Raw genomic sequence first — 70,827 nt, forward strand, 5'->3', positions numbered from 1 at the left:
TTCATTTTCAGTCGTCCTCCCTTCATCCTCTCTCTCTCTCTCTCTCTCACCTCCTCTCCCTGTTTCTCTTCACCTCAACTCCCACGTCTAAGTAGCAGAAATAGAGTGTGAGAAAAAAGGAGAGCAAGACAGAGAGAGATTGTTGTTAGCGGGCTGAGACAGAGCTGTCATCAGCTGAGGGATCTGAAGGTCTGTGTGTGTGTGTGGTGGTGGTGGGGGGGGGGTCTGTGCTGTGCCAATTTACTCTGAGCAGCCTAATCAAAGGGAAGAGCAGAAGCACACGTACACACACACACACACAAACACACACACACACACACACAAGCACGCAACCACCCCACCCATGGGTCCCCCTCAGAAACTCTCTATCTGCCTGCGTTCACTTGCTTTCAGGGCTGGAGCGCACATATCGATGACATCGCAAACACATGCTGCCTTCAGCTATGGCTTCACACACACACACACACACACATGCACACACACACACACACACACACACACACACACACACACACACACACACACACACACATGCACACACACACACACGAACACACACACACAAACTGTGCTTCTCCACACAGGTTCATTAACAGGTTACCTCTACGCTCATACACACATGCACATGTGAGTGGGAGTGGGAGAGAGAGAGGCAGATGCAGGGGGGGGGGGGAGAGAGAGAGAGAAACAGACAGAGTTTTGTGCTGCAGCAGCTGGGTGGGAACAAAAGACGAATGGGGGCAGTTACATCAGAGAGCGACAGAGTAAAAAAGACAGATAGAAAGAGGAAAGAAGGCCAACGAGAGAGACAGGCAGCAGAAAGGGAGACACACTCAGTGATGGAGAAGTATAGAGAGAGAGAGAACAAGTGAGACTGAAGGCGTAAAAAAAAACAGGATGAGTTACTCCGGGGAGGTAAACAGAAAGAGGGAGGGGGGGGGGGTGGAACTTCAAAGAGGGAGAGGGAGAATAGAGACAGACTGAAAGAGAAAGAGAGATGGATTAAAAGACAGAGAGCAAAGCTGCTGGTCTGAGTCCAGGGCGAGAGGATGGGGAGCTGCAGAGGAGGAGAAGGGGAAAGTAGGCATCCCATTGATGTGGTTGTCGAAGTTTGATGATGAAGGAAAGGAACACGGACCCAGTACTTACAAGTATAATAATGTTTATTACACAAAGTAGTACAGGTCAGGACAAGCTCTAGAACTCGGAGAAATCACACATCCAAACGGTGAAAGTCTGACCATCCGTGGTCTCACCCACGTTATCTAGAGAGGTTAGTTCCGCCCCTGACTTCGGGTAACGTGTCATCCCACCTAGGGCCTTCTGCCTAATAAGGAAGTGTTTTTGTACATGAAGATGCAAATACAATGGTCAAGGATCTTCCCTCTACAGCCATACATTAGCTGGTCAGGGGTCATTCCCTAGGTCAAAGGTCCTTCCAAAGGGAGAGAGACCTACTTGAATAAACATCTGTAGGACTCTCTGGGAATGTCTGAGAAATAGACATCATAAATATCAGCCTGTCATTCTATTTAAACACATGCTAAAATCATTAACTCTAGTGAATACACAACACTTTAAAGTCTGCGTTCTGCAGATCTGCACAGAAACGCTCTCACTCGGTCTGGAGACGCCTCCACCTGCAGTTCGCCTGCAAGAAAATGTCTAGATGAACATCAAGAGAACATCAAGGATGAGGAATGAGAGAGAATTCAGTGGTGATGAGTTCAGGGACAATGCAGAAGAGAGAGAAACGTCAGCCACTGATTTGATTTGATTTAATCAGTTGTGCTCTCAAGCAGTGGTGGGAAGCAACGAAGTAGAAATACTTCATTACTGTACTTAAGTAGATTTTTCCCATATCTGTACTTTACTTGAGTATTTATTTTCCGGACGACTTTTTACTTTTACTTGTTACATTTGAACAAAAATATGTTTACTTTCTACTTCTTAAAGTCTCAAACTGGCTCGTTACTTGAGCAGCGGAGGTTTGGCGCAGCGCGCCTCTACGCACGGCGCACCTCTCTCTCTCTCTCTCTCTCTCTCTCTCTCTCATCTAGGGTTCAAAATTTGTAAAATTATACATTATATACATTATATTCATATTGTTGTAATAATTTTTCAGTCAGTTGAGATAAATCTTGAGAAACATTTTGGGTTGTTTTGTGTCTGTATAGGCCTACTATAAAAAGCACTTTGCATTTTTAATTTTGGTACTTGTACTTTTACTTTTGATACTTAAGTACATTTCAACACCAGATACTTTTGATACTTAAGTACTTTTAATATGAGCTACTTTAAGACTTTTACTCAAGTCATTTTCTGACGGGTGACTTCTACTTTTACCGAAGTCACTTTCAGGTAAGATATCTGTACTTTTACTCAAGTATGGCTTTCAAGTACTTTATACACCACTGCTCTCAAGTTATTTGATGAAAAACGCTCGTGACCCTTTTACCTTGAATTTGTGTAATAAAGTTGCATGGAAACGGAACGTGTAACTGAAACTCAGTCATGTGTGTGCTCCATGTGTGTTTGTGATCTGCATTCACGTCACGGCCTCTTTACCCTTCGTCAACAGGACCTGTAAGATATTCCAGTGTACCACCTCCGCCACCAACAAGCAAGCACCACCCATCCGGCCAGGCAAAGGAAAACCCTGTCCGAACAGCCCCCCCTCCCCATCCTAAAACATGATGACTGATGATGGACAGGCTCGTCAGGGGCCGGGGCAAAGGCAAAAAAAAAAAAGGCTGCACTGAGGTGAAGCTCGGGGGGAAGACGGCTCCACGGAGAGAAGCTGCTCCCGGAACCCGGCCTGGAAGTGTGTGTTCAAAACTGAGCCCGTGACTGGAAGGCAGACGGCAGCGGCTCTGTTTACCGGGAGGACAGCCGGCGCTTTGGAGACTGTGTGCCTGTGAGGCCCAGTGCACAGGGGGGCTGTTTGAAATGCAGAGTGAGGGATGTGTGTGTGTGTGTGTGCGTGCGTGTTCTGCCTTTCGATGGCGTGCTATCATATTCAGACACCTGGCCGACACTGATTGGACAGGAGCATCCCTCTGGCCACCTTGTCTGTGGGCCAAGAGGCGTGTGTGTGTGTGTGTGTGTGCGTGTGTGTGATAATCATGAATCTGTCATTCTACGGTCTCATCATCGGTGTGTTTGTGAACATGTGTCTGTGTGAGTGAAGAAGTGCGTCTCATGTTTCGAGTACATTTACAAAAAAAAGCAGCACCCAACCACCGGGTGTGCCATCTCAACGTGTGCGTTTGTGTTCAAAACAAGAGACAAAAACAAAAAAGGAAGCTGTACATGATGATGTGCTTTACAGGTTCTAAATATTCTGATATTGAAGAGTTAAGAATAAAATGGCCGCAGTATTTTAATATAACGCTCTTATCTTCGGAGATGTATTTTGATGTGCATTATGACTATACGACATCATCGCGTCACCCTTGGTAAATGTCAGGCTTTGTGTTCTTCAGAGAATAAAAAAATAAGAAATAAGAAAAAAAAAAATGTGTGCACATTCAATATGTACAGTCATCACTTGACAGGTTGCAGATCAGGGCTCCAAGGGTCCAACTGGGGGTCAGGCCATCTCACTTCATGTCTATGTACAGCTCATAAGTATTACTGTTAAACATTGCCATGATGTATAATTATTTCACAGCTCTGCAGAAAGATACACATTCAATTCAGATCTCATGACACACACACACGTTTGTGTATTTTCAAATGTAGCTTCTCACTCTGCCATGCTATGTAACAACGCCCGGCACAGGGTGTCAGTTTAAGTACTGGTCATATCAAAAGGAGACATATTTAAGTATTAGAGCATAAAAGAAAGTGCAAAAACGCCACACCAAACTTTCTCTTTTATTATGAAACTCATTATTTAATGGTGTATATAAGTATTTGATGCTGTTTAAATGTAAGATGTGATGTACTAATATAACTGTGTATAGTATTTCCTAGAGATGTTTATTTTCTATAAGATGGAATATGTTATTGCTTATAAAATGTTATTAAAAGAATCCATTGATGAAAAAAAAAAAAAACGACCTTTTTTGGGAATGTCACCTCAGTTGGAGCATGCCGTTTTATTGATTTTCATGTCTATTTGTTTGGAATTGATGACACAGCATCACTTTGTTTGAAATGTTTTTTGTAACGCCAATGTTAAATATACCAGCACCTTTCAATGCTGCTACGACTGACGCCTGCTCTTTTTGTCTTTACTGAACGTGCACTGACACTGACACACACCAGACAAATCGGATTTTCTTAAAACTGTTTGTGTACAGAGGGAGGCCCGGCAATCAGCCTCCAACACTTGATGTGCTATTTGGAAGCTGCCACAATGAACGAGTCATTTCCAATTCTCATGACACTTTAACAATTTCAAAGCTTGTGCTGTTAAATGTATGAACATGATTAACATGTTTATCGTCAATCAAGCCGGACTAAGTTGCATACAGTCAACTAACAAAAGTTGGGAGATTATTTAAAATGTCAAACAAACACCTGATCTGTCAATGTTAAGAAAAGGGACGGAAACATTCTTGGGTCTTTCCTTTTTTTTCAGGTTCGACAACAATATGTAAGAGATCGTTTCTTGGTCCGTGTCCTATTATTTTACTAATTTTCTGAGATATTTGTTCAATAGTTTTTGCATAATCGTGGGTTATTAAAAACTTTCACAATCTGAATGCAAGAAATCACATAATCTGTCACACTTAATGTTCTTTTTTTACAGATATTAACTTTGACAAAATAAGAGTTTTGATATATTATAACAGCTGAACTTATTTCATTATCCCCCCCCAAAAAAAAAACTTTGATCCCACTACGTTGAAAGCTCACGTCCTCCTTGTCTCATTTTGAAGTTAGTGGAGAGAGACTTTATCTTCTTTTATTGCATCATCTGGTATCGAACTCATTGGAACATGAACCCGCTTGCAGCTGACCACACCAGGACAAAACGCTCAGGTCTTCTTTACAAAATGTTTTTATTTACATCAGAATAAATGATGACCCCAAAGACAAAGGGAGAGATGATAAGATGTCGGTGAACAGAACCTTTAGACCTGGTTGTTTTACATTCATCAAAAACCGAAGTCTGCCGGTCTTTCACATTAGTGACACACTATAAAAACAAACTGTTCCAGAGACATACTAAAACAACACATGCCAAAGTTTTTCTTTTGACTTTTTACAGTTGTCTAAAAAGTAATAAACAGTGTTTCTCTAGGAGCATGAAACTATAATGACTGAAGAACAAGTCTTGCTCTTTATGATGAAGCTACAAACAAAACAAACAGAAACACAGGAAAAGATGCACTGCAGGTCCTCTTTGGAAATGAACAGTCTCTTATTTTGAAATCGTCCGCACGACTTGTGTCATTTTGCTGGAAAAGGTTCACGTTGTAGTTTGAGTTGTCGCTCTGCGAAGCCAGAATTGGATTCTGCCGAATGTCTTTTGATATCATAGTTGCCTTCGTGTGCAACAGTGCAAAAAGGTCAACCGAGTCAGACGACGTGCCGCAAATATCACCTTGATGCTGTCAAAATTTTGACACTCGTCACCATGGCAACACAGCACAGTAGCTGCATTATTTGGATCTAATCAAACGCTTCCCAATAAAACAGAATCAAAGGGAGAATGTAAGCATTTTTCACTCTGCTTATGCAAAAATACTGCTTAATTAAAGTTCTTACAGATTATAAATACAATTGTAAAATATGTACACAGCAAAACAAAAACATGGACCCTTATGAAAATAACCTCATAAAGCCATATTATTACTTAATGAAATCAGCCTCTCCGGGCTAGTGCAGATACAGACACAGAGCTTGTACAGTGGGACCCCTTAGACCCCCCCCCCCCCCAGTGACACGGGATCAGTTCATCTGGACCACCTGCAGAGCGGCCCCCCCGCTGTGCGAGCCCACAGCTGGACCCACGCACGAGAGACACCTCACTCTGCAGCCAATAAGAGCAGGCAGCCACTCCAGCCCACTGAGCTCTCCTGTCTGTAGAGGATGCATCTGTGTCGAAAACAGACTGGGGGTGGGACGATACCGAGCAAGTGCAGAGAAAATCTCTCTTTCTCGCTCCACACACACACACATGCACGCTCTCTCACTCTCTCACTCACTCACTCACTCACTCAGAGACCATTGACACACCATCAACCAGGAGGACTTCATGGCTCCTCTCTGTGGAAAACAGTGGCACTGCAATTCAATTTCTCGTGGGGGTGGGATTCAGCTCGGTAAGAGAGGAAAAATGCTTCCAATATTGTGATAATACTCCAGAGCAACAAGAGTGTGAACCAGGTAAGTGCCTTCTGATGTGGGGCTGGCGGGGGGGGGGCTGGAAGGGGAAGTCCATGAAGAATATCCTGTTCGGCTGATGCGGATCGGTATAGAATAATAAATCTGTTCGGTGGCTGCACGCCAAAAATGCCAGGGACTGTGTGGTTGTGTGTCTGTGGGAGCATGTTTGTGTCTATATACAGTGTCCGTGCAGGTCTCTCGAGCCCCTCCCCTCTCCCGTCTCTCTAGCTGTTGGTGACCGTGGTGCCGCTGCCCAGCTTGATGATCATTTGCTGGCAGTCGTGGAGGGTCCGCTTGTCTCCCAGCTTCTCCAGGGTGCGGGCTGCGTCTGCCAGCATGCCCACCCTTTGGCCGGGAGCCGACAGGAAGGAGGGCGGGAGGTAGCGGCACGCCAGCATCACGGCCTCCGCCTGCTCCCGCTGGCCAGGTCGCGTCTCGCACTCCTCTGCACACACACACACACACACACACACACACACATAAACAAAAAGGAACAATCAACGTTGCGGCCGCGCTATTCCGGGTGAGCCTTTTGGATGTGATCAGCCGCCGACAGCCAGATCAGACTTCAACAGCTTATTGTTTAATTACTGATGGGATTTGGTGCAGTGAATAATTGGCCAAAAAAGATGAGGAGCTGATTAGAGCCACTGATTGCAACCATTCAGTGTCTCTCAGCGCGCTACCACTTTTATTAAAAATGTTGAAAAGAAAATCAAGAAAATCTGCATGATTGAGGTTTATTAGTAATCTCTCAATTTTTTTTTCTGCAACCTACTTTAATTAGAGCTTTGTACTAGAGCAATTTGACAACAGAAGACTGAGTCAACTTGTGATTAGGGTTCAGAACATGTCACGATACCAGTGTACAGGGGAAATAAGGGCGGGCAATGCATCGAAAATATCAAACCTAATCTAATTTGGCCCCTCGGACAAATGTGGAAAAACAAACAATAGTGTGCACGAATTGCAGAGTCTCAAGAACAGCAATTAATACAAAAACAATGCTGCAGAACTGCTTGTGTAGACTGGATGGAAAAAAAAACAAAGATCAGCATCTCCACACACCTGTCTTGGCTCCGGGGGTCGCTCGGCGCCGCAGCGAGCGGTCCAGCAGCTGATGTGTGCGGGTGGGACTGGCCCCCGCCATCAGCCTGGCTGTGGCTTCATGCAGAAACAACTGGAGAGAGATGGAGGGGAGGGAGAGAGAGATGAGAGAAGCGGAGGCGGAGGAAGAGGGGGAGGAGGAGGAGGGACGGGAGCGAGTGATGATGACTCACACAGAATGTTCGGCTCTACCTCAGAGAGACTTTGAAGCCTTGTGAACAACGCTGCTAAACACTTGCCTCGGGGGTGCTTGTGCGTGTGTGTGCGTGTGCGCTTCCAACACCTCCCAGCTAATTTCCACAGAGGACGGTAGCACGGGCTGCCTGCAAATATGTGCACAGGAAGTATTTGTATGTCTATACTGAGTGCATCTCTTAAAGCTTTGCATTTTGTGTTTGCAATGTTCATGCAGGTATGTGCAGCAGGAACGGATCCGTCTTGATACCGGTGTGTCGATCTAATACAAGCGGTTTAAAGAACATTCACAAAAAGGCGTAGTCTAATGAGTTGCAGTTTAAAGAGTCTGACAATAGAAACTCACAAACACCAGAGCTGCGTTGGTGTGTTGATCTCGGTTTAATCATTCCCTCAGTGTGTGTCAGTCAAACATTATTTGTGCCGTTTGAGAGAGAGGATGTAAAAAGTTCAGCAGTGTGTCAGCGGCAATGTTTCACTGTGAAGTTTCACGAATGCATGAGCTCAACTTATATAACGAAGTCTACAAAGTGGTGAATCATCCTCTCGTACATACTCGTCGCATTGCAGGTCTGAAGGTGTGCGCCAGCTTGCGTAGGGAACTGAGATCTTGCTGAAAGCCCTGGAGCTCCGGGGGAGAGGCCTGGTGGGGTCCCGCTGGACCGCTGGTGCCCACCGGCCCGGACCCCGCGGGACCGGCCCCTTGTTGCTGCAGACGCCAGACGTTGGTCCTCATCACCAACAGCAGATCACACAGGAGCAACTGGATGACCTAGAGGGAGAAGAACAGGATAACGACTGAGGAATGAAGGACATGAATAACTCCACTGCAAATGTAAAAGGACTAAAGACCTGGAGACTGAAATATAAGAAATATGCAGTTAGGTCTCAAATGCCAAGTTCTTTCCATCGGTGTTTATGGTGGATGATACCGTTCGTCTCTATTATAATCTTGAAATGGAAAAACAATATTATAATAACTAATAAACAAAGACTAAAAGGAGAACTTAGGAATCAGAGAAAATGGCATGTTTTTTCTGTTTTATTTTCTTGTTAATAATGTAAACTTAAGCAGGTTTCAGACATAAACTCCGGCACACAGGGTCAATTTGTTTCACAGGATCTTGACCACAGACACTTCCAAACGCGAAGGAGGCGAGAATCGAACCAGCAACTTTCTGGTTAGTGGACGACCACACAGATAAGAGCCTTCTGCCACTCTGCCCCTCAACTCTGGAACTCCCTTCCTCCGGACATCAGGAACATTGAGCGAACTTCAATTGATCTTTTTAAATCTACCATCAAAACCCACCTATTTAAACAGGCATATAACTCTTAATGTTACTGTGTGCTGATGTTGATGTTCTGCTGCTGCTCTGCTTTGTGCATTTTAAAACTTTTGAAACTGACTGTATTGCTGACTGTTGTACGGCGACCTTGAGTGCCCTGAAAGGCGCCTTATAAATGAAATGTATTATTATTATTATTATAAGAGTGATCTGAGATTTTAATTTGCACCATTTCATTTCAATATCGTGAGTCGTATTAACATCAACAAGTATTGTATGTTTGAAAAGAAAGAGACTCTAGCCCACATGAACAGAGCTGCACCTACGGGTGGAGGACATTTCATGTAGTGTGTTCTGCTGTTTGTGGCCCAGCTCTGTGTTGCATAGCAGGTACATTGCACTCTACTGAGACACACATGCAATGCAACTACAATGCACCACAGCTCTGTCCGTAGACAAACACACACTGTGAGCTGCCTCTCCACCAGCATTACCATCTGCTAAACGCCAGAGGGAAGGACGCCATGGTATCACAGAGTGGGAGTTGCTGTCGGGGAGCCGCTGTCTGTGGTTAAAGTGCGTGAGGCTTTGTGTTGTGAAAAGAGTGCGCGTGTACTTAAGAGATAATGTGTGGGCAATTTCCTGTGTTTACAATTTCATACGGACAGATGTGTGGGCACATCTGTCGCTGTGTGCGAGTGTTGTTTTTTTTCCCCCAGATTTTTAATGCGGATGCGGTCGCCTTTGCAAAATTCCACTCAGCGGAATAATAAACATCAACAGGACGCTTATGTGTACAAATCTGGAAGTGCCTGTGTGTGTGTTTGTGTGTGTCTGTGTGTTTGTGTACCTTGTCTAAGCTGGAGCTGTGGCAGTGTGGTCCTAGGTTGAGGCTGTCTCGGAGCACGGCGCTGGCCTTGTCGCTGTAGCTCAGACTCATTTGACAGTTCTCTGGCTTGGACAGCAGAGCTCGCACTGCCCTGAATGTGTTCAGACACGCTTTGGGCAGAAGACTCCTGACAGAGACAGAAGGGGAAGGAGACAGAGGACACAGGTTAAAGCAGTGGAAGTGTGGTATTGGCGGATGGGGGGAATGCAACATACTCTTCTTTGACCGGCTGTAGAATTTTTCAGTGTGTCCATGTCCAACTTACTCTGCATTCTGCAGGCTGCGTGGCAGGTGCTCCACAGTCGGATAGAGTCTCTCCGCCGCAGCATCATCTCCTTGGAGCCAGTTGATGATCACCACAGCAACAGAAGACCACCACTTGGAGTGCGGGTCGCAGCCTGGTTTTGGACAAATCAGTCAAAAGGTGAGACACCAGCCGCAGACTAATCTCCCACTGTCCATTTTCACATTTAACATGCTTGAGTGTACGCACGCACACACACGCACGCACACACAATCTATATCTTGCCCTCTGAATCAATCCATTTCTGCCCTCTAGCATAGTTGTAGAGGACGTAACCAATTTGATAAATTCCTCTTAAGGGAAGACGTCTCCGTTTAAATTGGGGAACACACACACACACACACACACACACACACACACACACACACACACACACACACACACACACACACACACACACACACACACACACACACACACACACACACACACACACACACACACACACACACACACACACACACACACACACACACACACACACACACACAGTGTGTGAGCAACCTGCGGCTCTGCCAACAAACGTCTCCTATTAAATCCCTGCACAACCTCCCTCTCCCTCGCTGCTCTCAAGGTGATCACCGATTTGACAGCACTGAAGATAGATGAAGCAATCTAGCGGATGCCTCCCCTTCACCTAGCTCCCTTTCACTCAGATCAGTGATCAGTGAGGACAAAGGCAAGTGGTGGGCGGGTGGAAGGCAGCCCTGCAGAAATCAAGCTACTCCATCTCAGTAGTGTAAAAGTTAACTTCTTCTCAAGGCCCCGTTAGTTTGCAAGCGCATTATGGTAATGGGTCACTCGGGCTGGTGAGGAAAAGGATGCATGACAAGCAAATGCAACACTCGGGGAAGAAGATAAGTAGTAATGAAGTCAGGAGTGCAAATCTAGAATTGAATGTGATGATGTACTCGAGCAACAGAAGTAGTTTCAGTCAGCGAGTGTTCAGTTGCCAAAGTTCTAGGAGCTGATTTTGCGCAGGGATTCAACGACAGAGGCCATACTGTCGACAATGACAAACAACTAGGGTTGCAAAATTCCGGGAATATTCAAAGTTGGAAACATTCCATGGGAATTAACGGGAATTAACAGGAATATTCGGGAATTAACGGGAATATACGGGAATAAACTGGAAATGTTGTGGGTAATTTATACTAACTGTATTTACCTTGTCATATACAGACATAAATATAAACATTTAATTTGCTTAGTTTTGGTTTTTTTTCAAAATTCCCAAAATTCCCGAGCTAAACTTTCCACCCCTTTGCAACCCTACAAACAACAGATCAAAGTTTTCTATAATATCCAATATCCCATGAACGTGTTGTCAACACAAACGTGACCTACCAGTCACAGTAGCCATGTTGGAGCCGATTGCAAAGGACTGGGACGTGGCGCCAGCAGCATCTGATGAGCTAATCAACAGCTGGAGGTACTGCAGGGCATCGGCGTACTCCCTGAGGACAAACACACACCGAGTGGTTATTTCGCTGCGTCATCATCGACATGTAATGACAATTTCAAAAGGATATAATGAGAATGTACTCATAGTCTGTCATGCTATCCTTATTCTTACTGTTGTTCTCCTTGATGGTGTCTAGTCACACCTAAATAATGTCGAATAGTAAATCGATCATGATGGTATAAAATTGTAAGTGGTGTCAAAAACAGCTCTCTGGAGGTGTGTTGGCTTTTCTCACCCCTCGCCCTGGCGGGGACTGGTCTCTCCGTGCGGCTGGGCCACACAGTACAGAGCCTTCTCCAAGAGGTGCTCTCTGAACGCCTGAGTCACCTGGGCCAGAGGATCCACTGCAACAGTACCAGCAAAACATTTTATTATAAGATAGACACATAAAATTGGTCTCAGTTTTGGGTGACACATTTTCCAGAGGCTTCAAAGTCACTTTGGCTTTACAAGAATAAAGTTACACATTAACTATGTCATTTTTGCACACACTGACCTGTATTGCCGGCCTGGCTGTAAATGCTTTCTTTGGGAGTGCTGCGAATAGCCCAGTCCCCGTCCACAAAGAAGCGGTGACCTAGCGGGTGACAGAGCCACTGCATGGCCGGAGGCACGCTGCCGCTGGTCGACAGGCACGCCTGACGGGCGCTGCTCAGGAAAGCACGCTGTGACAAACAAAGGGTTGAGTTAACTTCTGCACTCCTATTCCTTCAATGAGAGGAGTGTGGACAGAATCACACAGCTTAATCATTAACTGATTTGGTTAACAGAAGTTTATTTCACTTCAAGTTGCCACGTCCAAGTTATGGTAAAAAAGTAGAGACAGGAATCGGCAGTGACCTACCGATACGATACTATCACGATACTTAGGATGCGAGACGATATGTATGATATAACGATTTCCTTTGGTTATTTGTTTTTTTAAATACTGGACCATGGAAAAAAGTTGAATCATACCTTCAAATACAACACAGTCAAATTCACTTAGAGCTTTACAAGTTTTATTTCAAATATTTACATTAACTTAATGACTGCCGGGCAGAGAAAAATGTGCCCTATTATTGTATAGCCCGTTTCAACTGCACACAAATTGACAGATTAAGAAATGCTAAACAATATCAATTTAAACAATAAATAAAACGTAAATTATATAGAATAAATAAAGGTTTACTGAAAATATAAACTTTGAAATAAACAAAAAGTAGGCTATGCTTCATTGTTGTTTGCATGTAGCCGATGCAAAGCTAGTGCTTGGGTATGTTTAGATTCTTGTGCAAAAACAAGAGCTGGTCAACATGCTCTGGGATGATGTTGCTCCCCCCATATGTCCCCCCCCGTAAAAAAAAAACAATAAATATATGTTTAAAAAAAATAATAATAATAATTTTTTTTTACATTTTGTAAAAAATCGATTTGGGAGGCAGCATGGCGATTTAAAACCGTCATTCACAAGAATCGCGATTGTAACTGAATGGATTTTTTCCCACATCCCTATAAAAAAGTGATGTCAACTCTGAGCTGGTTGCTGTTTAAGGGTGATTAAAGACCAAGGGGACTCACAGAGGTGAAATGCAGGATCCTGGGCAGGCTGGCTTTGACCCGCAGAGCTGCAGAGACGTAGACCTCAGCCAGGGTGGCTACAGGCAGACAGGAGCCAGAACACTCTGCCAGGTTCACTGCACTCAGAGCCATGTGCACTGCTGACAGGTGGCTGCCATTCAATTTACCTGTGTGCACGGACAGATTTGAAAAACGGTTATAGAGAACAACAGTGCTGCAATAATGAATAAAGAGCCAAAGTGGTCAGGTGATATTCACTGAAGCCAGAGGATTTTGAAACCTTCTTTTTTTGGCACAGAGAACAACATAAGCTTACCCTCACAGGAAAAAAGGGGGCAGAGTTTCTTATAAATCTCCTGAGATCTTTGCGCTTCAACATGCCACTCAAATGTGTTCAGTCTACCACAATGGCTTAATCCAGAAACAGGGTTTTTTCCCACCAACCAACCTGTCATGTGAAGCTGGTGCAGGCGGTGGTAAACCAGGGCGGCGTCGCGGCTGCTTTTGCAAGCATCCTCCTGCAGGGGGCGGTCAGAACGCAGGCCTCCGGCTCTAGCAGCAAGCCAGCGGCCCACCCAGACCCGCTGGAGGCAGAATCTGAGCAGAGACCACAATGCAGCACAGGCCAGGTCCAACTGGGAGATGGGCAAGGGGCGACCGAGAGCCTTTAGACACGTCCACAGGTTCTGACTGGCCTGGGCATAATCTCCCTGGGGAAGGTCAAAGAGACGTGATGACAAGGTTGAACAGATAAATGGTGACCCAGAGCAGGGCGCTAAAGACAAGTAGACAAGAAAAGTAACTCCTGAAAGTATTTTAAGGACATGTTTCATCTTTATCAACACAAAAAAATGCATACTCTTGCAAGGTCCAGGTCAGCCTGCTTGCGGTGCCTCCAGAACAAAACAGAGGATCCAGAGTGGGGTCTGGTCACAGGTTCTCCATACACCAGCAGACGGATCAGGACTCCCGACACCAGAATACCATTCAGAAGCCACACAAGTATAGTTGGAAGCATCCAGTCCATCCAGCCCCATGATTCCGCTATAGAGGACAAAACAGTGTCATATTTTAGAAAACATTACATGAAATTGTAGCCCTACCCTCCCGTCATCTATCCATCCATCCATACCTGCAATATCCACACCCAGAACGCTCCTGCCTGCGTGATGGGCGGTGCCGGCCGCAGCGCTTCCAGCTGAGCTGCTGCCGGACGAACACAGCAGAGCAGCCAGAGGGTTGAGAGACAGGAAAAGAAAGGTGAAGGTGCAGAGCGCCATGCGGGAACGGTCCAACATTCCGCCAGCACTGCTGCCTGCTGTCGATTTGTCAACTGCACCCGTAGTTGGCTGTTCAATGAAGAGAAACCGGGGATAAAAATGTGTGTTTAAAAAAAAGTACTGATACCAAGAGCCTCTGTTTATGCAGCACCACAGAAGTATAGACAGTGACCACATCTGCTTCAGCTTACAGAGCCTTTTTTCAACCTGCTCCATGTTAACTCTATATGTATGTAAAGAGCTACCACACAGTTTAAATGCATCAGCTTATGGCATTATGGTAATTAAGTGACCTGTTAACACATGAGCAGGCAGTGATTCACCGTCTCCCTTGAGGACAGTTTGCTAAGTTAAAACATGGACCCAACCCCTCATCCGATGTGAAACACCTCTGCTGACTGCAGGTTAGCACTTTCACTGAGAGCTGCATACCGTGGTCTCTTCCCCCATCGGACTGTCGGGCTCTGAGTCACTGCCACAGTGTGAGAAAGACGTCGGAGAGCCCACGTCAGAAGCTGGCGGGGTCGGCAGCTCGTTCTTCACATCAGCCGGACCATCTACCTCCATGGCAACCAGGTCTTTGAGAGACTCTGAAGGAGGAGGAAAGGTGAGAAGGGCATTAACTGAGGGGTCAATCAGTGGCATAACAGCAAATGCATCTTCAGCCTATACTCCCACTTACTTACAGGGAATAGAAGACTATTTCACATTGGTCCTTTCAGGAGAACAGTAGCTATCAATAGACCTCATCATAAAAAGGTCAACTTACTCTGAATGAATTGAAATGAGCTGTCGTCAAACTGTTAAGGAATAAAGAAGTGAGAAAGACTTGAGGCACGTACTGTTTTTCTGGGCGACCATTTTAAGAGCCATGTTCTCCTGTTTGAGTTTCTGGTTGGTCTGCTGCAGGTAGCGGATGTAGTCGATGGCTTTCTTCAGCACCGCAGACTTGTTGAGCTTCGAGGAGAAGAAAAAAACGAGACTGATTGAAACCCAATGCAAAACATGACCTAAGAACAGAGTAACACAGAATATAGACACCAGAAAAAGTAAATTCCCTGATATCGGTGAAGTGTCTGTTTACTATGAGTTGCATCATTCCTCTCCTTCCACTTATAGCATAGTGGCCACATCAACAAGATGAGAGGCATGGCTGCTAATACAAGACCTATTGTTGGTTGACAAGGCCGACGTAAGACGCAAAATAAAGCATAATGTTGAATACAAATGCGACAGTCAAGGCAAGCCCATCTGTAAAAGATGTTTACGTGCAGAACGGAGCCAACATGTAGGACTGGACAAAGCATCTCACCAACAGACATGCAGACAGAGACGGGTCAGTGAATGTGATGGATAAGAAAAAAAAGGCCACACCCTCAAATGTCTTGCTTCATTTATCGTTTGAAAAAAAGATGTAAACATCAGAGATGATGATGAATTTAAGGGCGATAATAACTGATGACTTCGTCTTTGTAGCAAAATGGCAAACATCTCTATTTATATCAATATCTACAAATGTAACCGAGCCCAAATTCTAAATGATGCTTTACTAATTAATGGATTAATATTCACCTGTCTTTTTGCCGTCTCTGTTTTTAGGGTGACTGTGTCCAGGGACTAGAGATGAAAAAGAGGATCTTGGCTACCTCAGACAACCGTCCTTTACATAAAACTAGCTTAAAAAAAGTGTAACTATAAACTAAATATGATGATAAATGTGCCTTTCTTACCTTGGCCTCAGCACCAGACACCAGGTCTTTGAGCTCCAAAATTTTGTCGTTGATGGAGGAGCGGTAGCGCTTCTCGATGGCGTTGTGAGCGGTGCGCTTCTCCCCCTTGTGGGGCAGGCCAAGCGGCTTCCCGCTGATGGCGATGCGGTTGATTGGGAGCTTGTCAGCATCCATCATGACTGGCATAGTGGTCAGGATGGTGCCATTGCCCATAAAAGCCTGAGGGGAGGGGGGAAAAAAGGAGAGCGGAGATAAGGAGGTAAGAGAAAACTGAGTGGAAACCTTTCTGTCATCGCATCCAGCGTGTTTAAAGTCAGTGGCAGTGCCTTAACAAGGTGCACCGCAATAAAAACAAGGTCCCTACTTGTATTGAATGGCTTTGTACTGGGTTGCTGTTGGCCAGGGATGTGGAGGAGGCCATTGTAGTGACTATGCAGGGGTCATGTTTCAGGGTGGTCAGCAGTAGAGACTCCGCCTTGATGAACTGGGGCTGCAGCAACACCTGGGAAACACACAGTCAACAGTCACGTGACAAACAAACCAAAAACAATGCTGCATATATTTGGCCCGGTCCTGTTCAGTGAAGCTCATTCACACGGCGATCACGCTCACTCACCGGTACTTGCTGAACGTGCTGTGCGATGGTTTGGGTGGGCTGGCTTGTGGTGGTGGCCAGCAGAGAAGCGGTGGTGGTCAGACCTTGGAGCTGAGCATGGATGGTCACCGGCTGGAGGCCTGGAGGCGAGGAGGACAAACTGTTGGCCGGTATGCTGATGCTGGTGGGGCTGACAGCTGGAAAGTAGGCAAGCAAGAGATTTGTTTTGAAATCCTTAATTAAAGCATGGATACAAAATATCCACAGCAACAATCCATGGCATCACGTGCTTTTTTTTGGCAACTACACAATTCCGTTATTCAACAAACAAGTTATGCAGGAAATTCTACTGCGCAGGAGGTAAATGCTTAATTTATTCAACCTGGCTATAGTGAGTCAGAATTAAAGTTTGTTGTTTGAAGAATTCCAAAATGTAGTCATAAACCTCTGCTGTAATTTAATAACTGCACAATTTTTGGTTAATGTTACAACTCTAAAAGCGAGAGCAACTTTTGCTAGACATCACACCGATTAAGCCATTGTCTATGGATTTGTAGGCCAAAGGTGGTGAACTGCAATCCCATTAGATATTAGTGAGGGCAACATTCAGTGTGCCACCTTATCTTTCTCATCAGCTCCCACTGGGATGCTGATTGCAATGACCTCTCGATGTCTGGGTCGGGGAAATTACCCAAGTAATAAAAAAGTATTAGATCAAAAAAAGTTTTCTTTTCTCCCATTAAAACAAACAGCAACAATCAGGTGTCAAAAGTTTACTGTGGCCATGTCAGCTGCCTACCTCTTACTTGTTCAACTTTATTCAAATCAAAGAAATACAAATACAGTACGTGCATATGCAGACGTGTACATGTGCAATGGGACTTTCCCAGAAAAAGCATTTTCATTGAGCTCACACACTCACACTGCTGAGCAAAGTCTATTAGATTAGGACTTGGTGTCAGATGAGGTTGAATAACCTTGTGTCTAAGCTTGGGAAATGTAACACACCTGGAGAGACACTGTACTGGGCACAGGAGCGTCATTTATATATGTATAAGTATATGTATTTGACGATGATGAGTGCTTACTTGTGTAGATGTTGGGGCTGCTGAAGTTACTCCGGACTTGTTGAGACTGAGCCTGGGCCTGGTGTTGTGTCTGTGGCTGGGGCTGCATGGGAGTCTGGGGTGTAGAGGAGATGAAGGAAGTCTGGGGTGCAGGGGAGGTGAAGAGAGTCTGGGGTGAAGGGGAGGTGAAGGGAGTCTGGGGTGCAGGGGAGGTGAAGGGAGTCTGGGGTGAAGGGGAGGTGAAGGGAGTCTGGGGTGAAGGGGAGGTGAAGGGAGTCTGGGTTGAAGGGGAGCTGAAGAGAGCCTGAGGCGTGGAACTGAACACTGGGCTGGTTCCGGGGGAGCCATGGGGTGAAGCAGCCTGGGCTGGCGGAGACGGGCTGAGAATGGGCTGGGGCTGCGACACCTGGGGTTGTCTGAGGGTCTGGGCCGGCTGGGGGGACGCAGGCTGCTGCCTTGGTGTGGAGCTGGGCACCTGGGCCAAGGGGGACTGCTGGAAAGTGGGAGGCTGGAAGGCCTTGTCTGGGGTGGAGGAGCTACGGGTGATGGGAGGGCCCAGAAGTGCATCCAGGTGGGGGTTGCTGCTTAGGATGGAGGAGGTAGGTGGAGGTGTGGTGGTGGTGGTGGTGGTTGGAGGGGCAGCTGGTGTGATGGGCTGGGTCAAACCAGGAAGCTCTTGAGGGAGTGGGGGTTCTGTGTATGGCGGGTTATCAAAGAGTCCTCCAAACTCCATGTCCTGGTTGTTGATGAGCTGAAGCATATCTAAAAATGGAAGAGAAAATATAACGATAAAGATCAGATAAATATCATTTTGGTGCCCATACACAGTAGAAATCAACAAAGCCTCCAAGTTATCAAAAACAGTTCTGAAAGATAACTTTATAAGAACTGTTTTTTCAGTTTGTCTCACTGTAAACAACATTCAGTGTTCTTTAATGTCTTTCCTATATTGTTTGTCCAATAACAAACAGGAATTCAAATCAGCAACTGCATTCTTATCTGCATTTCCAGGTACCCATGCATCAACCCTCAGTGTTGATGATACCACAGCTCAAAGAAAGCTCGCAAAAGTAAACAAAACAATAGTAATGAGGCAAATAACAGTGTAAAAAAAGCTTGAATCTAAACTTTAAGTTATTAATTTAACACTTTCTTGTCTTGTTTAATAACTCGAAAAAATAGGAATTGAAACCAGGATTCAATAAAATCAAGACAAACGATGATGGGAAAACACAAACTGAAGAGTGAGGAAACCAACGTGATTATGAACTATAGCAACTAATGATTAATAGTCGATCTATTATCTCTATAAAGTTCCGTCTGATTTTTGCTCCTGAGCTCAGGTTGTGGTTTTAAATCTTCCTTATGAGTTGACAATGACAAACAGCCAAATATGTTATAAACCTGAGATAGATGAATTATGTTACGCCTCCTCTCTGCGTCTGCACAATGCATACGCAAAATATCAAATGTATAGGGAATCTTTGTAATATTGCTATTTATCTCTGCACCTTAGCACTGCACGTGCCCATAACTCTCTTACTGTATATATTGTTGTTTTATATTGTTTTATACTGTTGTTTAATGTCTGATGTTGTTTTATGTACAGTGCACCAACCACACCAAGGCAATTTCCTGTATGTGCAAATACACTTGGCAAATAAAAAGAATTCTGAGTCTGAATTCTGATGAAATTCATATTGTGATTATTATTGATATGTATTATTGCAAAGCCCTAGAAAAAGAAATGTGTGTGCTAAAGTCCAAACTGAACTGCAATAACTCCACCAAACCAGCACCCTGGAATATTTGCATATTTGCACCAGCACCATAATAAGCATATTTGAATATTTGCACTACTGCACAAATTGAACATTCATCTGTAAAGATATATATTTAGATGTATATATTTTATTTTCTATTTTAAATTTTGATATTCTATTTCATTGTTATTCTATTTTATTCTTTTTTATTCTATTTTATACTATTTCTATTTTTTTTTTTTTTTTTTGGGTTGAAATTACTGAGCATTGCTTAAAGAGAGTGTGTGACCCAAGCATTTCATTGACAGTGACTACTTTGTTATGTTATTTCTGTTCATTTGAGAATAGAAAATCTTGAATCTTGATATGAGAAATACAAGGCTCAAATAGACATGGCTGCACCGATCTCACAGGTTTCTAGAGGCCAGTTATATTCTGAACACATTCACTAATAAAGTCTCAGATTGTGGCCCCTGATTAAAACTCATCATAGCCACATCAGCAATACATAAACCCAGGACTCCTTGACGTTCTCCCCCCCGCTGGGTGTTGTGTCTGCAGCGGTGCAGCAGCAGCAGCCCGGGTTTGTAAGCCAGTGTTTTGGTATGAGGTGATCGCTCTTGGCCAATCACAGCTCGCCTCGGAGACTTGCCATGCCGATCAGCCCAAGACGAGGGAGAGAGGCAGCGCTTGTGTGCTCAGCTTCACACGAGGTTACCAGCGAGCACCGGGGGTTACTGGCGGTCATAGTGGGGAGGGAGGGTCATACTGGGAAGGGAGGGAGGGAGGAGAGGATGTGAGGCTGCCCCCCCCCCCCCCCCTGGCGGCTGTTTACTCAGCTTATCACCAACACACGTTGACGGTTGCTTTAACCGATCGCACTGAAATGTCCCGAAAACATGAAAATATAACACAATTGATGCATTTGTCTATTAAACAAGCATTTTTTCTATCTTTCTAAAAATGTATGATAGAATAAGTAAATACGCACAAGGCTTTAAATCAAACCAGTGTATGCATTCCATTGACAAAACAGCACCATGCAATTAAACACAATATAATTATATATATGTTTTTGGGGCTAATTGAATCCAGTGTATGAGAGCGATCGGTGAACTGAGGCCAGCTGAACCCAGCGCAGAGGAATGAACGCCAGTAACCCCGGTATGTGGAGCAGCCGGGGGGGGCGGGGCACACTTGCCACTATCCAGCAGCAGCACGTTATTCTCTCACCTGTTAGCCTGAGCTATTAAAACCACAATCTAAAGAAACCCCAACTCTAATAACCCGGTTGTTCCTAAACCACCTGGTGTGTGTATCTGATGTGATAAAAAAATCCCCCGAAGAAGAAGAGCAGCTAGCTTAGTGTCCAATGTGAGCTAGTGGGGCTAATTGATAAGTGGCTAACACTAACACACGCTACGAGCTACACGTTGTGTGTGGGTCACTGCCGGTGAATGTGAAGTGTGACAATGGAGTAAATACTATCCGGAGAACACACAGGAGGGATGAGTGGAGTAGTGACAGGCTGAGGGGGGGGTTAGCACACATTCAACCCGACGGGGGGGCTAGCTGGCGTTAGCTTACCATCAATGTCGCTCAGCAGGGCCGTGTCAAGCTCGCTGGGATCGTTCAGCGTCAGCGTCGATTCCAGGTTATCCAGCGAGGGATCGTCAAAGGACAGGCTGTCCATCTTGTGTGTATGTGTGTGTGTCTTCCCACTGGTGTGTTACTGGGAGGACTGGGAGGCACCGGGGTAAAAAACGAGAGAAAGCAGGCTAACTAGCACGTCTCTCCGTGCAGCAAGCGAGCCAGGAGGAGCTGAAACCACGAAGCGTCCACTAGCTCCTCGGCCCGAGCGCCATGGTCACACACAGGGAAACTTGTCAAAGCGAGTGAAACACTGAGGCTCATTCAGCGGTCACTCACTAACGTGTGTGTGGGGGGGGGTGGGTTGAGCAGAGCCCGCCCACCCGGCCTGGTGAGTGACAGGTGCGAGGGCCAATCGGAGCAGTCGCAGCGGATTTCCCACGTCCCTTGTGTTGACTGTCGTGCTGGAGAGGTAATAATATCATCATAATAATGGATGACACTGCACAAAAAGACGATTATCAATGTGAAGGAAGAAAGTCGTGTCATGGATCAGTTATGTCTGATTGTATCCATCTGAAAGGCAGCATGTCATTTATTTAAATACACACAACAATTGTTATGTTATTTAATGCAAATCCAGCCCCCTTCCACCATATTTCCCATCCACCATATCCTGCACACAACTGTGTTTTTATTCAGGGAAAAACAGCGTGCATGTGTTTATCGTGGGCTTGTCCCCCCGCAGCCAATCAGAAACGAGCGGGCGTGGTCAACCGGAGAGACAAGTTTGTTCGACGCGGAGCCGTGACACATCCTGTAGAACCAGAAAATCCGACCAATGGGAAGCCCGGAAAGCGAGTGGGGTGATCTGACGTCACATCACCGAGTCTAGCGATTACATCATGTGTTTCTCTCTCTCTCTCTCTCTCTCTGCTGAAATGGAAGTGGCCGCCACAGGGGGGTGAGGGGGAAGGATGCAGGTGGGCACAAATAACACAAAACAAGAGGGACATTTTCCATATTTGCCCAATTAATACCCCCTCTCTAAAAAAAATAAAATCTATCCTGTCAGAGTTTATACATTTAATTTATCTTAGGCACAGTCAGGCCTACTCCTGTAAACAACACACTTAAATAACTAATAATACAAAACACAGGCGTTGCAAACCCATCAGATCAGCATCAGTAAACTATATGTTTTACTTATATGATTATATGAGTGAATGTGCTGCGCTTCAACATATACAGTATATATATACAGCTTCTATATATACAGTCTATGGCTTCAACCCAAAGTGGGACACCCACAATGGCTCACTGGGGAAGTAGGTCAGTGACCTAGAGAAGCACCGCGAAGTTGTTGTTTGCATTCGGGAGGCGGAGTGATATAGAAACCTCGCTGGTAATGTGGTGCGTTTGTATAAAGTCTCAGATTAGATTTTCGAGAAACCTGGAGGTGTGAAACATGTGACTTTAAAAATCCAAAACAAGTTTGCGAGAACGGAATTTGTTTACATTTTTGCATGTGTAACAGAATGGATGACTTGCACACTAACCACCAGATGGGAGGGGGGAGGCTCATGTGATGGTTGATGACCAGTGCAGTGAGAGGTTGACGCCAGGTTGCATCAGCACCAGCGTGAAGAAGACAAAAAGAAATTGACACAGACACCCTCAATGGAAAATAACCACACGCAGTTGTGAGGTAGAGGTCACACATTGCTAGTGTTTTTATTGGGCAGTTATACACGTGCATTAGGTCAAACAGAAATCTGACCATCAGTAATGGCGGCAGGCGGCACAGCCAAACAGACACGGGAGCCCCACGGTTAGAAGTCAAGCCCCCCCCCTCTCTCCGCCGCGTCCACAACGTATATCCACTAAATGCTCCGTCTCGCCAGTATTAAAAAGACATTCAGTTACCATGTTGAGAGGAATACATGTTGCCGTAAGGACGTAAGCTTCATAAAAGCAAGTAACACAAAACACTCTGTTACAGGTCCAGAGATACACAAACACACAAACACAGAGAAAAGTTCCCTTTTAAAGGATCTCCTGTTAAATTTTTAGCGACTGTTTTCAAAGACGACACAATGCTTGATTGCCGTTTTAACGCTATCATCTCAGTTACCTGGCAACCATATTGGACCTACATGTGATCTTGCTGCATTTAAGACAGTTAAAGCTCATTAATCTTTATTTTCTTCTCAACTGATACGTAATAAAATATTTAGTCGTTATGATTACGTACACAAAATAATTCATGAATATTTCTCCCCCAGCGGGAGGACAATACTGACAACGGATAAGAGGAAAGTTTAATTAGACTTTCACTATTTAGAAGATTTTTTAATTGGACTGCCTCTGATTGACAAGGCGTTTGGTCTTAAATGGACTGAAGGAGAACAAAAAATGTTAAAACAAAAACGAGCATCAGCAAAAGAGCTGGAAGATGGGATTGTTTTTTTGCCTCAAAGTGTGATAAGTACACCAAAGGGAAACTCAAGTCAGAGCTACTTTGCTGAAATCAGTCAATCACACAAATCCTTGGCAGCTGCTCCAACAACAGCAGATGAGTCACACCGGAATGAAAATACACTGAGCGTGAGAATATGTCTTTGATGGCCATAATCATACAAGTGCTTGTTTGCTGCATGTTTCAGCCCGAACCACAAAAGATCAAATGGCAGAAACAATTTTTTGTTGTTGTCTTAAATGATCTATAAAAATACAATCAGGGGATCAAATAATTGATAAATCTCTCTGACGTCTGGATTTAATGAGCCGATACATTTTCAACCAGATACAGAAACAAAGAATTCCTGTATTTTGAGGTGTATAGATTACATAGTGTAGGGTCAGTGAAGATCTACTTATTTGAATACATCCTTTACATCCGCGTATTATTGTAAGCTACACTTTTGAGTTTTTTGTTCAGGTATGATGTCTGCGCACAGGTTTTTTTGTCTCGCATCTTTATGCAATTCCTAATACTCTAAGGTTTTGCAATCATAAGGTTGACAGTCAATCTCTCCACTTCTGTGGGTACAAGAGCTGCAGTTACACAGTTAAAAAAGTTATGTTGTGCAAAACGGAGTCAATCTACAGACCATTTCCCCCTCCCCTAGAAAAATAGTAACCATCTTGTAAACACAAAGGACAAAATACGGATTTGTTTTTGCTTCAAAGTGCACAGACATGAATCATAGCAGGGGAAGGAAAATGTTCATGATCCCTTAACATTTATTATGCCCGGATGTGATTATTGTTCGACAGGCAACAGTAAGTGCTAGTTGGTCATTAAAGCCTTCATCGTCTTTGGAATGGCTACAAGTGTTCCATATCATATTTGTCTTTGTTGATTTGTTGTGGTCTTTTCATAGGACAATAAAAAAACTATGGGCATGTTCCTTCCCCTTAGCTATTTGAAATACATGGCAGAGAATCTTAACTACTGCTGTTTTGTTTTTTTTAATTCCCTTTGGTTAAACTGGCATACACCCATCGCGATTAGCTGTGATTTAACTATTATACTCACAGGTAGCGGAATTTGCCTGCTAGCTATTTTCTCTACATTGCCTCAGGCAAACTGGGTAATAACACGCGTTGCCATTCTGCACACATTTCATGTTGAAAAGACTAAAACGCTTAATAACAACAGCGCAAGTACAGAGTACAGAACAAACCATTAGAACTATAAATGCATAAATTAGCTGAATGTAGTAACACATCACAATATTGTCATAACTGTATGCCTCCACACTGACTCAAATGCATGGACCTGCAGTGATTCGTCTCGCAGTAATTTACCTCTTTTTAAAACCACATCGGACAAATTTGCTCGTCTGGGACTATACATCCCACACTGACAGATTAATACATGCATTTATAGTTAAACGCAACAGAGTAGTGCAGTAATGTATGTTAGAGCAACACTGTGGCATGAGAATGACAAAGCAGAGCAGAGATCTTGCAACAACACTGCCAGTCAGCTGTGAAATGGGACTGGAGGGGCCGTCTGGTCGGGGAACCATCTGGGTCGAGAACCTTTAGGTGCCCTGGAGAGACTTCAAGGTTCTCTGAGAACAGTCTACAAGGCAAACAGGGCGTCTTCCGTCCGTTCAGCCTTCTTGTGGGAGCCAGCAGGGGCTCGGGCTGGGTGAGCAGGGTTAGCTCCCGTGGGAGATGCAGCGGTGTCTGTAGACTTCGCTCGCTCCTCCAGGAACTTATCAAACTCTGAAATAAAAGAGATTTTGCTCATGTTCAGTCGCCTGCAAACGTTATATGAATGAATTATTGGAGTGTTTGAGCTAGTGGAACATATGTAATTGTCTGAGTCTGTACCTTCGCTGGTCACCCCTTCCTCAGTGGCATCCCCTTTCTATTAAAAAGACAAAAAGTAAAACGTTAAAATGCACAAGTTTGTAGAAACTATTATTCACTGAAAAGTCTCTTTTTCAAAAGACCGAAATAATCTTTAATATACATTGAGTAACACGATAAGTTGATGTACAAAGGCGTCATACCACTCGAATGCCTGTCAAGTTCACACAGAGACTGATCGATACAAAGTCGCTCAAGAAAAATCCGTCAGTCATGCATCCCTCACACACTTTTGGATGCAACAAGAAGCTTTCTCGAGTCCAACCTCACAACCTTCACATGCATATCCAAATAAGATCATGTCATCTGTTTGGACATATTAGTGCCATGTTAGCAGAAGGAGGCCAGACCTCACGATAATAAGCCATTCTCCATCAGTCATTGGTGGAAATAAGTTAGGTTACGGTGAATGAAAAGTGAAGTTAAAGGAAACTAAACCTTAACGTATTCAGTTATGAGATGGATGGATAGAAGTGTGCTATATATATAAAACAAAAAAAAGTGAGGGTAGGAGAGAAAGAAGCGAAGAAAATATAAATCAAGGTAAAGAAGTCTCACCACGTCAGCACAGAGCCACTCCTCTATGTCATCCATGACAGAGGACTGCGATACAGGGATCTATGGAGCAAAGCCATGGACAAACCAAGGGGCAGCACCAAAGCCACACAAGAGAAACACACCCAAACGAAAAACAACAAAAACAAAAAAATGTAACACACAAACACAAATAACAATAGAAATCACCAAAAGCTCAAAAGGGAAGATGGTAGAAATGAAACCGATCAAAATGAGAACAAAAACAACTGCCAACACTCAGCCCCTCTCGACTCTGTGCTCTTACTTTTTGACCGAGTGCAACAATCTGCTACTCAGCTGTCTTCTAAGGGAACAGGAGTTTCCAGGTTGTGTATTGTTCTCATTAGTTCTGTAGAGCTGACATGGCGTAACAGCTGCCGGCTAATGTCACACAGCAGTGTTAATCATTCCACATCATTAGTTAATGAGCAAATCGCTAGAACGCGATTAAGAGATTGATTGGACGGGAAAAGCTGAAAGCACAGGGACCGTGGAGGAGCAAGGCAATCCCACAGCATACACAAAAACTTGGGACACGCACACACCACATAGCCTGAGCGATGCCGCATGGCGTGCAGTGACTGTGAGGATGGAGGCCATGTTAGAGTGAATGGTGTACATGTGTGCTTATGTAGGTGTTGGGCAACAATCAGGACTGCTGGGAAATGAAAAAAAAGATAACTTTTATCATGACTAAAAAAGGTTTTAGCCATGATAAAAAAAAAAGTCTAGGAGTAACAGTTAGGGAAATTAGAAAAGTTGCATGCTTTATGTTTAAAAAAGCAGAAAAGCCATAAATTTCCCTCTAAATAACAAGTCTAATCCTCCTCATCCTTTCACTGCCTGTGTAAAGAATGAATTTTGACACTGATCTGATATCAAAGTGAAATAGAGACAACAAAACAACCTTCTTCCTGAGGCCCTGTAATAAAAACACTTGGGTGGTTTCCTCGTGACATCACAGTTGACGCAGTGAAGGGACAAATCAAAAGAGAGGCCAAGGCAGTGGGGCAGTAAAACTCATTCACAGGAAGAAGAAAAAAAAAATACAATGCATGCAGCTGTGTGAAAAGGGCAGACAGTGTTGTAGAGAAGTGCAACATAAGATGTCTGTCCCTGTCATGGCTCTTAATTACAGTGACAGAAGTTTCATCTTTTATACTCACTTTTACATTCAGTCAAAACAGTAACTTAGTTGTTAGACTTTTATCAGATGTTGGATCTAGTGATTTATCTGTTAGTCAATCAATTTGTTTTTTAGAGAGTGATACATTAATAACATTGAATGTGTTATCACAGATCGTTAGAGAACAGCTCACAAATACTCAGCACCACACAGCAAACCTCCTTCTCTTACACTTGAAATTTGTAAGACATGTCATTGGTACTTTAACAGTAATCACCTTTGTTGATATGGACTTTGCTGTGTAGTGAAAGTATCTGTACTCCTCCGCTATTTTAGTGTATGACTGTTGATGATGAATCTAGATGATGGATGCACTTAGGACCAGTTAAGAGTATTAGTTCATCCATAGATAGGATATAAAATAATAAGGTCAATAAAATACAATAGAGGTGAGCAATACGCAATATGCAAAAAAATATATCAGATATCGCAGTGCGTCATGATTATTCATTTTCTGGAAAAGAAAATCTGTTTTTGACTGATCTGGTGAATGAAATTCCAAATGAAGATACTTCATCATGCAAATTCAGTCCATTCAGTGTTACCACAAAACTGTTTTTCGTTTTTGTACCATTACCTACTGGTTACAACCAATACAAAATATAGAATAGAATTAGAACCAGTTGACGAATCTCTATCGTCTCAATGTATTGTCATATTGCCCAACACTAGAGTATAACTGTACTAGATATGGAGTGGGTGGTCTTAAGGGGGGAAACATTGTTATTCCTGGTCGTCTTTTGATTAATCTAGGACAGAGTAGTAAGATGAAACTATATTAAGTGCATGGATGATGATGATGATGCTGGAGGAGGTTGAGGGTGATGTTGGACATGAGGGGAGGTTATTAGGAGGACACACTGAGGATGGAGTCCTCACCATTCCTTGGGTAATAAGCCAGCTGTCTATGGGCAGCTCCTGATCTGCTGGGTTATCATCCCCTTTTACCCTCAGCTGAATCAACAACAGAACAACACCTTACACAAGAGAAGAAAGGTAGCAGACCCCTAACAACAGCATAGCATACAGTGCAGAGAGAGAGACAGAGGAGAGGTCAAATATGTAAGAGAAGATTTTCACTTCAAAAGAAGAAAAAATGAAGAGAAGAGAGAAAATGGCAAAAGATTCATTCCATAAAGATGAAAATGAGGAAAATATATAAATTAAGAAAAAACTACTGTAGTAGAAACAGGGTACCTGAGGTAACTAAAAAAGGGATGGTATGTGCAATCACCACTGTTTGTCTGCTTGTGTGTGTCAGTATGTGTTTGATTCTGTTAGCTCAGGTTTCAGAATCTGTGTACCCAGAGATAACCATGCTAATGCATTGCAACGTGTGCACAGACATGGAGACCAACTCGAAAAATATTGAAACTAACATGTGACTTCTGGGTTTGACTTTCTGTGCAAACTGTAAAGGTAGAACAGACACTATGAAAGAGATGAAATCTATTCTGAAGAATGCAAAACCCGATTCCATGTCCACTGGTTTAGATATAGAAACTGCATGCAAGGACATTTTTTACATTTTGAGTACCTACTCAAAAAACTCATATCAATGCTTTTAACTAAATAGCTCGATGTAGGATATTTATTTTAGCTAATCAGACCTAGAAAAATCCAGACACAAACCTAGCCCTCTGTTCAAAGTTCAAGTGTCACTGCACACAGCACAAAAGTCACTATAGGACAAACAGTATAACAGACCATGTCATGCAAGGGGTGAACGACACCTCAGGACAGACTGGACCAGGTAGCCTTGACACCCATGTAAAAACACCCAAACACCATATGGGTGAAGGATGTATCAATGACATGCTTCATTGTACTCACCCCTCCTGCGTTCTGCTGTCTCACATCCAAAGCTGAGGCCAGGCCACCCAGAGCCTGCGGGTCCTCATACTTTACACTGTGCATGAAAACATACACAAAATAGATAAGATATGGCACCAACGCAAGGTTACGCAAAAAAATATGACTTTTCTTAGTTAAACAATAATAAAAACAGTCTTCTGTGTCATTTTTTGATGAGGGGAAAATGCCAGATCCAAATCAACCCCCCTTAAAGTATTCTAAGATCATTCTAAGATATGCTAACAAAGGAAATAGCTCACTTAAGGAGATAAGGGGCAGAGTAAGGGACAGTGAGAAAAAAAAACATGGATGCCATTACAGTATAAAATTGCCCACAGGTGTATTTTATTATTAAAAGGTGGCTATGAATAACTATTTAATTGAAATAGATAATACCCCGAATAACATCGTAAGAGGACCTGGGCTGCCCCAGAAGCTAAATTAAATCTTGACCTACTTCTTGCGCTGTTCAGCCAGAGAGCTACTCCTGGTCTGGGCGAACATGTCAAAGTCATCCCGGTTGTGGCTTGGTAGAGACGACAGGGTCCCACTCACGCTGTCCGAACCTACATCTTAAGTGGGATGGTGACCGAAGAGAGGAGAAAATGGGGGGAGATTGAGAATTATGCAGAAAGATTTTAAGAAACATAAGAAAAGGGATGAAAAAGCAGATCAATCATCTTCAGGATTAAAGACTGGTTTGACCCAACTATTCAATTTAGCAGAATGTGGCTGTGTCTTCTCCACAAAATAAGAATTGCAATATATATATATAAGCTCTAACCAGACTTCTACAGTGTGCAAAGATTTCCAGGAGACCATCAGAGGTGCAAGCAGTTAGTTATGTTGCTTGGCTTATTTCCCATTAGCAACCAGATTATGAGCCCTTTTATACTCTGCTGCTTCTCCTTTGGAAAGTCTGCAGAGACTCCGGAGGAGGGAATGGATGTTACACCTCTAATGAGAGTAGGTGTAAACGACAGTTGTATGTGCAGGTTAGCAACCTTTTTTTCCATGTACAATTTTCCTACCCACTGGAACATAATATCATTCTGTTCTTACCTAGGCCAGCTAGTGTGGTGGAGAGCGATGCTGTAGTGGGGTTATGGGATGGGGAGGCAGTGGCCCCTGCAGTGGAGCGCGGTGGAGGGCTGGATGTGTTCCTGGGCGTGACCACAGCAGGGGAGCCTGGGCCCAGGTCTATCAGGTTGTCCTCTGTGGCCTCATTCAACATCTGGGAGGGAAAGAGAGGGAGAGAAAGGTGACTGTCAGCAATAATGAATGGGTACATGAAGTACTTATGAGCTTTTACAAAAGTTCTGGCAGCAAATAGAGAGTTGGAAGTTTGTGAGTTTGTTGCTTTCCTTTGTTTACAGAGGAAAAACTTTTCAGCTACTAAAATGCTACAGGATTGACAATTCACACAATCTAGGACAACACTGTGGGTCAGTAGCTGGGCAGTGGAGGCTAGACACAGGGACAACACAGGGGTGAATAAACAGTGACCAAGACTTCAGATGTGAGAGACAGAAGGCAAGAAGGAGGGGGGTGGAGGAAAGTACACATTATCTAGTTTCACAGTGCTACTGATGTTGACACATCGTATGGGTCTAAGCATTTGCTCCATACAACAGACGTGTTTAACATTCATCACTCTGTTCATCCCCGCTCTCTGGCTTGGATTGAACACGGTGCTGGTGTGATACTTGCCTCCGTCAGCTGGCCACAACACAAACAGACAGAGCACACAGAAAGATCAACGGTACGCAAACACAAACAGCTATGTGGGATGTAGTGAGAGACGCTTCAGACCTCTAGGCAAATCGCTGATACTGGCAAATGTACACTTTAAATAGCAGTCTGGAACATGTTCCTATTTTGCAAAGCAAAATTGCATGTACATGCTATTATAATATAAGCAAATAGTCATTATGAATACAGATACTGACACGGTAAAATAAACACAACAAATTGCTATGTGAACTCCTTTATGATGGAAACTTCTCTCATAGCAACCGGAATGTGAGACAAAGTGCCACAGACGATGTAGCTGCATCAAAATGTTTCTGAAAGCGTGTTAAAAGCAATCACAAAAGGGGCTTTGGACGTGGAGTGCTGATTGATGGTACTTACCCCGTTGTTCTGTGCGGCTCTACCCGATCTGTATCTCTCATACCTGTGAACAGCAAAGAACCTTTGAGTGTTTTATCACATCCTTTGTGGGCTTCAAATGTTTACACATCTCTCATCTTCAGAAACTTCATGAAAGAGACATCTAAGCAGTTTGAAGCCAGATTTATATATTTATTTTCGTGAGTTGCACAGTGCTTCAAAGTCGATTTCTAACTCCCAAATATCAAATTAAAAAACATTGATATGCTGTTGATAATCACACATAGACAATCATCTTTAAAATCTAGGTTTGAGATGCTGTTTGACATCAAACAATTAGTTATTCATTAAATTCATCGGCCTGAGTCTTGGTCTAAGGGCCAGTAAAAATATCAAGCCTAACTAATGAGTTAAATAAAATAACTCAATAATCAAAGCCCCTTGAGTAAGAAAATCATGTCTTTTCTGTCCCTGATTTGCAAAAGAAACTAATTCCGATTTGATCTGTTGACTGTACCTCTCATAGCGGAGGAAAATATTGTTGAGGTCGTCGTTGACGTGGAGGAGGTCCTCGGTCACTTCCTCATTAGAGACACGTGAAATCAGCTCGACCACCCTCTGCTGCATGGCCCTGCACGTCCTGTTCAGCTCCTTGATAGATTGGCACAACATCAACAGATTAATCAATACATTAACTGACAAATCAATAGATAAATACAGAAGAAAAGGGAGAAAGAGAGATGTAGAGAGGAGAGTCAGACACACACACAAATAAGCAATTGTATATGGAATAATGACTCAACCATGTAAATTATCTAGTCAAACAGATGCACTATTACACGGCTCCATTTCGACACAATGGGTGGAGAGCTTTGTCCGAAATGGGGAAATTCATTTCACAGTAAATGTCTTTTACAGGACATTCAGTGTTGAGCAAGTCAGAAACATTTGCTCGGAACAAAAGATCAACTGGGAACAAAAGAACACAAATCTAAGACAGAAAAGTTTCCACATAACAACTACAACTTGCAAGGGTTCCTCAGCACAAAGACAGATTCTTGCAGCTGACACAAATACCAGAGTGGATTTGGTCTTAACAGATTAAACTCTCCAGGACTTTCTATACCTCTGGTTAATTCTAAGCCATTTCTAAGAATTGTACTGCAGCCAACTGACTCTTAAGAAGTTGAAGGGGAGTTGAGCATTTCTTCTCAAAACTAAAGACAACACTCCCCCTAGTGGCAAAATGTTTCATCTGACATGCAGTGTTGGAAAGTGGTTTGCTCTCTCAATCATACAACACCTTTTACAATGTGAGGGAATTCGTTATTTCTGTTGAATGACTATTATTGTGATCTCTTGCCAGATAATCTCATACAAAGAACAAAAAAATGCTCTAAAATATCTTACTTTGATTTGTTTTGATGATTTAAGCAACTTTGAAAGCACATTAAACATAAAAAAAAACATGTCCATTAACTATAATGGAAAGTCATAGTGATGGTTGAAGAAGTTGCATGTGTGTTAAGCTGGACCTTGTATTGTATTCATCTAACCTGCAGCAGCTCCAGGTCAGAGGCACCTTCCTGGCCGGGAACCATCTCTGTTAGCATCTCTGACATGACTTTGATGTTTCCTCTCACTACATCCAACTCACTGCGCAGCCGGGCAATCTGAAAGCACAGAGGGTCAACGGTCACTTTGGACTTGTCCAGTGTCGGCAGTGCAGCAGATGTTCTTGAAGGCAGTAGACTGAGTGGTTGGGAAAGCTTGTAATCTGCTTTTAATCATGCACTTGATTACTGAAGTCTGGATTAAGATTTACAGACTGACGAGCGGTATGAATAAATGAAGCTGACATCACTTTAGTGGCAGTCAGCTTCTTTAGGGGCCTGATTACAGTCCACTAGAGGTCCCTTGTCGAAGCCTGTCACCTGTTCAGCTGTTGCTGTGATGGGACCGGCCACGTTGGAGACCTGTGGGGCAGGAACAGGGGTCGGGGCAGGTTTCGGAGCCGCGGCAGCAGGGGGTGTAGGGGCTAGGTACTTGATCATTGCTGGGTCCACCTCAGGGGTACCCTGGATGAAGAAAATAATAACCTGTTAGAATATTACTGTGTGAATACAAATGTGTTTGTGCAGACAGGGTTTTTCTCTATTCACCCTCTGTGGCGTGTGAATTGGAGACAATGCGTCCAGGTCTGCCATTGGGAATTCAATGCCTTTCCTCTTCAGCTCCTCATAAATATGAACCACCCCAGTAAGATCAGGGCTACTCCTGAAGGCATCAGCCCAGGCCTGCAGCAACACACAGGGAAAACACACACACACACAAACACATTACAACGTGCAATTAAAATAAAGGATTAAATGGTTATTTTATCATTTTATATCATAGTCCAAGTAAAAGAGCTTTTTTGTTACTGTCCTGTGAGAAAACAAATCAATGGTCAAGGATCTCCTGCATCCTCCCGGACATTTTACACTCACTGACGTTGTAAACAGACAAGGAAGAGAGGCTAAAAGAGGTGTGTCCCTTTGGTTACCCTTCAACAAATCCCTATAAATATTTAGAGGACAGCAGGAATAGAAAGAGTGAACACCACCTGCTGGCTGAACAGATCTCAGGTAAGTGGATAGCAGCACTTAGGGCTGCAGTCAGAACACCTGGGAGGTGGTGGACACTGTGGCCACCTGGCTTCTAAGCACAAAGAGCAGTGGGAACAGAGAGAGCTCCATACCTGTATGAGCGACAGCACTTTGTCTTGTACGATCGTTGGAGGATTGGTTTTGGGAGAGATGATTTTGACCAAAGTGCCATCGATGAAATCTCTGTTTGCGACCTGGGCATGAAACCTGTGGCCGCAATTCTTCACACATGTTTCCAATACCTGCAGAGAGGGAGATGAAACAGAGATAGAAACCTGAGATAATTAAAAAAAATCTGCAGAGGATGAAAGTTTGTCTGTGTGAGGCAGCGGAGATCAGGAAAGACTGTTCATAAAAGGTCTCAGTCAGGATGCTTTCTTCACACAGGGGGGCTTTTAGCTAGCAGAGCCATCAAAGACATGGGGGGGTGGAGAACTGAGAACACACCTAAAAAAGCACGGCTGCTATAAAAGAAAATGAAAGAAGAGCAATGTCAGTCGGATAAAAACATCCCGGACGGTGACTGGGAGAAGAGAGGCAGACGGATAAAATGACCAAGAACACAAGATCAGGAGAGGTCAGGTTTAATGCAGGGTGCAACCTTTCAATGTGTCAGACACACACAATCACACACTGCCAAGCCACGACAGCATGGACGCAGCCTCCTGAGAATCAAACGATGGCAAAATGCCCCCAAGTCTTACTTTCACAAAACCATAACTGATAAGTCGTCTTACCGTTAGCGCCAGCATCACTTCTCTGTAGTTCTTGTTGCCGCTGAGTCTCTTCTTCAGTGCCCGCATGGAATCTTTTGGCCTAGAGGGACACGGCAGAGAGTGGGCATAACATCTTTGTCTTTGCTGGAATAAATTATTTTTCTGTGCCATAAGAACACGTGCTTGACTTAAAACGAGACGTATCGTCGCACCATCTGTTTCTCCTTTCTTCGTTTTGCGTGACTATGCTTCTCCCAAGGCAGGATCAAAGCTGTCCATGCATGAAGAGCCCAGGTTGGCTTTCTGCCTCAAACTGTTCATCTCTTCACTGCAGATCAGACCAAATACTAAGCTTCTTGTACGTTTTTATCTGTCTCTTTATAAGTGAAAAGAGCATAAAATGTAAAATAAAGCATCCTTGGACGGTATTCTGCAAGGGTCAGTATGTGATAAGACAGGGCTTCCCAAACTTTTCAGCCCATGACTCATGAAATAACCATGCCAGAGACCTGGCAACTAAAAGAAACTTGTACTTTTTTAAATCACAGTAGAATGAATTTTCAGTTGCAGAAGCTCAAGTCCAGCTCGGGAGCCAGGCAGAGGATGTCTAAGCTGCTAAACATCTTTAAGACAAGAAGTTCTGTGTTCTGTGAAGCTGAACTCCCTCTCTCTCTCTTTTTCTGTGTTGCTGCGTGTGTCTCATTGAGTGTGACAGAGAGGGCCCCACGTTGCATGCCAACACAATGAGTGTGTGTAGGCATGAAGAATGTGAAAAGCACAAGGAAAAAGTGCTGAGGGGAAAATGGAAAAACATATTTTCCAAAAAAGGCACTTAAAATTGTAATCTAAATCTAAATAAAAATGTATCATGATGTACTAATAATGAATTATTTGTAGAAAGTTCCATAAACCATCGTAGGCTGAGCATCTTTCAGTGTAGGAGGCTGGAATAAGAATTTCAGTCATTCAGTCGGAGACACCTCAGGAAAACAATAGGCTTTCTGTCGTGTGGGAGGAGCTCACCCTTCTTCTGTCTCATTTATGATATCACAGATTTCCATGTTGAGGGTCCAGTCCTCGTTCTGCAGGCCTCCATCTGTGGCCCTCTCTGGAGGAAAAACAAACAGTTCAACCAGATATCATTAACATTTGGATTAATTTGCAGCTGCACTGAAGCTTTTTTCAGTGACTTTAATACTGATGCTAAGGCAGAGGAAGCTCCCGACTGTGTTTGTCACTGAAGGAAACTTTAGCTTTGATACCCGATCCACTGTTTGCAAACTGCCAGCTGTCTCACTAGCGAGCATGATGCTGCATTTCAGTCCGGCTCAGATGTCGCCTGTGCTAAGTTGATGAACACTAATTGAAGCAACCTCTGGTTTGCATAAGGTTGGGTGTAAAAACTGTTGTGTAAGCAAGTCAGCGTTTAGTGACAGCTTTCTGTGCTTTCAGTCTCTCTAACCAAACTATTCTAACTTTGGCAGAGAACTCCGTGTGTGGGATCCCAATCCATTGCACTTAACAATGGCATATTCACATAATTGAATATTGTTTTATTATTGGAAAAACAGCTTGAATGATGCCTCTTCATTAATGTTTAGTGGTGTGACGGCTCGCAGAACGCAGCCGGTCACGGATGACAACTGCTTTAGCTGAAAGACAGACGATTTTCTGATGGAAATTTGACGAAATGATAGTTAACTTAAAATTATAAATAAATAATACTTCTTTAATATGTTTTATAACTTTGTAGTAAAAGCCTGCAAACATTTTAGGGAAAGTGAAGTTTATTGCATCTGTTTAGTCGGTCAACTGACATAACAGATGAAAAACAGCAGCCACAGAGACCTGCTCCCCCTTTCACACTCCACCCTACAATTTAATAGCATTTTGGTGAGTAATAATGTGATCCAGACTGCGGGAAGCTACAGTGATGAACTGGCGCTGCAGTCATCAACGAATTCCTCGCTTCATCTCCTCCTTCCTCTCCTTTCCCCTGAATCCATCCATCATGTCTGTGAATGATTCTATCTTTCACAGCAGTCACTTGGGGTGAGATTTTCAGTAAAACAAAAAAATAATCTGTTGCTGAAGCTCTGTTGTGACTGACTTCCTGTGGCTGTCAGTCAATAGATTCTCATTAGAGGATTCCTGAGCTTGGACAGGAGGAGCTCCTCTCTCTGAGGCCCAGGGGTCCTGATCAGGCTGTCATGCCCAGACCAAGAGCCTCTCACTGGGCTGTGTTGACTTCCTTTCGGGACGCTCAAAGTTGGACAAGCCTGATACCCGTGACTTATTCATGCTCTAACTCCCCCTCTCTAATCATCTTGTCACAGACAGGGCAACAACAGAGAGACCGGCATAAATAGAGTGAAAATTAAATGGATTTCAGCATGAGTAGCACTCTGAGTCTTGGTGTTTGGCTGTACACAATGTATATAAACGTGAGTTTGGAAGAATTAACCAGTCACTTCAACTAAAATATCCCATGTAATCCCCTCAAGTGGATTGTCAGGTCGAGGAAGGGTAAGGTATGGGTGGCAGAAAAGAAAAAAATATCTGATCTCTCCATGTGGAGCGAGCTACGACGACCCTGAACAATCAGAGTCTTGCTAATGAAGTTAAATGCCTGCTGAGTGCTTTCAGTCGTGGTGTTGTGTCAATCCCCCGAGTCCTGGGAATCTGCATCACACCAGTGAACCCAGTGGATCACATGGCTTTAACCAGTGGCAGGCTGTGCCATGCACTGCCAACAAAGCTACAGATCCCTGTCCCTGTCTGGCACCATCTCTCTATCTTTTATCCTTTAAGACTTTTCCTTACAACAGTTTTCACTTGTCCTCATCTTTTCTGTTTACATTATTTGTTTGATATTTATTGTACAGAGCTCAAAATTAGTAGCAGTTTCACACCAGATAATTGCCAAAAGATGCCACAGTGCCTTGACCATTATGCTGCATCATGAAGATGAGAGAAAACATACAAGAGAAACTTCTTAAATCTCCCCTCCCGTACATCATTCACTACCCCAAACCCCTTCTCTGTCTCTGAATAAATCCCAGTGTATCCCCCATCAGTTGCTCTCTGTCTCCTCTGCCTGTCTCTCTCTCTTTGATCAAAACAGGAAAGTTGATCCCTCGCCCTGCTGCCTTAACAGCCAAACAGACAGCAGGGTGTAGAAGTGTGCACAGTGCAGCTACTCAACCAAAAAGATCAGGAGATACCTGGCATCTCTGACAAGCTGGAAAATCCTAAACGTACTGCAAACAACCCACTGCCTGACCAAGAACAACTGTGAGTAAAATGCCAGAGACGATCCTCAAAGTTGGTGCCTTAGGGCCGGCTCGGACGACATGGCACACAGTCGGTGGTCACTCAGGCGCTTCACTTCTTGAAGAGTCTAGTAAAGTTATTTCTGACAAAACTACATCAATGAGCTTGAGTTCTACACAGACGTGCGCTATTTATAAAAGAGCAGCTTGCCCTATGACAGCCGGGAAAAAAGACGTTTACAGCTGCATGTACTTAAACAGAAAAATCTGCAGATGTTGAAATTGATGTTTGGTTCACATCTGCTTTGCAGGAGTTTAAATATTTCTAAAAAAAAGAAAAAGGAAAGGACATGTCTGTGGAATGAAGGGCTAGGAGTATAATAATACATTTCATACTATTATTTATATTATGTTTTAAGACTTGTTTTGCTCCTGAGTTAAGGTTGTGGTTTTGATCCCTTCTTTAAAGGCAATATGTGATAAACAACAACTGAAGTGAATCCATTATGTGTTATACCTCCTCACTGTGCACATAGATCCACATGATATTAATATATATCTCGATGTATTTGTTGCCCAGCCCTAGTTGAAGGTTTACACTACTTCTAAAACACTGGCACCAGAAATCAGAGTTTGTAAATACAGAGGATAAAGGCTCATAGAGGCCAGTCAATGTCAGAGATGATCTAACAGAACCCAAGATGGTGGATCCTCTTTACAGAAACAATGAACCTCACAGGATTTCATTAAACTGATAAAGAAGTATCACACAACACTTTAACATTAACTTCTGTAGCTCATTCAGTGGGTGCCAGTAAACACTTAGTGTAAGTTTAATTTGTCACAATGCAAGTTAACATGGGGTCTTCAGTACAGTGAGGGGTGATGGACAAGAGGAAACCGGTCAGCTCAGCAGTGCAATAGTTGAAATAAAATAAAAGCAAGGTAGATGGAGCTGACTATAAAAAGGTCAAATATAACACAAATACACAACTAAGACTATATCCATTCAAAGGTGCAGTGGGACATGCGTTGCAAATGAAGTAACAACTTTAACTGTTTGGAGTGTGTGTGTGAATACAAGTTAGTTTTTCAAATAAACATTTCATATCCTTACAAACTGTGCAGCACTGTCCACACAAACGCTCTCTAAGTTGTGGAGGTTAGCAGGCTAACATTAGCTAGAGGCTCAACCCGAGCAGATGACGTTTGCTGCGATGATGCTACCGGCTAGCTCACGGTTAAACCGGGAATAAACCCCGGTTGAACAATAAAAAACACTTAATGAGAACCCAGGTTTAATGTCAGTGTCGGGGAGGAAGTCTCACGTCTCCACCGGAACGACCGGGAGGCTCACGTACCTACACACTGACCCACGGGAGTGCTGAACGGGTTCCCGAGTAGAAACTCCATCTTGACAACAAACAATCCGCTCAGGACCTGGAGTGACGGAGGCTGAGGCCCGGAGGAGTCCCGCCCACAGGACATCCCTATTGGTCGACAGGTCCACAGAGCTCGTCGCGATTGGCTACAATTGATGTCAGTCATGTTTGGCAACTGAAGCTGCGTTCAAGACATATTCTTAGACGCGTTAATTTCCGTTTTACTTGATGTCGAAAAACAATTCTGTGGGTATATTTAAATGTATAAAGAAATACATGTTTTACTTTAACAAAATATACACTTGACGAGAAAACGGCGCACGAAATCTTAGATTGTTAATCGCTAACACATGTGTTGTTATTACAAATTCATTAGCCAATCAAGTTTATTTGGAGGTTGAAAGTTTATTGTTAACCCATTGACTTGACTGCCCTTGAACGCGGCTTGAGGCGAGTCGGTTGCTAAGTGACAGTGCGTAAACTGAGACTTCGCCAACAGGCTAAAACGTGTTGTTTAGTCCGAAGTCTTTTCCGTTGGAGAATAACAGAGAGATTTCAGCTGTCACCGGTGGGTAGTTTGTTTGATATTGTTTAATAAGGAGGATAATTACATTACAGTGAGTAGATAATGAGGGAAAATAATTTGTCTGTGAACTATCCCTTGATAGTTGGGTAAGTGATAAAACTAAGCTCCTAACAAACAAACTATGGTTTATTCGGTTTATTTTAGCCGAGAGCTAAAGTGACCCGACCAGCAGTAGCATGGGCTGGCAGTGTGGTGCAGCTCAGCCCATTTTGATGGATGAGGAGCTTGTGCAGAAGGCAGTTGATGAACAAACTCCTCGAGATCAAGCTGGGAGAATTGCCAGGGCGGAGGGAATACATCTCAATGAAGTCCTCACAATACGTCTGGACTTCAGACGTAAGAAAATACCTTATACAAATATCAATCAAGTGTATGAATGTGAATTGTGCTTAGGTATGCGAGATGTCCTCTGTTCGCAGACATCCTGAAGATTGACAACTTATGGGACCTCACATCCTTGACCAAGCTTTATCTAAACAACAACTTGATAGAGAGGATTGAGGGCCTGGACCGTCTGGTGAATCTAACATGGCTCAGTAAATTGAAGCTTTTTTTATTTGCATTGTTTATGTAATGGTTCAAATAGGGACAAACACATATAGAGTCCAGTAACTATACCAAGAATAACCAACAGCATTCTGAATGTGTCTTTCAGATCTGTCGTTCAACAGAATAGAAAGAATTGAGGGTCTGGAGTCTCTGCGGAAGCTTGAATATCTGAATTTGTCCAACAACAGAATCTCTGTCATTGAAAACATGGGTGAATTTGAGAATCTCTCTCATTTCTACATCTCAAACAACCTCCTTGAACAACTGGATAATGTAAAAAAATTAATCCATCACCTATATAACATGCACATGCATTAGTATTGCAATTAGGCTGCTGTGTAACATTTGTGTATGTTCATGTAACATATACCACAATGTAATTCTAATTCTTTTTAAAGGTGCTCTCCCTCAGGAAATTCAAGAAACTGTTCGACATCAACCTATCTGGAAATCCTCTCTCAAAGGAGGATGGATACAGTTACTTCATTGCTGCCTTCTTTCCAAACTTGACGTGCCTAGACTTCAGATTACTTAGTGAGGAGAAAGTAAGTCTAAACAAAGATACAGTTGTAATCTACTGAACTCATGGCAGCTGTGGCTGAGGGGTAGAGTGGTCGTCCTCTAACCTGAAGGTCGGCAGTTCAATCCCCAGTCTGACCGATCTGCATACCGAAGTGTCCTTGGGCAAGATGCTGAACCCTGAATGGCCCCCCCACAGAATAACAAAAGTGCTGCGAAGAGATGCAATGTATGAATGTGTGTGTGAATGGGTGAATGTAAAACTGTACTGTAAAGCGCTTTGAGTGGTCATCAAGACTAGAAAAGCGCTACATAAATACAAAACCATTTACCAAAACCGTAAAGGTCTGTTTGGAAAATTGTCATCATAGGTATTTTTAACGTTCCATGTTGATGTTGCATTAAAAAAAACATGTGTCTGTGCAGAAAAAGGAAGCATCTATCAAACACTACCTAGCCGTCGAGAAAATGAGACAAGAAGAGGTGCAGAAACAACAAGCCGATGATGCTGAGCAAAGCCAGGAAGCAGAACTCCAATTACACACAGTAACCTAAAGCTCTTGTTTGTGATGCAATCATTGTCCACTGAGCTCTGAAACTTCCAAATGCACAGTCGGTGTGACAGGTCAGTTCTTTTTTCCCAACAGGACGCCTTTGTGGAAAACCTCGATGGATCCAATCTGTTTAAGAGCATGTTCAAAGACGATCCAGAAGCGGAGACACTACGTTGTGTGACAGGAGTGGCTCATCTGCTTCAAACATATCCTTTGATTCTTGGCTTTCTCATCCATGTGGGTGTATTAATGACATGTTAATCTTTGGAAATCAGTCCTTAAATTCCTTGACCCAACGCCTACATTTGAGCATCAAATGGGGGAACTGTGTGAGCAGTTACTTGAAATAGGCTTGGCAGAGCATAAACGAAGAGAGGCAGAGGTAAACTCCTTCCTCAGCGGTCACACAAAGATGGTGACAGACTACCAGAAGAAAGCATCACAGGTTTTGGTAGAATTTGAGCAGCAACACAAAGAGGTTAGCCGGGCCCATATATAATGTTTCTCAAGGCATAGAACATTTAAATATTGGATATCTGCACACCACTTGAAAATTAACCTTGACAAGACTGAACTACTTTTCCTTCCAACGAAAGACTCTCCCACCCACGACCTGACTATTAACTTTGACAACTCCGTGTTAACCCCCACTCAAACTGCTCGGAACCTGGGTGTGACACTGATAGCCAACTCTCCCTGACTGCCAACATTATTGTAAAAACACTTTCCTGTAGATTCATGCTGTACAACATCCAGAGACATCCCCTTCTCACTCAGAAGGCAGTCCAGGCTCTGGTCATCTCACGCCTAGACTACTGTAACTCCCTCCTGGCAGGTCTACCTGCTCGTGCCATCCGACCTCTGCAGCTCATTCAGAATGCAGCAGCTCGACTGGTTTTTAACCAACCTAAATTCACTCACACTAATCCGCTCCTCCACTCCCTTCACTGGCTACCAGTGGCCGCCCGCATCCGGTTCAAAACATTGGTACTTGCTTACCATGCTGTGAACAGATCAGGTCCTGTATACATCCAGGACATGGTCAAACGTTACACCCCAGCCCGTTCACTTCGTTCTGGTTCAGCCAATCGGCTCGTTGCTCCTTCACTGCGAGCTAAACACTCATCAAAATCACGACTGTTTGCTGTCCTGGCTCCTAAATGGTGGAATGAGCTCCCAATCGACATCTGGACATCAGAAAGTTTACACATATTCCGCCGCAAACTAAAAACATACCTCTTCCGACTATACCTTGAATAAAAAATTTTTTTTACAAAAATAACAATTTTTGAAACTAACAATTTAGTAGCACTTAAATGGCACTGACTTTGTAGTTTTTTTTTATTTTGAAGAAATTGTACTTTCTTGATTCTTGTTGTCCTGGGTCTGTACCCTCGGGTTGAATGCACTTATTGTAAGTTGCTTTGGATAAAATTGTCAGCTAAATGAAATGTAAAAATAATGTAATAAACAGATAATGGCTCATTAACTCTGCTTTTAGTAGATAAACATTTATTATGTTCATGACCCAAGTGAATTGGAAATCTATGAAGTATATTTTTATTTTATAACTTTCTAGACGATGGTGGAGCTCAGGCAGTTAACAGACCCAGACAAGCTGCATGTCAAGATCGGTCACTGCAACTATGCAATCGACCAGCTCTCAGACAGCCTAATGTCACTGGAGCTTAAGCTCAATAGCCAGTTACAGGTAAGTGCGTGTGTGATTTTTTTTTATTTGTGTTTTTGTAAGCTGATTATTATAATAATTATAGATGCTATAGATTTAGATTAAATACTACCACCGTACGTTTGCGAGTCCAAAAATCTTTTCTTTCATTTCAGGACATCATCAAAGAGTTTGACATCAACATCTCTGACATGGTTGGCAGCTTCACTGAAACTGTGCAAGGGATATATCCTTTCATTTGTTTTATGCATCATATGCCATTACGTTGAGTCAGCAAATTAAGTGTTTATTATATTTATATGAGAGACAATATTAAGCTACATCTTAATACAATGCCAGATTAATGCGTCGACGCATAATGGAAAGATCTAGCTCCATCTGTCTTACCCTCATTTGTGAACAAGATCTCAAGAAATTGCCTTCGCTTTCACTTCATCCAATTTGACCTTGATTAAATTTAAATTGAGTCCTATTGTCAATTATTAAGTCCTGTCTAAATTATGCCTTTAACAAAATCATACATTTGCCCAATTTCGAGATCTGGAGGATGCTTATCATCAGAAAGTGCGAGAAATTGCTTTGGCAACTCTGGAGAAAGTGGCCTCGGACAGCGTGGGAGAGGACATGTCAGGTGACGTTAGATGGGTAAGTTTTGTCTCTTTTGTACCAAACTGGCTAAATAATTATATTATAGTCACTGTAGATTGCTAAAGCCTCCTAGTAAAAGCACTGATTACGGCATATAACTGTCTGCACCCTCTGCCATGTTGACACTCCAGTGTTATCCCACAGCCACCAGTCTTAAGACCTGTCTTCTCACTTAATTTTATATACATCAGAATTATAATCTAATGTGAACACTGATGACAGAGATTAATCCCAATTGGTCAGATGATGCAAAGACATTGGTCATTACCAGTGTCAGTGCCCTTACCCTCTTTTACCTGGGTTCTCTCTCTTTAGCTGTTTACAGACAAAAACATGGTGATGGACGCACTGGCCACCGGCCACGATAACCACCTGCTGAAGATCAGTGACAGAGAGGCTCAGTGTGTTACACGTGTCGAGGCCTGGAAAGTGTCCCTGGTTAAAGGGGTAGGGAGCTGGAATTACTTTACAGCGAGCAGCCCAGTTCATATTTTCATAATTGACAAACCTCTCCTTCGCATCTCACTGTCTTGTTATTGTTTGCCTTTTTTCTTTATGGCTTATTACAGACTCAAGACAAAGAACGTAAGCGGAACCACACTTGCCTCTCAGACACCCTCAAGTATATCGACCATTTGCGGGAGCAGCTGGAGGAGTTCCAGTGGCAAGATCTTTGAGGCAAACAATCATTTCATTCACATACTTGTTATTAAAATAGATCAGGACATTCTAAAAGCTTTCTGAGACAACTGTCATACAACAAATGTCACTATGTTCTGTGGAGGTGAGGGGGCTGGGAGAGAACCCTCACCTGCACCACAGAGGATCAATCAGCGCAGGTGAGAGCTGTTAGCTGATTTGTCCTCACACTTTAAAAGGCAGTGGCTCTGCTCCCTCAGAGACCCACAGACTGAAGAGACTGAGAGACGCCGGAACGAAGCTGCAAAGCGTGTTACTTTGTGTTTTGAAGTTTATGTTTTGATCATATGTGTGGTGACAAATAAATATGTTAAAAACGACTAATTCCATCTCTGGTTGTGTGTTGGAGAGCCCCGTGGCAAGCACCACTGCCACAGTTCAAATAAAAATATGAATCTGTTGTTTTATGTATTTGTTCCCCGTTTGTTGGTCGGTTGGTTATTAACCAATAATAGTGTATCTCGGATATAATACGTAATTAAAGCTATTGATTTTGTGTCTCTTGTCACTATTGAGCAGATGAACTTGAGCAGTCACCCAAGAATTGGACTGAGCAACTAGCTAAGATCCATTGGTATGAGTGAAAAATACATAAAAAAGCTCTTTGAGGAAGAAATACAGGGAGAAATCCTTCTTACACTGGATGAGAACTTTTTGAAGACAAAGATTTACATGAAGTTAGGTCCTGCTCATTTGATAATTAAAAAAAGAGATGAGCTCCTCAAATCCCAGCAAAAATCTCAGGAGAAGAAAAAGCAAGACATGGCTAACAAACTGAGCTGGAGCAGGAAAAGGGTCAAAAATCCTTTCAATGTCAAGTTGCAAGTGAAGCACCTTCAGCACAACTTCATGTAGGAGACTTGAAGGAGAGATAAACAAAGGAAGACTGCAAACCAAGACCGTTTGATCAAGAGGGGGTTGATCACATATATGTAAAGCACAGGGTCCTGCAACCTGAGTCAGGCGCTTTTAATTTGATACATCCATGCCATGAATTTAAGTCTCTAACTGTAGCTGCCGGATGGATCACGTGAGGCTACATGCCAAGTTTGCCAAAGAGGTTCTTAAATTTGCAACTGGCTGCATGAATATCAGGTCAAATGGCACAATACACTTTGGTGTGACGGACAGCAGGGAGGATACAGGATACATGCAGGGTGAGGTAATTGGCATCCCTGTGAAAGAAAGGGACATATATGTAGATGCTTTGGACTACAATGAAAGGTGTTTCTCATCTGGCGCAGAACATGTGCGCCAGCGTGTGCGACCACCAAGATTTATTGAGGTTATGGATTGAGAAAGTACTGAAAAGATGTATGTGGTGGAGGTTGACATTGTACCTTCAATCGGCATTGTTAAGAGCAAGTGGTATGCAGTCCGTCTGCCCAACTTCAATGTGTCGGACAATAAAGGACATTTCGAAAAGGAATCAATTCTGCAGTGTAGGATATAGTGCCTCGCACTAATACTGTTAGGGTTCACAACAAGGTGTTCAATGTGATGCGTCTGGGAACGCACGTTAGGCTGCTTGTAACTTGAGCGCGAGCATGCAATAAACATGGACTAATAGAAGCCATCTCATTAACATCATTACGGATGCCAGTGGTCGTAGCTAACTATTACATGGTGTCAGAAGCGGGTCCAATTTGTCATTTTGCCTGAAGAACATACACATTTTCTCTGAAGAGGGAGCTACAGCTAACAGGTACCGCGGTGTAGACTGGCAGTGGGAGAAAAGCTAACAGCTAACTGAAAATGGAACAGTTTAAGCTACCGTCGGCGTAGGTGTTAACTGGCAACTTGGGAGAAAAGTGGAGACGATGGTAAGAGCGCTTGCAAATATTTATGACCCCGAGTGGTGCAGAAGGAAAGGACGAGAAGATCCAGGTAGCTATTCTACTGCATGCACTGGGCGAAGAGGCACTGGAAGTCTACAACACGCTTGAAAAAAATCTTGACGATAATGAAACAGTGAGAGGAATTCTGGCAGCCATCAAAGCATACTGTCTACCAAAGAAAAATGTTGAGACTGCGGTGCACGTACTACACAAATGTAAAGCATGGGACAAACAAACACTGAATAAAATGAAACCCTCAGCAACATACATGCAAAGCAAAGAACCAAGTACAATATGCCGAAATTGTGGAAAGATAGAAGTGAGGTAAATGGCATCCCTGTGAAAGAAAGGGACGTATTTGTAGATGCTTTGGACTACAATGAAAGGAGTTTCTCATCTGGCGCAGAACATGTGCGCCAGCGTGTGCGAGCCACCAAGATTTATTGAGGTTATGGATTGAGAAAGTACAGAAAAGATGTATGTGGTGGAGGTTGACATTGTACCTTCAATCGGCATTGTTAAGAGCAATTGGTATGCAGTCCGTCTGCCCAACTTCAATGAGTCGGACAATAAAGGACAATTCGAAAAGGAATCAATTCTGCGGAGGGTGGGTTCAAAAACAGAGCCTGTTTTTGACAAAGACTTGAGTCAACATATATGTAGATGCTTTGGACTACATTGAATGGAGTTTCTCATCTGACGCAGAACATGTACGCCAGTGTGTGCGACCATACCGCTTTTGCGCCTCATATGGTATGGAGTCACGTGTGACTGATGACACCACTACCTTATAAGGGGGATGTTACCACCCCCTCACTCTCTGTACCTGATTCTCACGGAGGGCAACCTGTTCTTACCAGTTCTTCATTAAACAACACCACTAGATCGATGGCTAAAGAAACACGTCTGTTCATCAGCTAGAATTATTATTCCGCTGTGCAGGTAGGCAGAAGGAAAAAGCCTACCGGTCAACAGATGGGTTCAAAAACAGAGCCTGTTTTGGACAAAGATTTGAGTGAATTCATCAGAATCAGAATTCTTTTATTTGCCAGGTATGTTTGCACATATAGGAAATTGACTTGGTGTCGTTGGTGCACTGAACATCCAGCGAGTCAAGGATCGTGATGCTCAAAGGGAAGAAGCAGAGATAAATCAGTTCCACAATGCTTCACTGTTCACCCAAGACCTTGGAAGGAAACTCACAATGCTAATGACGAGTGGGAAGAAGTTATTTGAAAATGACAAATGGTTCATATTTGTCACAAACAAATTCAAACCAGTTGATCTTTGACAAATTGACTGGCTGCTTAACATGAAGATATTCTGCATGTTTGACTTTGACCCTGAATCAAAGGTATCAGGTCTTTGCAACAGATACCTTCAGCATCATGCTGCAAACATGCATTCTCTGCAGAGCTACAGGAGGTCCAGTGACACCAGCATCAAAGAGTTCACTAGCAACCTGCATCTGTTTGATCAAACTAGCTGGATCTTCTGTAATGGCCGTTCTGACTTCAGAGGAAATGATACACCATGTGAAGAGATGACTTGGATCAAGACAAAAATAACCCTCTTAAGGGAATCTGTGTCTTTGATTTGTAAACATATCTTGCCAAAAGGGGCATTCCAGGGCATTTTTCTTCTCACATCACCAGTTGAGGAACCATTGTTGCACACCTTTTATGAGTTTTTCACAGACATGGAAGGCCATGAAGACATCATCTGCATCTGTGAATCCGAGAGCAACTTCCTGAGGTGGCAAAGCTTTGCAGAGGGATCGTGTGGAACAGAAACCGTAGCAACTTCAGTGTTGTTGGGATGAAAATGTTTATCCACCAGAGCACTGTCGATTTTGTTTTGTGGTTTAACGTCTCCACCGGAACGACCGGGAGGCTCACGTACCTACACACTGACCCACGGGAGTGCTGAACGGGTTCCAGAGTAAAAACTCCATCTTGACAACAATGTGCAATCTGCTCAGGACCTGGAGTGACGGAGGTTTAGGCCCGGAGGAGTCCCGCCCACAGGACATCCCTATTGGGCGACATCAATATCCTTTCTTCTTAATGTGAGAAATAACTCTGTGTATAAAGAAATACATGTTGTACTTTAACAAAATATATACTTGACCAAAGAGAAAAACGGCACACGAAATCTTAGATTGTTAATCGCTAACACATGTGTTATTACATATTCATCAGCCAAGCAAGTTTATTTGGAGGTTGAGAATTAATTATTAACCCATTGACTTGACTGCCCTTGAATGCGGCTTGAGGCGAGTCGGTTGCTAAGTGACAGTGCGTAAACTGAGACTTCGTCAACGGGCTAAAACGTGTTGTTTAGTCCGAAGTCTTTTCCGTTGCGGAAGCTTGAATATCTGAATTTGTCCAACAACAACTCTATTAATTTGATACATCCATGCCATGAATTTCAGTCTTTAACTGTAGCTGCCGGATGGATCACGTGAGGCTCCAAGCCAAGTTCGCCAAAGAGGTTCTTAAATTTGCAACTGGCTGCATGAATATCAGATCAAATGGCACAATACACTTTGGTGTGATGGACAGCAGGGAGGATACAGGATACATGCACGGTGAGGTAATTGGCATCCCTGTGAAAGAAAGGGACGTATTTGTAGATGCTTTGGACTACATTGAAAGGAGTACCTCATCTGACGCACAACATGTACGCCAGTGTGTGCGACCACCAAGATTTATTAAGGTTATGGATTGGGAAAGTACAGAAAAGATGAATGTGGTGGAGGTTGACATTGTACCTTCAATCAGCATTGTTAAGAGCAAGTGGTATGCAGTCCGTCTGCCCAACTTCAATGAGTCGGAGAATAAAGGACAATTCGAAAAGGAATCAATTCTGCGGTGTAGGATATAGTGCCTCGCACTAATACTGTTTGGGTTCACAACAGGGGCGGAGTGTTACACAGGGTGTTCAGTGTGATGCGTCTGGGAACGCATGTTAGGCTGCTTGTAACTTGAGCTTGAGCATGCAATAAACAAATGGTCAAATAGAAGCCATCTCATTAACATAATTTCGGTTGCCAGTGGTAATAACTAACTATTACATGGTGTCAGAAGCGGGGTCCAATTTGTCATTTTGCCTGAGGAATATACACCAAGTTTTTCTGAAGAGGAAGCTACAGCTAACAGGTACCGCGGCGTAGACTAGCAGTGGGAGAAAAGCTAACAGCTAACTGATAATGGAACAGTTTAAGCTACCGTCGCCGTTGGACGATGGAAACAGTGCTTGGAAATATATATGACAGAGATTGGTGCAGAAGGAAAGGACGAGAAGATCCAGGTAGCTATTCTACTGTATACTGGGCGAAGAGGCACTGGAAGTCTACAACACGCTTGAAAAAAATCTTGACGACGACGATAATGAAACAGTGAGAGGAATTCTTGCAGCCTTCAAAGCATACTGTTTACCAAAGAAAAATACAGTGTTTGAACAATACCAGTTGTGGGCCCATCCTTTAGCCGAGAACATAACAATTGAAAAGCATGTCACTGAACTGAAAAAGAAAAGTCAAGACTGTGATTGAGCAAAGGACCGAGTACAATATGCCGAAATTGTGGAAAGATACATGCACGGTGAGGTAAATGGCATCCCTGTGAAAGAAAGGGACATATTTGTAGATGCTTTGGACTACATTGAAAGGAATTTCTCATCTCATTGTACTTTCAATCACCATTGTTAAAAGCAAGTGGTATGTAGTCCGTCTGCCCAAACTTCAATGAGTCGGACAATTGGAAATGGAATCAATTCTGCGGAGGGTGGGTTCAAAAGAGCCTGTTTTGGACAAAGATTTGAGTGAATTCATCCAGCGAGTCAAGGATCGTGACCTCGTATACGTGAAACATGTGTGGGACCGGGACTTGCAGGAACAATTTCTCTGCACAAGAGAGCTCCCTACTACTACGACTGCAGAGGACATTTTCAGCTCTGTGGGCTTGTATTTGAGTTCAGTGGGACTAAGCTGGGACATGTGCGTCGGTATCACAACGGATGGAAAATAATTCAGGGGTTGTGAGGAGAATACTTGAGAAAGCACAGAATGCAACTTGGAACCATTGTTTTTTGCATAAAATTAAATCAAAAAAACAATAACTCACAGAAACAAACTGAAAATAAAATCAAAAACTGAAAACAAGTGACGGTGTCACTGTGTTGGGTTCCTCCTGACAGCGTCTCAACCCTCTTGGGTCTTCTTCAGGTCTTATTAGGCATGTGAAAAAGCAAAATATTTCTATCTGAGCTGTGAGGTCCTTCCACTACAACGTTCAGAGCAAGAGTGAGTGAGGAGACTGAGGGCTCCTCTATTTAAAGGCTGCCTCTCAGAGACTCCTCCCCCTTGGCTATTCCACTGTGATCCTTAATTCTATAACTGTAAATAAAAATGAACTTATTTATATATATTCTCATTCATGATACAGTGTATCTATGAATATATTATATTTTATTGGATTTAAGTGATAGATTTATTTGTTTATATTCTATTTAAAATAAAATTGTGACTGGTGACTTTAAACGAATTTCGTATCGATAAACTGTGATTGTTTTACTCACATATCAAAATACATGCTATTTATTTGAGCTGTTTACATCCATGTATTGTTTTTGTAATAAATCATGTTGTTATTACTACTTCGTGACGTCTACGAATTGTCTTTTTTGTATAACCGACACCTACTTAAGTAGAAATTTTGGGTGTCTATACTTTACTGGAGCATTTATTTTTCAAACGACTTTTTACTTCTACTCCTTACATTTTCACGCAAATATCTGTACTTTCTAATCCTTACATTTTAAAAATAGCCTTGTTACTCCTATTTCATGTTGGCTTGTTTTCATTCCGGTTTGTCATCGTTCAAAAACACACACAAAAAAAACCTATCCAGATAAATCACGCCATCCGGATAGAGTAAATTTGATTGTGGTTGGATGAGAAGTATAAACATATACCATTCCGACACCCTATTTGTTTTCTATGCGATGCACCTGCAGATGAGATGACACAAATTAACTGTGACAAATCACGTCACACTCCAGCAAGGACAGCAGAAAAGCCTATTACGAAGATGTCTGTGGCAGAGAACTCGAGCGAAATGTCCCACTCCCAATCAAGTATCAGCGAGGAGGTTGATAGCCAGGAAGACCAGCCAACCCTTGTACATCCCTGACCGTACCTGGAAGAATTATTCCGAGATGATTGGGTGCAAAAACAACTCATTTTGAATGCGCTGCAAGCTCTGCGGACCCAAGTACCACGAGCTAATGGCTTTCAAAAAGTCGCAGTCGAATTTGAAAAAGCATATTGAAGAAAGCTGAAAGTTTGTTATTATCAGTCGATTATTGATAAAATATTGTAGTAACCTAGTAACGTAAATTTTCAATGTTTGCTTAGTTAGGTGCATGCCAAGACTTGCTTGCTAGCAGTAGCTAGGCTATGATACAACGTTGCAAGTTCGTTTGGTGGGCTCTGTGTGAGATTTGATATTGGACTTTAGCCAAATGTTATCTGAGCTTATATTATTTCTATATGCAACATCTGTATGTTAATTGCGCAAAACTATAGTTTACGTTACAATAGTCGATTATTGACAAAAGGTTGTAGTAGTGACCAAGTAATGTACTGGCTAATGGTAAATTTGCAATGTTTGCTATGGCTAGGTACATGCCAAGACATGCCATGGTTTTCTTGATAGTAATAGGCTGTGATTCAACGTTGCAAGTTCGTTTGTTGGTGTGACATTTGATATTCAACTTTAGCCAAAGGTTATCTGAACTTATATTATTGCTATATGCAATATTTGTAGGTTAATTGTGCAAAGCTGTAGTCTACAGCTTGTTAATAAAGCATGTACTAAGGATAGGCATGATCCTGTCTGTGTATGAGAGTGCGTACGCCTGTGTAGGGCAGGCCCCATGGGTCATGGTAAAGAGGTAATTGGCCCAACTATTAGCCAAATGCAATTAAAAATGAATTAAAGTCAGACTATCTCATCAATAGTGCTACTTTTTGGTCATGCCAGCAGCTGCTTGTGGACCTAATGCGGCTGGAAATATTCCGGTCTGCTCAACATAATTGCATAGACCAGTGAAACTGCTCCCTAACTTGTAGTCTGACCTTCATTCATGAACTTCAAGCATGACATTTAATACAGCGAACGTCCTAGATAATCTGAGCTTGTGGTTTGAGAGAAATAATATGAATCTTAATCTGTACCTGTACATTAATTTTCTCCAGAGAAGAAACACACCACTCGTCTAGAGAGGTACACGCAACTTACTTCATCAGCCGTCAAAAGGAAGTTTTGGTGGGTGACTCCAAAACTTTTGGGTGAGGGTGACCCTCCAAACAAACCAAGCTGTGGGAGACTCAAAGAGTGTCCCAGGCAAGTGTGGATAAAGTAGTCCTCAAATTTGTTGTCCAAGGCTTGCACCCACCACAAATTATTCAGCAACAGGGCTTCATTGATCTTGTGCAACATCTTCAGCCAAATACAAATGTAATGACGCGCAATACTGTTGTAAACCAAGTCACAAAGGCCTCTGTTGAAATTAAAAACTGAAAGCTGCCCTTAGTGAAATTGAGTTTGTAGCAACAACAACAGACTGCTGGATGGCACACCGTCATGGTTTCATTGGTGTCACTGTGCACTGGTTTAACCCCCAGACCATGCAGAGATCCTGTGCTGCCCTGGCATGCAAGCAACTTAAAGGGTCACATAACTTTTCTGCCCTGGCTGGTGCCCTAAATTATATTCACACAGAATTCAATATCAGAGAGAAGATCGTTCACACTAAAACTGAACGGATCAAACTTCCTGAAAGTCTTCAGAGTTTATGGGTAGACTGAAGAGAACAATAATCCTGAACCTGTAGGAGAAGGTGTTAGGAAGAGGATGATGGTGGCCAAAATGATGATTATGATGAAAATGAGGAAAGCGTTGAGGGAGTTGAATTTGTTAATGCAGGAGGCCTGTTGGACGAAGATGACTACTTGGAATACCAGCTACCCAAGCACCAACTTTGCGCCTGCCACCTCCTCAATTTAGTGTCCACAGTTGATACTTCAAAAGCAGAGGTCAACCCATTGTACAAGCGTGTGGCAAGGTCCACATTTGCCAAATGCTCTAGCCTGTGGAACAAAAGTTCAAGATCAACCACCGCATCTGAAGTAATAGAAGACCACTGCAAACTCCAACTCGTAAGGCCTGTTGCTACAAGGTGGAATTCACTCTTCTCAGCAGTAGAAAGAATAGTGAGAATAACAAGAGAACAAGGCGAGGGAGCCCTTGCAGCTGTCTGCAGTGAACTAGATACACCTAAGTAAGTGCTTGTTTTTCTGCCATTCCACCGAAGTTTGACTTTTTGCACTATTACAATACTTATTGGCAACTAGTTATCATGTCTTCCGCTCCATGAAACGCATGTTAATGCTAAGTAGTACAATATGGTACTTTAATGTATTTGCATTGTAATAAAATGTGATCATTTTCAATGGGCATTCATGCAGCTGAAACGGGTAGCCTAGTGCATCCCACATTTTTCAACATAACATTTTAATATAACATTATAGTCATTATGGCCTTTAGAAAAATGTTTTTTTGGAGGCGGTGGGGTAGTGAACTATAGGCCCCTGAGACGCGGCTTAAGAGTTTGTCCTTAATGGAAAAAATGTTCCCCTTACATTACTTTTATACTATAAGTAGTTTTGAAACCAGTACTTTTACACTTTTACTTTAGTAAAAAGCTTGAGTTGATACTTCAACTTCTACAGAAGTCTTTTTAAACCCTAGTACCAGGAATCCAATAGCCACTGGGTCTGATGTCGATCATGGTGAAGCCTTTTCCCTGATGCTTTACTCTTTCCTGGCTATGAGCTATTATTAGTGATGTCACACGATGCTCTTTGGGAATTGGGTCCTTGAAAGAGTCAGAGAAAGTTGAATGGCAGAGTCTTGCTCCCACCTTGAGAAGCCCAGCCGTGTCATGAAATAGATCAAGCTGGTGCAGCTTGTTATGATGTGGCAGTTCACTTCCTTTGCTCAACAGCTTTATTTCCTTCCCATAGGCCTTGTTTTGCACATTCTGTAGTATAAAATGTTCAGCACGTTCCTGTTGACTCACTGAGGTTGGAGCATTTGTTTTGATCTTCTTAGCTCGCCGTTGAAGGCAGGCACAGCCATGGTGCAATTGGACCATGAAGAACACTTGGAAAGACGATCTCCAAAACTCTTTGGTTGTGTGGTTTTTGTCAGCAGTGTCTGTGCCTTTCTGACTTCTGGATCTCCTTCGAACAGATCCAGCACCATATCCTTCCGTGTTGGTAATTCTTGAGTTCCATCGTCGGCTACCTTCTCGAAATCACCTCTCTCAAGGAATATGTAATCCTCTTGTGAGACCGTCTTGTCCAGCCCACTTCATTTTGTATTCAAGAATATTTCTCCCATTATTAAATTCCCATTGTTGTGTTTTGGTAAGGATTTGTTATATATTTAATGGAAGATGTACCCAAGCTGAACTGTGTCCTGGGTTGAACACACCTAGGGTGTGAATACAGCTGCCTCACTTTTGTTAAATGTTTGTTTATGTTTCCTTAACAATGTATTTATATCTCTAGAAAGTTCTAAGCTGCTTCAGGCTCTCCAAATTACAATGACTTGATGTAAATCAGTTTAGAAACTTCCTTTTTATCTAACTAATCAGCAAAAAAGTACCTCTGTTGCAGGCTCGGAACCTGTACTTGTGAGGTCATTGCTGCTGTTCTTCTTATCTGTGCACTTCTGGAGATCTGTTTCAGTGTTCACAATTGACTTTGCTCTCTTTGGAACTGGAACAGTGTTTGGAAAAATTTTGAGCTAGCAGTCTTGGGCTTTGCTCTGTCTCTCTTTGCCCAACTCTCCCGAGATTGAGAGATGTCCTTTGGTAGCATGTACATAATTCACAGGGCAGGGTACACTGGGCTGGAGTCTATTCCTCATCTATACCATTTCGGCTAGGGATAAAACCTTTGTAGATCCCATTGGGGTCTGGGTATTTTTCACGTATTCTCCAAACACAGCAACTTGGTATGACAACTCTGTGGCCTTGTCCAAGTTGACCATACTGCCAAATAATATACTGTCTATATGCAGAAAAGCAGAACTGCCTGTGGCTTTCCCCCGGTGTTTGTGCATCTTCTAATGCTCGGGAGTCATTCCAGATGCGTCTAGCCATGCGGAGGACCCCAGGCTGCAAGATGAAGGCATCCATGTGAGGCAGGACAGAGATGCAATTTTCCAGCGTTTGTCGGCAGCACACCTTCTCAATGTCTCTAATCATCTGCCTGCATCTGCCACAGACACACCACTCTGGTTGCCCGGGTGTTCGAATAATTTGGGAATCATCCTGAACCTGTGAGTGTGCCATCAGGTCAAACAGCATGCTTGGGTCCCTTTCCAGGCAGGTCAGAAGCAGCTCATGAGACTGTGTGATGTCTAGAGCTTGAATTCTAGCCTGAAATAGTAGATATTTTCATGTCAATAGATGTTGCAGAGGTCATGATTTTTAAAACAAATAGAAATATTGGCTGCTGGACATCTAATCCAAAGACAATAATAATAAGAAAATACTAATATGGTGCTGCTTTACCTGCTCAGCGGCAATCCTCTCCTGCTGAAAATTGCTGAACTCTGAGTAAATCATCATGAGTAAGAACAGCAGGTCCACGTCCCCGGCGACCTCTTGCGCTTCTTCTTGCTCTGCTAGGAACATCTCTGCTGGTTCCTGGTCTCTCATCATCACAGTCCTCTCCACCCTGTGTCACACCACGGCCCCTCCTGCTTCTGCCTCGGCTGCCTCTAGAAGGGCCTGTTCTTTTTCTGGCTGCTGCAGGAGTACCTCCTCTGGTTGTTTCCTCTGCCTCCACAACTTGTTGGCCTGATGTATTTGTTTTTTTGTGTTGTGGAAAACCACGGCCCCTGCCTTTCATTCCCCTGCCATGGTTTCCTCTGCCTCCACTTTCAGTCCTTGCTTCCTTCCTCCTACTTGAGGTGTCTTCGCCTGGAGAATGGTCATCATCATCGTCATCATCATCAATATCATCATCTTCCTCTGTGAAAACTTCAAGGCTGTAGTCAGGATCTACTACACTGTCGTCCTAGAAGCACCAACATTTAAAAAAAGAGACAGAACATGTTTTACTTTATAACAATATCAGGGTGAAGAGAGACATAGGAACACTTTCTGAAAATACATGTTTTGCATATTTTAATTTTACTATAAATCATATCTCTGTGAAATTATTGTAGTGAGATTCGTGAGATCAGACAACATAAGCTGTTCCGAGTCTGATGATGGGGGGTGGGGGGAGGGGGAGACAGTCTGAAGTCAATAGGCTGGTTGTAGGTGTGAATACACATAGTAGGCTAAGTGAAGAGGGGAGATTTCTAAAATGCAGACACTGTTAGAAACAGCAGCAGTTTGCAATGTTACAATGTTTCCAATTGCAGATATAAGCATTCTATCATTTGAGATCATATTGCAATATTTACCATTACATTATGCTGATGAAGCTAACATTCAAGATCAAAAGCATAGCAAAATGTGTTTCCATTATCTCTGCCAACTTTTCTACATAATTATGGCAGTGTGTTATTACTCTTGCTGTGGAGAACTCCCCAGGGTCCCACAATGTCTATTTATTATAAAGTTCAAGCTTTCGACATTGAAGAATAATTTTTTGAACAGAGTGATAAAGTTAACCACCGGTAGCCGTTAGCAGACAAAACCGTAACCGACGTTACACTGGAAACAAAACAGCTGAGACTGCTTATTAGATAACGTTAGCCGTACAGTGTTTGCAAGAAAATAAGACGAATTCTACAAAAAAATGTATGACAACTAAAAGAATAAAGCAAATAAATGGTGCAAATAACCATTGAACTGAAAAATATATATGTGAATGTAAATGTATATAACTTACCGGTGCTTCTGAATCCGAATCCATTGCTTTGGTAAACAAAAAAAACTCACGTGCGTGCGCGGAGGCAGTAGGTTGTAAGTCTGCTTGTAAATAAAGTTTCTTCAAAAAAATAAAAACACCGGGATGGTTGTAAGTCTGCTTGTGTAAATAAAGTTTCTTAAATAAAACACCGCGGATGGGAACGAGGGGGTGGGGCATTGGAGGAAGGCGGGATGATTTGAATGTGCTGTAATTCTCAAATGCAACAAAGGTGAGAGTCCCTTTAACGAGTAACTGTTCAGAGAAGTTATGAGACATGATGTGTTCTCTGTATCTCCCCTGTACAGAGCCATACATCTTTCTGACAAAAGTTCCTGGTCTCAGTCCCCTCTGCTTGTTCAGAATTGAGTGTTTCACGATTCCAAACCATCTCTCCACATGGCAATTTGTGTCCCTTGTTTTCTGTGGGCCCAAAGTAGCATCTTCTTCGTCAGACGCATACCTTTTTAAATTCCACAACAGTAGACCACTCCAAAGAGGAAAAATGCCTAGGTACTTCTCAAAAAGGAAATAGACAATGCCTGGGCAGAAGTATGGATTTTCCTCATCATCTGGGGTCAGGGCATCTTTTTTTTCAAGTGTTCCTCGTACCTCCTCCAAGACTTTCTTGAACTCATACGTGAAGGGAGATCTTCCAATAATTGTTTGTGCATTTCGTCTTTCCTCATCATCTTCCTCCTGAGCTAAGGGGCTGTCAGCTAGTTTCTCAGTGTCTTCCATGTCAGGAATCTTGCATTGTTTTATTAAGTCCTGCATTGCCTTCAGATTCTTCAGGACAGTATTGGTACTGTGTTTACCAATTAATACAGTGCAAAGTGAGCGGAAGATTTTGAGTGCTGATGTCAATGAGGAAGTGTTTTGCAACCTGGCAAATGCAAATGTTGCAAAATTCTTTAAACCTTTGTCTCCTGTTTTTCTCCCAATTGCCTGAGAGACAGCTTTGAGCGCGTGTGCCGAGCAAATGTGTAGCACTGTACACATGCAGGCTTCCTTCCAAGTCTTCTGTTTGGAACAAATGGCAAAAGACTTGTCCAGATAGCTGACAATGCTCTCCCTGTTGAATGATAGGAGGACACTGGAGTAGGGCCCAGCTGTAATCTGTTTCAACCTGATGTACTCTGAGGGTTGTGTATTGTGAGAGTTTTCTGAGGAACTGCATCAGCCAAAATGTTATTGGTGGTACAGAGTGTTAATTTGTTAGCATTTCACAAACTGGGAGGGGAGGGACATTCTGACCACCTCCAGGAAGAGTTAGAGAGTAGTAAAGAAGTCTTTTGGTTTGACCTGGAACTTTTGATGCAACACTACCTGTAGCATCAAGGTATAAGGTCAGTGGGGTCTTCTTTTTCAAGTGTTGCACAACTATGCTCATTACAGTTTCAGTGTACATATGTATACCAAAGGGGTCAACTTGGAAGTGCTGTATGTACCCAGGCATCTTGTGAAAGTTTGAGTCACATTCCTTGACTCATGAATTCTTTTCTCTTTTCTTAACTCAGAACTTATCACTTTAAGAACATTTTTGTTCAGACTTCGGGTTATATTTCCTGAAATCAGTTCTGCAATGGGTGTATCTTTTAGCTTGCTGTAGTAGTGTTGGCTCAGTCCTTTACGAAGAGCTCTTGCAGCTTGTAGCACAGATATCTTAACCAGAGAATCTCCCACTGGCTCCCTCATCCTTTTAAATAAGTACTTTGCACTACAGGAACTGAATGTACAAACTGCAGTAATATTTAAATATGGACTATTTATTTTACGGCTGTGAGGAGGTTTTATATGCTGGCTCTTGAAGGCAAGGGTACAACAGGGATTTTTCTTTCTGAAACTTTTGTAACACACATTGGTCCATGGTTGCCTCAGTTTTGTTGTACCAAGGAGTAGAGCAATTGTTTTCCATTTCTTTTTATTCACTGTAATTGTGAACCTTTTCGAGACACCTGGCAATTTTCTCCATTGTTTTTTGTTTCATTTCTTTCGATATTTAGGATGGGCTCCTCTATGCGAAGACATTTCCTGTTCATCGTCCTCTGCCTTGTTCTCTTCTGTTTCCTCTCCTGACACCTGTTCCTCTCCTGAAAGATCTGACTGCGAAGACAACTCCTGTTTATTTTCCTCTGCCTCATTCTCTTCAGTGTCCTCTACTGACACCTGTTCCTCTGCTGAAAGATCTGACTGCGAAGACAACTCCCGTTTTTTGTCCTCTGCCTTGTTCTCTTCTGTGTCCTCTACTGACACCTGTTCCTCTCCTGAAAGATCTGACTGTGAAGACAACTCCTGTTTATTTTCCTCTGCCTCATTCTCTTCTGTGTCCTCTCCTGACACCTGTTCCTCTCCTGTTATTTTTTTCTTTATTGCTTTATTCATCTCTGATGAAATTTCCTGCTGTTTACAAATTAAGTCCCTCACTCCATTTCGATTTCTGGTCCATATGACCCACAGCCAATGATGGTTTTTCTTAAGATCTTGGCCAAATAGTTTAACAGAGAGTTCAGACCAAATTTCTGAGGAATAATTTTAGCTCTGCTTGTAATGTTGATGCTCTTCAATGTTTTGACCAGAGCATCCATTCCACCAGCCATTGCCCATAGGTCTGTCCTTTGAGCTCTGTTTCCTTTTTTTACTCTTCCCATTTTGTTCAAATTGCCTCTCACCAAGGGAAAAAGAAACAGGTGAAGCTACACACTTTTGCAAACATAAAGTGAGTTTTGTAGTAAACCTGACAAAAAGATGGCCCAAACATATAGCTAAACTTGGCACAATAAACAGTTCTTAAAGATAGGAATACATAACTAAGAAAAAAAAAAAAAAGACAATGATCTTTACAAAAATCCTTATCCCTAATTTGTAATCTTCCAACACATGATTAATGACAGGTTAGGGAACTACATGTGTCTTTGTCTATGTATACTATTTAATTCTGATATACATGAAGAAAAAAAGGCAATGCCCCCACATATCAATGGCTAACAATGCTAGTTGCATTTGTCTCAGACTTTACTGTATTTGAACATCTTCTAAATGAACCCGTTCATACATTGCACGCTTTATCCTAAGTTCTTTATGCTGCTGTTAATTGAACAGCTGCTCTTTGAGTCTTGTCACCCTGGTGCAAATAGTCACACCGGAAAATATAAATAAATGCATTCGTTTGGTGCTGAATTTCAGTTATTCAAGATCTATTTCAACTAAAACTTCTGAGTTTGAACAGGTAAAAAAGCATAACTCAATTAACTTTGTTAATTTAGTTTAGAAGCAATGGACATGAGGCAGCAATGAGATGAGCTATTAATATGAAAATTCAACTGAATTATAATCCCCAGTATAATACAAATTCATACTTAGTACTGTACCATAGGCAACAGGACACCCTGTACCTGTGATGTGATTTTGGTGATAATATACAGTATAAGTCCGAAGTTACTGAACAATATTGATATTTAATATTTCCCAAAATTATACAAAACCACATTTCCCCAAACTTAGGAATGTAGCACAGCAAACAGGACTCTCTGGACCTGTTACGGGACTGTGGTGAAAATGTACAGTATTACAGTGAAGTTAATGAATAATTTCCCTAAAACATATTTCCCAAAATTATGATAAATTACATTTTTTAAAACTCTGTACTGTAGCATAGTCAGCAGGAGACCCTGGATCTGTGATGTGATTTTGATGACAACATACAGTATTATACAAGTTATTGAATAATATTCGTATATAATATTTCCCAAAATTAATCAAAACACAATTTTTCTAAACTTCTTGCTGAAGCATAGCCAGCAGGAGACCCTGGATCTGTGACGTGATTTTGGTGACAACATACAGTAGTAGAACGAAGTTATTGAATAATATTCATATCTAATATTTCCCAAAATTAATCAAAACACAATTTTTCTAAACTTCTTGCTGTAGCATAGCCAGCAGGAGACCCTGGATCTGTGACGTGATTTTGGTGACAACATACAGTAGTAGAACGAAGTTATTGAATAATTTTCATTTCTAATATTTCCCAAAATTAAACAAAACCACATTTTCCTAAACTTAGTGCTGTATTAGCCAGCAGGACTCCCCGGACATGTGATGTGATTTTGGTGAAAATGTACAGTATTACAGTGGAGTTGAATAATATTCATATCGGGCGGCTGTGGCTGAGGGGTAGAGTGTTCGTCCTCCAACCTGAAGGTCGGCGGTTCGATTCCCAGTCTGAACCATCTGCATGCCGAAGTGTCCTTGGGCAAGATGCTGAACCCTGAACGGCCCCCCATAGAATAACAAAGTGCTGCAAGTAGATGCACTGTATGAATGTGTGTATGAATGGGAGAATGTGAAACTGTACTGTAAAGCGCTTTGAGTGGTCTTCATCAGACTAGAAAAGCGCTATATAAATACAAATCCATTTAATATTTCCCAAAATTAAACAAAACCACATTTTCCTAAACTTAGTGCTGTAGCATAGCCAGCAGGACTCCCCTGACATGTGATGTGATTTTGGTGACAATATACAGTATGAGACCGAAGTTATTGAATAATATTCATATTTAATATTTCCCAAAATTATACAAAACACATTTTTTCCAAACGTATTGCTGTAGCATAGCCAGCAGGAAACCCTGGATCTATGACGTGATTTTGGTGACAACATACAGTAGTAGAACGAAGTTATTGCATAATATTCATATCTAATATTTCCCAAAATTAAACAAAAACACTTTTCCCAAAAGTTATTGCTGTAGCATAGCCAGCAGGAGACCCTGGATCTGTGACGTGATTTTGGTGACAATATACAGTATGAGACCGAAGTAATTGAATAATATCCATGAGGGCCACTTGTGTGTTACAGACAGATGTGTGACGTGATTTTGGTGAGAATAAACACTATTACAGGGAAGTTATTGAATATTTTTGTAATATCTCTTTTCGGTGTTGCACTTTGTAGACGGTCCCTGCGCACTCGTTTCTCAGCAAGCTGTATGTAGACACCCATGTTATGTGTCCATCACGGAGGACGACTCATATTGATGAAAACTCGCCTGTAGCCCGTTGTCCACATTACTACGGTGGGAATTATGTAGCGTTTGTGCTTTAACAACGTTTCGCTTAAGACTTATTGATCCGGGAAGTCCGAATCTGTGAATGTCTTGCCAACTTTACTGAACTACGTATTTTTAACCTGTTAAAGGGGTTTTTAGTAGTTTTTCTTGACTCCTGCTGAGGGTTAAAGACAGAGGATGTCTCACCATGGTAAAGCCCTCTGAGACAAATTGTGATTTGCGAATATAGGCTCTACGAATAAAATTTGATTGATTGATTGATCAACACTCCATACCAGCAGGTGGCGGTGGTGCACCAAATCGTTGTTTTCCCCCGCGCACATAACACGAGAAGAAGCAGTAAACGGACGAAGAAGAAGAAGAAAAAGACTCTGCAGAAGAAGAAACCCACAGCCTGAGCGGAGTCTCCCCGCTCGCTGCTCGATGTGACTCCCCGGTCCCTCCTCTCTCCCGCTGCGGCTCAGTCGAAGACTTCATGACGGTTTCGGACAGCGACTCTCTTGCGCTCATCATGCCTGTCCCCTTGGAGAGCCGCAGCTCCAGCGAGCCGGCCCGCGAAGCCTCGGCCTCGCTTGTCCCCGCCGCCCCGATCAACACCCGCCAGCCGGGGGTGGCCACCTCGCTGCTGCACAGCGGCTCGCAGTTCCGGGGCTACCAGAAGAGCAAAGGCAACTCCTACGACGTGGAGGTCGTCCTGCAGGTGAGTTCCGCTTCGTCCTCATGTCGATGGGTTTGTTCTTCTACCAATGAAGTACACATATTTCTAGCCTTAGTTGCTAAAGGACTAACTTAGCAGACGTTAACTCCCTTAGCTCGTTTCGATGACCCACATTTCGAGGTAGCTCTGTGTTTCTGCTGTGGCATTTAGAATTTGGACCAAATGTTGACAATTAACTTTCTCGTCAACTACTTTTGTTACACACACACACTACGACAGACACACACAAGCCAAACATGTTAGCATGTTGTGCAACTACCTGCTCCAATGGGTCAAATGAGTCTTGTCCTTTTCACTCCACCCATTCTCACACTATTCTGTTTACACTCCATTTGTTATTTCTATTCCTTTTTATAGGTTACACACACACAGACACACACAAGCCAAACATGTTAGCATGTTGTGCAACTACCTGCTCCAAGGGGATGAATTGAGTCTTGTCCTTTTCACTCCACCCATTCTCACACTATTCTGTTTACACTCCATTTGTTATTTATATTCCTTTTTATAGGTTAAACACACACACACACACACACACACACAGACAGACACACACAAGCCAAACATTTTAGCATGTTGTGCAACTACCTGCTCCAAGGGGATGAATTGAGTCTTGTCCTTTTCACTCCACCCATTCTCACACTAGTCTGTATTTATTATTTCTATTCCTGTTATAGGTTTTTCATATTGCCTTGCATGTGTAAGGATTGCATGTGTACCTGCTGCTGTAACACTGCACATGTCCCCACTGTGGGATTAAATCAGGATTCTCTTATTTTATAAACAGTGAACATAACGCGTGCACTGATAAGTAGTGATTGGTCTGTTCACACCAGTCTACTGACATGTACACGTCCTGCTAAAGAAACAGGAGAAGAATCTTGTGCATTGGTGATTTCAGGCCAGTTACTGTACGTGTTCCCTGTTTGTCTTTTTTTTGCAGCATGTGACCGTGGAAGACTCGTATTTGTGTGGCTACCTGAAGATAAAGGGTCTAACTGAGGTGAGATGTGAAATAGGTCAGATGTTACGAGGCTGACCTTTATTCTGTCAAAGACCGAGCTCGGGCTGGGTTCACTGCTCCAGCGAGTGGAGACCAGTCCTCGCCTGTTTGATGCGGACTGAACTGTGACAAAGATTAAAGGCCGGCAAATATGTGTCTAGACAAGTCTTTTTTCGTATTTTATTTTGTGTCGGCCGCATACGCTTTTCATTATGCAACATGTGGATGAGAGAAGGTCAGCAGGGTTCAGGGGGAACTTTGGCTGAGGCAGAGTGGAGTGAAAGACGAGTAGCCTGGTTGTGAGAATTAAAACCAATGGAACAAATCACTTCCCACATTTCTGTTATTTAAAATAACAAAAAAGCTGCTCACAGGTTGTTTTTTTTGTTTGGTCTTAAATATGTTAAGGTTCATTTAATGTTACTCCTCCGTCATTAAAATTCCATGCATAGTTTGGAACTTATCTGTGTTGCAGCTCTTTGTCAACGATAGACTGATAGTTGTCTGCAAACACAGTTTATCAGCAGTTCACTGGGCTTGGCTGTGGGATAGACTCCGGATACCTACTGCCCAGGCTGTAGTTTGTGAGATAATGTGGTGTTTCAAGGTTTATTCTCTTCTTCATCCTATCTTCAACAATGGGGATGTCTGGAACAGCTTATTTCTTCAGAACTGTCTTGATAAAGATCTTAAATGTCTTAGATTTTACATATTGAAACCTGCAGAAACCTTAAGTTGAAGTCTTGAATGAGCAGAACAGTTCCACAGAGCCTTTTATACTTTCTCTGCAATCTGCACTCGGGTAGAAATGTTTCACTGCCTTGTTCTTCCCGTCTTAACCTTTGTTTCTCTGTGTGACAGGAGTATCCCACCCTCACAACATTTTTTGCTGGAGAAATTATCAGTCAAAAGAGGCCTTTTTTAACCAGGAAGTGGGACGCAGACGAGGATGTGGACAGAAAGCACTGGGTACGCTGTGTTGACGTTGTATTTGTGATCACTGACTAATACAGCTTCAGAAACTGGCTTTTCTCAAACTGTTTTTATGTCTTCTTCACTAGGGCAAGTTTCCACCTTTTTACAAATATGCCAAAAGCTTCAACTCGGACGACTTTGACTATGAAGCACTGGACAACAGTGATTATGTCTTCATGAGGTGGAAAGTAAGTAGCTGATGTTACTCTCACGTCTCCCCCTGTCTCTCTCGTGTTGGTGCTAAACTCTGACCTCCGCTCGTCTTGTCCTGCACCGTCAGGAGCAGTTTCTGGTTCCGGACCACACTATCAAAGACATCAGCGGTGCCTCCTTCGCAGGCTTCTACTACATCTGCTTTCAGAAGTCCACAGCTACTATCGAGGGCTACTATTACCATAGGAGCTCTGAATGGTAACTGCTTCGCCTCCTTGTGGCCCTGCTGCAGAATGCAAGGCTAAATTCAATGATTGGAAAGAGATTTGTTAATATTTCTTATGTTAATATGGCTCTCTTTTTTATCTTGCGCCTGCAGGTACCAGTCTCTTATCTTAAACCATGTTCAAGAGCACAGCGTGCCCATTTATGAATTTCGGTGACAAGAAAAACTCAGGTGTTCAGCATGAGGTAAAGGACAGTTCACACTGCCCTGTGCTTAAATGGGACGGGAGCGACGGAGAGCTGATGATGCCATGAATAGGGGTGACCTGTTTCCTCACAGCAGGGGAAGTGAAGGCAGACAGTCTCATGATGGAGTGAAGGAAAGAGGCTGCAGCGAGACAGAAGACCTGAAGGCCAAAGACGGTTCTCACAGCTGCTGTAGAACGTGATGTTTGCCATTTCTTTCTCTGGACTGTTTTTTATTTTCAATTTTGTGCATCGGTTTTCTGTGCGCTCTCACAGAATCTGTCTCCCTGTAGCTGGACATCCAAGCAGTTCCAGTTTTACTTGCGTGGAGACATTATGAGCATAATTTGCCTTTTTAGTTAAGAGTCACATGAGAGTAAAGGTGTCAGAGGAGTTTTGCTCAGTAAGCCCTTTCTTTTTCTTTTAGAGATTTTCAACAAAAGCAATGATGAGCAGTGATCTACTTTTTCCTGTGAGACTAAGTCAAGGTCTGATGACCAAGGGGGAAATGAACTAGAACTCAAAATGATCACTAATAATTTACAAGCTGCTGGGTTTTTCAAAGATCCTCTAATCAACACTGTCTCCACACGTTGAATTTTCGCTATGCAAAACTCACTAATGGAAGTTTTTTTTAATTATTTCACGTCTATGCGCCGGCGGCAGCCAGTAGGTGGAGACATTCTGTTTTCAGGTTGTTCCTCCATCATTCTGTGCTCAATATCTCAAGAAAAAACCTCAAGAGAATCCTTTCAAATTTGCAAAAAATTATTTTGTGGATCAAGGCATCACAAAACGTGTTTTTGTCTTTTTGAACAGGATATCTCAAGTCTGCCTTTAGGAAATTTCCAATTTTGACCAGTTGGACTTAAAGATGTTTGATTTCAGTGGTGACCTCATACGTCTGGAAGAGAAATGTACGTAGACTAAAACTGCACTGGTTGGCGGAGGCATACAACCACAGGGCGGTACTTTTAGTTTTATTTTCAAGAGTGAGATATATATTTTTTTAATCGAGAGGAAAAGTGTATATGAAAGTTTAATGGCGGAATCAATAAGGAGGCTTATGGGTATGGTAGCTCAGCTGCTGAGTTGTGTTTTCAGGATTTTGGTCGTGTGAAAGATGGAGCAGGGAGATCTCATGGCACACATGCAGTTTGACTGAATCACTGTCAAATGTATTGTAGTTCATGTGTGGCTGAACTGGTTTGTTTTACTACATTTGTCTGGTTTTGAAAATGTCTCGAAATAGGAGAATCAAGTCGCGTATTTCTACAAGTTGCGACCGCTCTACTCACCGGGGAACGTAAAGAAGCAGCTCGTGTGGCTCGGGCGAAACCCACTGCCTTACCATTTTAAATTTTTCTAGAGTTGCAACACAAGAGCTTGAGGTTATACGGTTGGTGATGTTTTATTTAAAGAAATCCAAGTATATTTCTGTGAGAGAAATGAAAGCTTCTGATCATCAGTCTACTGAGAAGTGTTGCTGGGGGGTGCATGTGCTCTGCCTGCCTGTGTGCTGCTCGTAGCCTTTCAGCCGGCCTGCTGGCCCGCAGCATGACACAAGGACTCGAGGGGTTGTCGGGGGGGGGGGAACTCTTGACACTATGTTTTTTTTTTTTAAAAACCCAAGTAAGTGGACTGACCACTTCAGTCTGAATGACTTCGAAATAATTTGCTTGCTTTTTTTAAATTAATCGACTAAATCAAAATGTGCAATGTAAAGAAACGTGTTTGTTTGAGAGTGTGTCTATAAAAGTCAGATGATGTATGATAAATCTGCTATGAATGTATCGTATGAGATGGAATAAAGAGAAATATTTATACTTTATTGCTTTTACATTGTCAGATCATTGAGATGGCAGCGGACACTAGATGTCAGTAGTGGACCACGAAAAAGTCATTTTTCGAGTCAGGGAATCAAACCAAACTGTTCTATGTTCAAACCTCTGAGCATTTAGCAGCAGCACAGTAAAGTGGGCCTCGCCTCATTGTCTCTGAGCTGCTGAAGAGTGAATCGACTGCAATGCCTGTGGTGTGGAGAAATAAAAAAATGTTTGCTGCCACATGGTAAGGATGCCTTTTGTGCACGTATACATCTTATAAATGGAGGAGATCCACACCACAGCCTTTAATAGTTTTGTTGCCTGGTTACACGTAGCCTTAGGACATTTCTTTGGTTAATTAAAAATGAGCATGGTCAATAAATGTGGCTCGTGTTTGGTGTACGTGCAGCAGCTGATGATTCCTGCCTGGAAATGAGGTAACATTTTCTCAAATCAGGAAAGAAAAATAAATCAAGAAGGAGGGAAACAACTTCCTTGTGTGCATTTAACAATGCTGACTGTTTCCAGGACGTGGACAGACACTGTCTGCAGATCTGATGCTTTCTACTTTCCATCCGCTTGATCATCTATGCACTTTGGCCCTGATTTAAAAGATTACTTTCATCTTATTATTTCAGCATCTGATGCAGCCAATCGAGAATGAGACACATTCACAGAATCTCCAAAAAGGAAAATCAATGAAACTAAGATTATAATACTAATTGTGATTTATTCTCTTCTAGTATTGTACTAAGTATTACAAATAACAATAAAGGATGAGTAGACTTCCCCTTTATTTTGTGACTTTTATTCTTTATTACTAAGTAGCCTGTGCCAACTTTAAAAAAGGGAAAAATCTTCATCTACCTCTGGTTTGAAATAGAAACAGAATTCCAAGCACTTAGGTGTTTTTATTTAGAATGATCCTCTTGTTTTTCTTCATATATTTATTCTTTTTCCATAAACTGCTTTGTCTTTTGTCTCTTTCAATTAATTATACTATTTTTTTTAAATCATTGTACTGTCTGTTAGAGCTCGAAAGATTGGTTTTAATTTTACAGAATAAACAAAGCAGAGAAGATGTGTAACAGGTGACATTATCTAAATTCAAGTTCTATATATTTGGTTGTATCTTATTTAATACAGTGAAGCTCATCTCATGTAGTAATCATGTTATAACAAGGAGATTATTCTCATTCTAATTCTTTGTGAGAGTAAAACGTAGGATCATAACTAAATAATGTTTCCTTCAACAAAGAATGGGAATTATTATTGTTTCCGCCTGACTCAAAGCTTCCTGAGCCAGGTCTCTCAGTTTTGGTGGAATTCTGGAGTTTCCTGCGTGTGACGGAGTTAAGAGCTTTTGTTTCTGCCTCTGACTAACACAGGGCTGCCACGCCCGCCCCCCCAAGGGAGAATATAAACCTGCCACCACTGCCTCGGTCTCACACAGAGGCTACACCTGCAGCTCAGAGTCAAAACAAGGATCCTCTTCCCCCTGTGTCCTGGTTCTGTCGTGGCACCATGGAGGCCCAGCGGTATCCCATGAGTGTGCGTTTCACCGGCGTGTTGCACAAGGAGAAGAGCAAAGTAAGCGCACCCGGAGTCATCCATCATTGTGTTACCATCCAGAAACTCAGTGTGATAAACCTGCATTCTCCTGTTTTTCCAGATGTACATCACCTCTGTGCTGTGGTCGGACCAGAGTGACATCATCGTTTACAGAACTTTTCGGGAGTTCAAGAAATTCCATGTGAGTATTAAACGCGCGTAAAAATTGGAAATGTGACTAATCTGGTGTGAGGAATGTGTGCTGTGCTATGTTTCTTGTTAGTGACTGCAATCTATTTTACCTATTCAATTTTGTTATTTTAGTTTAAACAAATTAGTAGTTTCATTGTAATGTTTTGTATTTGAATTTATGTTGTAATCATATCTTAGCAATTTCTGTGACTTTTGTAATATTTATTTCCATTTATGCTGCCATATGTTCAGGTTGGGGAAGGGTCTTGTCTATATGTAAATTGATGTAAATGTATAAAACTATATAAAACCAATAAATATATGTTTAGAAATAAATCTAAATCGTGCGTAAAAGTGGCTGTTTTTCTTCTAACCCGCCCTGTTCCTTTCATCAAATTACAGAAAAAACTGAAGGCGGCCTTCCCAGCAGCAAGTAAATTGAAAAAATCAGACAGAATCATCCCAAAGTTCCGAGGTAAGCGTGCGTAATTCCCAGCTGCAGCTTGGTTACTTCATGCGCCACCCAGGCTGTTGCGCATTGTGACTCCGTGCGTCCTGCTTCCTTTTAGACAAGAAGACGAAGGGGATCGGTCACAAGAAATCCCTCTTGCGCCTCAAATCCTTGCATAAATACTGCAACGAGCTTCTGAGCTGCGACCCGCGGGTCACTCAGTCTGCAGACCTCATCCAGTTCTTCCAGCCCAAAGACCAGGACCTGCAGCCGGACTTCTCTAAGAACAGGTATGCTAAACTTGTAGGATATTTAAAAAAAGTTTAGTGGGGAGGATGCCAGATCTCTGGGCTTCCTCCTCCACATCTCAACAAACTGTAAAGATATATATTTAGATGTATATATTTTATTTTCCATTTTTCCATTTTAAATTTTTGATATTCTATTTCATTGTTATTCTATTTTATTCTATTTTATACTATATCTATTTTTATTTTATTTTTTGGGGTTGAAATTACTGAGCATTGCTTAAAGAGAGTGTGTGACCCAAGCATTTCATTACTACTTCATGTTATCTCTGTTCATTTGATCTAAAATCTTGCATTGAATCTTGAACTCAGGGTGTCGCCCAGATTCCAACTCGCGTATCACTTCTAAAGAATGGCAGATTTTTCTCTTAATTACAACAGGATTGTTGTTGCCAAGGGTGTGAAAGTGTTGAAAGCTGCCATCATCTCCACAGACCAAGCAAACAGCCCATTCCTGTTTAGCACAGTCACTGCACTAGTGTTATAAAAGAGTCGACCAGGATCTCTCCACCTTTCAAACTGCACAGAAAAATAACGTGCTCAGAAGAATAAAATCAGACCCATGGATAACACCTCTTCGTTTTTTCTGACGTGTGTGTGTTTACCTGCACACTAACCTGCAGCTCTTCTCCTCAGCATCATCATCATGCCATCGGAAAATGAACTCAACGGCGACACAGGCCACCTCCACGGCGGCAACGTGACCCAGCCGTT

General features: G+C 42.6%; 4 protein-coding genes across 5 annotated transcripts in view; 2 read left to right on the top strand and 2 right to left on the bottom strand.

Annotated features, from left to right (window-relative positions):
• Positions 1 to 5,883: 5,883 nt before the first annotated feature.
• srebf1 (sterol regulatory element binding transcription factor 1) lies at positions 5,884 to 21,517 on the bottom strand. Its single transcript, XM_061090683.1, has 19 exons — positions 21,174 to 21,517; positions 17,845 to 18,585; positions 16,778 to 16,953; positions 16,526 to 16,663; positions 16,162 to 16,380; positions 15,274 to 15,388; positions 14,864 to 15,021; positions 14,284 to 14,500; positions 14,011 to 14,195; positions 13,600 to 13,861; positions 13,152 to 13,318; positions 12,088 to 12,256; positions 11,827 to 11,935; positions 11,474 to 11,583; positions 10,088 to 10,220; positions 9,784 to 9,949; positions 8,201 to 8,416; positions 7,411 to 7,522; positions 5,884 to 6,787 (listed from the first exon to the last, which is right to left on the bottom strand). Exons 1-19 carry the CDS (start codon positions 21,277 to 21,279, stop codon positions 6,567 to 6,569), a joined length of 3,720 nt encoding a protein of 1,239 aa, XP_060946666.1. The 5' UTR covers positions 21,280 to 21,517; the 3' UTR covers positions 5,884 to 6,566.
• A 1,368-nt stretch (positions 21,518 to 22,885) lies between these two features.
• LOC133023392 (TOM1-like protein 2) lies at positions 22,886 to 39,339 on the bottom strand. Of its 2 annotated transcripts, XM_061090415.1 has the most exons (16): positions 39,288 to 39,339; positions 35,678 to 35,762; positions 34,676 to 34,754; positions 34,031 to 34,180; positions 33,453 to 33,587; positions 33,225 to 33,368; positions 32,847 to 32,963; positions 31,808 to 31,941; positions 31,312 to 31,354; positions 30,241 to 30,412; positions 29,636 to 29,750; positions 29,158 to 29,233; positions 28,204 to 28,278; positions 26,121 to 26,180; positions 25,524 to 25,560; positions 22,886 to 25,415 (listed from the first exon to the last, which is right to left on the bottom strand). In XM_061090415.1, exons 1-16 carry the CDS (start codon positions 39,337 to 39,339, stop codon positions 25,270 to 25,272), a joined length of 1,620 nt encoding a protein of 539 aa, XP_060946398.1. In that variant the 3' UTR covers positions 22,886 to 25,269. The 2 variants fall into 2 exon arrangements, with proteins under 2 accessions (XP_060946398.1, XP_060946397.1); XM_061090414.1 differs by lacking the exons at positions 26,121 to 26,180; positions 28,204 to 28,278.
• Positions 39,340 to 40,070: 731 nt separating this feature from the next.
• drc3 (dynein regulatory complex subunit 3) lies at positions 40,071 to 44,531 on the top strand. Its single transcript, XM_061090773.1, has 12 exons — positions 40,071 to 40,230; positions 40,314 to 40,430; positions 40,550 to 40,716; positions 40,842 to 40,988; positions 41,389 to 41,508; positions 41,610 to 41,722; positions 41,820 to 41,994; positions 43,096 to 43,227; positions 43,362 to 43,432; positions 43,728 to 43,851; positions 44,170 to 44,301; positions 44,424 to 44,531. Exons 1-12 carry the CDS (start codon positions 40,071 to 40,073, stop codon positions 44,529 to 44,531), a joined length of 1,566 nt encoding a protein of 521 aa, XP_060946756.1.
• A 17,936-nt stretch (positions 44,532 to 62,467) lies between these two features.
• Positions 62,468 to 70,827, top strand: part of gid4 (GID complex subunit 4 homolog) — a 9,997-nt gene continuing 1,637 nt past the window's right edge. Inside the window, exons 1-8 of the mRNA XM_061090774.1 lie at positions 62,468 to 62,573; positions 62,744 to 63,165; positions 64,127 to 64,186; positions 65,048 to 65,155; positions 65,248 to 65,349; positions 65,442 to 65,572; positions 65,694 to 65,755; positions 70,806 to 70,827. The exon at positions 70,806 to 70,827 is cut by the window's right edge and continues 113 nt beyond it. Coding sequence (XP_060946757.1) covers positions 62,941 to 63,165; positions 64,127 to 64,186; positions 65,048 to 65,155; positions 65,248 to 65,349; positions 65,442 to 65,572; positions 65,694 to 65,755; positions 70,806 to 70,827 — 710 coding nt within the window. The 5' untranslated portion in view covers positions 62,468 to 62,573; positions 62,744 to 62,940. The remainder of the gene's footprint in view (positions 62,574 to 62,743; positions 63,166 to 64,126; positions 64,187 to 65,047; positions 65,156 to 65,247; positions 65,350 to 65,441; positions 65,573 to 65,693; positions 65,756 to 70,805) is intronic.

Source organism: Limanda limanda, chromosome 17 (genome assembly GCF_963576545.1).
Source record: "Limanda limanda chromosome 17, fLimLim1.1, whole genome shotgun sequence".
In the NCBI taxonomy this organism is placed as follows: domain Eukaryota; kingdom Metazoa; phylum Chordata; class Actinopteri; order Pleuronectiformes; family Pleuronectidae; genus Limanda; species Limanda limanda.

What these genes read in the sequence shown, in the direction of transcription:
- srebf1 (XM_061090683.1), bottom strand. Translation starts at nt 21,279, where the DNA reads ATGGACAGCCTGTCCTTTGACGATCCCTCGCTGGATAACCTGGAATCG. An exon ending in AGCACGTTCAGCAAGTACCG is followed by an intron (nt 16,664 to 16,777) that starts GTGAGTGAGCGT and finishes TGTGTTTCCCAG; the next exon opens with GTGTTGCTGCAGCCCCAGTT. An exon ending in TGTCTGGTGCTGAGGCCAAG is followed by an intron (nt 15,389 to 16,161) that starts GTAAGAAAGGCA and finishes TTCTCCTCGAAG; the next exon opens with CTCAACAAGTCTGCGGTGCT.
- LOC133023392 (XM_061090415.1), bottom strand. Translation starts at nt 39,339, where the DNA reads ATGGAGTTTCTACTCGGGAACCCGTTCAGCACTCCCGTGGGTCAGTGT. An exon ending in ATTTTCCTCCGCTATGAGAG is followed by an intron (nt 31,355 to 31,807) that starts GTACAGTCAACA and finishes TGCTGTTCACAG; the next exon opens with GTATGAGAGATACAGATCGG. An exon ending in GGCTTATTACCCAAGGAATG is followed by an intron (nt 26,181 to 28,203) that starts GTGAGGACTCCA and finishes TTTGCTCCATAG; the next exon opens with ATCCCTGTATCGCAGTCCTC.
- drc3 (XM_061090773.1), top strand. Translation starts at nt 40,071, where the DNA reads ATGGGCTGGCAGTGTGGTGCAGCTCAGCCCATTTTGATGGATGAGGAG. An exon ending in AGCTCAATAGCCAGTTACAG is followed by an intron (nt 43,228 to 43,361) that starts GTAAGTGCGTGT and finishes CTTTCATTTCAG; the next exon opens with GACATCATCAAAGAGTTTGA. An exon ending in TGTCAGGTGACGTTAGATGG is followed by an intron (nt 43,852 to 44,169) that starts GTAAGTTTTGTC and finishes CTCTCTCTTTAG; the next exon opens with CTGTTTACAGACAAAAACAT.